This window comes from Cherax quadricarinatus, chromosome 15 (assembly GCF_038502225.1).
Source record: "Cherax quadricarinatus isolate ZL_2023a chromosome 15, ASM3850222v1, whole genome shotgun sequence".
NCBI lineage: Eukaryota > Metazoa > Arthropoda > Malacostraca > Decapoda > Parastacidae > Cherax > Cherax quadricarinatus.
The window spans coordinates 5,913,450-5,985,538 of record NC_091306.1 but is presented as its reverse complement, the minus strand read 5'-3'; positions in this window follow the sequence as shown (position 1 = coordinate 5,985,538).

Sequence of the window (72,089 nt, the reverse complement as noted above, 5' to 3'; positions counted from 1 at the left end):
ATACTGCTGTGGTCAGCACAATATGAATACAGACAGTGACTCAGGCAGAGACGGTTGGTAGTGAGTCATCTACTGGTACACTGGTTACTGGTAACTGGTTACTACTACTGAGACCACACCCACATTACCCCCCACACCCACACTACCACCACACCCACACTACCCCCCGAGATGATAACCATTCTGCATATGTAAACTTCACCCTCGCAGAATTGGGTTTAAATGTACATAGTGTGTATAACTAGATGGCCGAGATGAAGTAAATTGTCAACTGTTTGTTATTAACTGATTAATTTTTCAGAATTTTTTTTTTTGTGTTTACGTTCCCTCCGTATTCTGAGAATTTGACAGTAATGATCTGAGTGCGCACCAGATGCCTTTGCTGTTAATTTCACCTTGTATATATATATATATATATATATATATATATATATATATATATATATATATATATATATATATATATATATATATATATATATATATATATATATATATATACATATATATATACATATATATATATATATATATATATATATATATATATATATATATATATATATATATATATATATATATATACATATATATATATATATATATATATATATATATATATATATATATATATATATATACTTCTACTTACACTTAGGTCACACTACACATACATGTACACATTTATACACACTCATCTGAGTTTTCTTTGATTTTATCTTAATAGTTCTTGGTCTTATTACTTTTCCTTTTATATCCATGGGGAAGTGGAATAAGAATCTTTCCTCCGTAAGCCATGCATGTTGTAAAAGTCAACTAAAATGCCGGGAACAATGGGCTAGTAACCCCTTTTCCTGTAAAGATTACTAAAAAGAATAAGAAGAAGAAAATTGTTTTCTTTCTTTTTTGGGTCACCCTGCCTCGGTGGGGGGCGGCCGACTTGTTGAAAAAAAAAAAAAAAAAAAAAATATATATATATATAATTTATTCTTCCTCAGAATCCGTAGAGCGCATGAATACAGATCGATCGATCAATTCCATCCATATTGTACAATGTATTGTTCTTATAAGTCGTAATGCATTACGTTAAAAGTGATTACATTAACAACCATTACGTAAAACTCATTATGTTAACATCTATTATGATACCATCCATTAGTTCTAAGTTATATATGTCTTTGTTATTGTATAGAATCAGCCCAGAACCACCTGCCTGTTCAGCCTATAGTATAGTAGTGTATGTTGAGACGACATACGTAACATGACCGAGCTGTCAGGATAGTTGCTGATCCCCTTATATGTGTTGTATAGCGTATCATAGTACCATCCATGTGCTTTATATAGAAGATCCCTTTTAGGCCGAGTGACTGACTGTGTGACGTCACGGGATGCTCCATGAGTGAGCGAGACAGGCTACCTCGGCCTCAGTCGGCTCATAGACATCCAGGCCAGAACACGGCAAGGCTGGGCTCCATCTCCCATCACAGTCTGACAATATATATCGTTACCATCCAACTAGTGTGTCGACCTTCAACCCTCAAATCTTCTTTTAAGAACCCCTACGACACCACCACACCCACACTACCACCACCACACCCACACTACCACCACCACACCCACACTACCACCACACCCACACTACCACCACCACACCCACACTACCACCACCACACCCACACTACCACCACCACACCCACACTACCACCACCACACCCACACTACTACCACACCCACACTACCACCACTACACCCACACTACTACCACCACACCCACGCTACCACCACACCCACACTGCCACCACACCCACACTGCCACCACACCCACACTACCACCACACTCACACCACACCCACACTACCACAACCACACTACCACAACCACACTACCACACCCATACCACCACGCCCACACCACCACCACACCCACACCGCCACCACACCAACACCACCACACCCATACCACCACACCCATACCACCCCACCAGCACTACATCCACACCACCACCACACCAGCACCACCACACCACACCCACACCACCACTACACCCACACCATCACCACACCATCACCACACCAGCACCACCACATCAGCACCACCACACCACCACCATACCCACACCACCACTACACCCACACCATCACACCAGCACCACCACACCACCACCACACCCACACCACCACCACACCCACACCACCACTACACCCACACCACCACTACACCCACACCACCACCACACCATCACCACACCTGCGCCACCACACCACCACCATATCCACACCACCACTACACCCACACCATCACCACACCAGCACCACCACACCACCACCACACCCACACCACCACTACACCCACACCACCACTACACCCACACTACCACACCAGCACCACCACCATACCACCACCACATCCACACCACCACCACATCCACACCACCACCACACCAGCACCACACCCACACCAGCACTACACCCACACCACCACCACACCCACACCACTACAATCACACCACCACCACACCAGCACCACACCCACACCAGCACTACACCCACACCACCACTACATGCACCACACCAACACCACACCAACACCAGCACTACACCCACACCACCACCACACCACCACCACGCCCACACCAGCACTACACCCACACCACCACACCAGCACCACACCACACAGCACTACACCCACACCACACCACCACCACACCCACACCAGCACTACACCCACACCACCACACCCACACCAGCACTACACCCACACCAGCACCACACCCACACCAGCACTACACCCACACCACACCACCACCACACCAGCACCACACCCACACCAGCACTACACCCACACCACACCACCACCACACCCACACCAGCACTACACCCACACCACACCACCACCACACCCACACCAGCACTACACCCACACCACCACAACACCCACACCACCACCACACCCACACCAGCACTACACCCACACCACCACCACACCACCACCACACCCACACCACCACTACACCCACACCACCACTACACCCACACCACCACACCACCACTACACCCACACCACCACTACACCCACACCACCACACCACCACTACACCCACACCACCACACCACCACCACCACTACACCCACACCACCACACCACCACCACACCACCACTACACCCACACCACCACACCACCACTACACCCACACCACCACCACCACCACACCACCACTACACCCACACCACCACCACCACACCACCACTACACCCACACCACCACACCACCACCACACCGCCACCACACCCACACCAGCACTACACCCACACCACACCACCACCACCACACCACCACCACCACACCACCACTACACCCACACCACCACCACCACACCACCACTACACCCACACCACCACACCACCACCACACCACTACACCCACACCACCACACCACCACCACACCACCACCACTACACCCACACCACCACACCACCACTACACCCACACCACCACTACACCCACACCACCACACCACCACCACCACACCACCACTACACCCACACCACCACACCACCACCACACCACCACTACACCCACACCACCACACCACCACCACCACACCACCACTACACCCACACCACCACACCACCACCACCACACCACCACACCACCACCACCACACCACCACTACACCCACACCACCACCACACCACCACCACACCACCACACCACTACACCCTGTACTAACTACTGTTGATTTCATTAACCTTATACTTATTACCACTCAGGTTCAACAGCACCAGGGGCACCAACAAACTTTTGGTCAAGCTTTGGCACCACAGACGTCATACTGAAATTAGCTAACATGACTGCTGGAGCTTTTGTAACTTTGGTAAATTCTGCTGCTGGCCGATGCTTCTCCAGACACTTGATGTGTATATAGGTTGGTCAGCAAGGCGAGAGATACTCTTTCCCAAGGTTTGACCTTAGTAGGATATATCTGAATGCGATTACGTCCACCAACATGACTTTTCAGTCCATCAGGATCGATGGATTGAACATATCGACTCCAGTCTGAGGGACTAATTACCTCAGACTCCTCCTCATCTTCCACCTTTCTCCGCATTGGACTGAGAAGCTACTGGGTGGCGAAGGCTTTTCAGAATGAAGATACCCAGATGTCGCACAAGTCTCTCATTAATCATCGTATGTGAGAAATTCACAGAGATTGTTTACTATGACGCTGCGTGAATAACGAAGAGAAATCAATATCCCCCCCCTCCCTGTTTACTGGCACTTGTAGTAGGTTCGCCGGTGTTGTCCCTACCCGGGTCTTTTCCAGATGGTGACCCGGCGTGGTCAGCTGATGATGGTTTCAGTGGATCGAGTCTCCGCTGAAAACCCTGGTGTCCGTGTTACCCTGTTGTCCGTGTTACTCTTGTGTCCCTGTTACCTTGGTGTTCCTGTTACCCTGGTGTCCGTGTTACCCTGGTGTCCGTGTCACCCTGGTGTCCATGTTACCCTGGTGCCCGTGTTACCCTGGTGTCCGTGTCACCCTGGTGTCCGTGTTACCCTAGTGTCCGTGTTACTCTGGTGTCCGTGTTACCCTGGTGTCCGTGTTACCTGATGTCCGTGTTACCCTGATGTCCGTGTTACCCTGATGTCCGTGTTACCCTGGTGTCCGTGTCACCCTGGTGTCTGTGTCACCCTGGTGTCCGTGTCCGTCTAGTGCCGTTGTTGTACGTCTCAAAATCTGTGTATCCTCGCCAAGTACTGATACATGGCATATTTACCTCTGCTGTGTCATGTGTAGACTGTATAACGAAGAGTATGTCCCGGGGATGATCAGGCTTCTCACGTCACCCCCACGTGTCGCCCCACGTCATGTGTCACCCCATGTGTCATCTGTCACCCCACGTGTCATGTGTCACCCCCATGTGTCACCCCACGTGTCACATTTGTTCCATCAGCTGCTTCAGTAACCATTACTCTTCCCTTTCTCCGTCTTCACTGAACAATTTGACTCAATTACCAGCTATCCCTCTCTCTGTCCAGCTGTGTGGGTGTGTGTGTGTGCACTCACCTAGTTGTACTAACCTAGTTGAGGTTGCAGGGGTCGAGTCCTAGCTCCTGGCCCCGCCTCTTCACTGGTCGCTACTAGGTCACTCTCCCTGAACCGTGAGCTTTATCATACCTCTTCTTAAAGCTATGTATGAATCCTGCCTCCACTGTGTGTGTGTATGTATGTGTGTGTGTGTGTGTGTGTGTGTGTGTGTGTGTGTGTGTGTGTGTGTGTGTGTAGGGGGGTTGCTAGTGGGGGAGGGACACTGGCGCCTTATACATTATCGTAGCAGTCTGGTCCATGTACACCACCATTAACATCCCCGCTACCACAACCACCACACTATTTCTGGTGGTTGTTGAATGGTGGTGAGGTCTTGCGTCAGTGATGTTGAGGCCTTGCGTCAGTGATGTTGAGGTCTTGTGTCAGCGAGGGGGGGGTGAGGTCTTGCGTCAGTGATGGTGAGGTCTTGCGTCAGTGATGGTGAGGTCTTGCGTCTCCAGACTTTTCACTACGAGGGCCACATCGTAAATTTCACAACTTCGCGGGCCACAGAGAAAAGAAATTAGTATTACAGATATCTATAAATAAACGTATAGAATTTAAATAAATGAATAAGTTTTATTTGGATATGTTTCGTAATCGTCATGATCGATAACACAAGAGAAATGTGACAATTATGAAGGAACAATACCATGCTTACACTGAGACATGAGATATAACGAGTCAAAATGTCAAACATAAGCCATTGTTCCGACAACATAATTATTGAACTGCAGGTGAGAAAAACTGGAACAAGAATAATTTGTATATCGATGGGGTCCACCTCTGGTGTCAATTGTGGGACCCACAGCCTCGGAGAAGTGGATAAAAAGGCTTCAAGGAAGAATATTTGGATTTCTTCCTGAAGTCGTTTGAATATTTCACTTCCCCTACCACCCCATCTTTTCATTCTTTTTTACCAATAGGAATATTTTATTACATAATATGGTACAGAAGATTTAAGCGATACATTGCTGATACAAAGATGACACACACAGTACATGAGGTGTGAGAGATACATGTTTAGTACATATTGTTACGTGTTTGTCACTGGTTATAATGCGAAAATCTCATCCAGCTCCTCAGAGCTGGGGCGCGTGCCTAAAATACAGCAAGCATTACCCCTCTGAACAGCCGCACTGTATGTTTGTATATCTGTATATTTGGTAGGTAGTAGGTTGGTAGACAGCAACCACCCAGGGAAATACTACCGTCCTGCCAGATGACTGTGAAACAGAAACCTGTAACTGTTTTGCATGATGGTAGGATTGCTGGTTTCTTTTTCTATCTCATAAACACGCTAGATAACAGGGATATCTTGCTACTCCTACTTACACTTTGGTCACACATCACAGACACGCACATGCATATATATATACATACATCTAGGTTTTTCTCCTTTTTCTAAATAGCTCTTGTTCTTCTTTATTTCTTCTATTGTCCATGGGGAAGTGGAAAAGAATCTTTCCTCCGTAAGCCATGCGTGTCGTATGAGGCGACTAAAATGCCGGGAGCAATGGGCTAGTAACCCCTTCTCCTGTAGACATTTACTAAAAAAGAGAAGAAGAAAAACTTTATAAAACTGGGATGCTTAAATGTGCGTGGATGTAGTGCGGATGACAAGAAACAGATGATTGCTGATGTTATGAATGAAAAGAAGTTGGATGTCCTGGCCCTAAGCGAAACAAAGCTGAAGGGGGTAGGGGAGTTTCAGTGGGGGGAAATAAATGGGATTAAATCTGGAGTATCTGAGAGAGTTAGAGCAAAGGAAGGGGTAGCAGTAATGTTGAATGATCAGTTATGGAAGGAGAAAAGAGAATATGAATGTGTAAATGCAAGAATTATGTGGATTAAAGTAAAGGTTGGATGCGAGAAGTGGGTCATAATAAGCGTGTATGCACCTGGAGAAGAGAGGAATGCAGAAGAGAGAGAGAGATTTTGGGAGATGTTAAGTGAATGTATAGGAGCCTTTGAACCAAGTGAGAGAGTAATTGTGGTAGGGGACCTGAATGCTAAAGTAGGAGAAACTTTTAGAGAGGGTGTGGTAGGTAAGTTTGGGGTGCCAGGTGTAATGATAATGGGAGCCCTTTGATTGAACTTTGTATAGAAAGGGGTTTAGTTATAGGTAATACATATTTTAAGAAAAAGAGGATAAATAAATATACAAGATATGATGTAGGGCGAAATGACAGTAGTTTGTTGGATTATGTATTGGTAGATAAAAGACTGTTGAGTAGACTTCAGGATGTACATGTTTATAGAGGGGCCACAGATATATCAGATCACTTTCTAGTTGTAGCTACACTGAGAGTAAAAGGTAGATGGGATACAAGGAGAATAGAAGCATCAGAGAAGAGAGAGGTGAAGGTTTATAACTAAAAGAGGAGGTAGTTAGGGTAAGATATAAACAGCTATTGGAGGATAGATGGGCTAATGAGAGCATAGGCAATGGGGTCGAAGAGGTACGGGGTAGGTTTAAAAATGTAGTGTTAGAGTGTTCAGCAGAAGTTTGTGGTTACAGGAAAGTGGGTGCGGGAGGGAAGAGGAGCGATTGGTGGAATGATGATGTAAAGAGAGTAGTAAGGGAGAAAAAGTTAGCATATGAGAAGTTTTTACAAAGTAGAAGTGATGCAAGGAGGGAAGAGTATATGGAGAAAAAGAGAGAGGTTAAGAGAGTGGTGAAGCAATGTAAAAAGAGAGCAAATGAGAGAGTGGGTGAGATGTTATCAACAAATTTTGTTGAAAATAAGAAAAAGTTTTGGAGTGAGATTAACAAGTTAAGAAAGCCTAGAGAACAAATGGATTTGTCAGTTAAAAATAGGAGAGGAGAGTTATTAAATGGAGAGTTAGAGGTATTGGGAAGATGGAGGGAATATTTTGAGGAATTGTTAAATGTTGATGAAGATAGGGAAGCAGTGATTTCGTGTATAGGACAAGGAGGAATAACATCTTGTTGGAGTGAGGAAGAGCCAGTTGTGAGTGTGGGGGAAGTTCGTGAGGCAGTAGGTAAAATGAAAGGGGGTAAGGCAGCCGGGATTGATGGGATAAAGATAGAAATGTTAAAAGCAGGTGGGGATATAGTTTTGGAGTGGTTGGTGCAATTATTTAATAAATGTATGGAAGAGGGTAAGGTACCTAGGGATTGGCAGAGAGCATGCATAGTTCCTTTGTATAAAGGCAAAGGGGATAAAAGAGAGTGCAGAAATTATAGGGGGATAAGTCTGCTGAGTATACCTGGTAAAGTGTATGGTAGAGTTATTATTGAAAGAATTAAGAGTAAGACGGAGAATATGATAGCAGATGAACAAGGAGGCTTTAGGAAAGGTAGGGGGCGTGTGGACCAGGTGTTTACAATGAAACATATAAGTGAACAGTATTTAGATAAGGCTAAAGAGGTCTTTGTGGCATTTATGGATTTGGAAAAGGCGTATGACAGGGTGGATAGGGGGGCAATGTGGCAGATGTTGCAAGTGTATGGTGTAGGAGGTAGGTTACTGAAAGCAGTGAAGAGTTTTTACGAGGATAGTGAGGCTCAAGTTAGAGTATGTAGGAAAGAGGGAAATTATTTCCCAGTAAAAGTAGGCCTTAGACAAGGATGTGTGATGTCACCGTGGTTGTTTAATATATTTATAGATGGGGTTGTAAGAGAAGTAAATGCGAGGGTCTTGGCAAGAGGCGTGGAGTTAAAAGATAAAGAATCACACTCAAAGTGGGAGTTGTCACAGCTGCTCTTTGCTGATGACACTGTGCTCTTGGGAGATTCTGAAGAGAAGTTGCAGAGATTGGTTGATGAATTTGGTAGGGTGTGCAAAAGAAGAAAATTAAAGGTGAATACAGGAAAGAGTAAGGTTATGAGGATAACAAAAAGATTAGGTGATGAAAGATTGATTATCAGATTGGAGGGAGAGAGTATGGAGGAGGTGAATGTATTCAGATATTTGGGAGTGGACGTGTCAGCGGATGGGTCTATGAAAGATGAGGTGAATCATAGAATTGATGAGGGGAAAAGAGTGAGTGGTGCACTTAGGAGTCTGTGGAGACAAAGAACTTTGTCCTTGGAGGCAAAGAGGGGAATGTATGAGAGTATAGTTTTACCAACGCTCTTATATGGGTGTGAAGAATGGGTGATGAATGTTGCAGCGAGGAGAAGGCTGGAGGCAGTGGAGATGTCATGTCTGAGGGCAATGTGAGGTGTGAATGTAACGCAGAGAATTCGTAGTTTGGAAGTTAGGAGGAAGTGCGAGATTACCAAAACTGTTGTCCAGAGGGCTGAGGAAGGGTTGTTGAGGTGATTCGGACATGTAGAGAGAATGGAGCGAAACAGAATGACTTCAAGAGTGTATCAGTCTGTAGTGGAAGGAAGGCGGGGTAGGGGTCGGCCTAGGAAAGGTTGGAGAGAGGGGGTAAAGGAGGTTTTGTGTGCGAGGGGCTTGGACTTCCAGCAGGCATGCGTGAGCGTGTTTGATAGGAGTGAATGGAGACAAATGGTTTTTAATACTTGACGTGCTGTTGGAGTGTGAGCAAAGTAACATTTATGAAGGGGTTCAGGGAAACCGGCAGGTCGGACTTGAGCCCTGGAGATGGGAAGTGCAGTGCCTGCACTCTGAAGGAGGGGTGTTAATGTTGCAGTTTAAAAACTGTAGTGTAAAGCACCCTTCTGGCAAGACAGTGATGGAGTGAATGATGGTGAAAGTTTTTCTTTTTCGGGCCACCCTGCCTTGGTGGGAATCGGCCAGTGTGATGATGATAAAAAAAAAATTGTATATCTGTATATTTGTATATCTGTATGTTTGTATATCTGTATATTTGTATATCTATATACGATTCGATTCGAGTTGGTTTGCCGGTACTTCCGGCCCGGGTCTTCTCAATATGGCGACCCGGGCATATCTATATAAGATCCCAAGAAGTTGCAGTGTCTGACAGGATTGTAGATGAATGGTTAAGAAAACCGACAAGTTGATAAATTAGACGATGTAATCAGTCCATCATCCTTGAGGATAACCAGAAGTCTGTTGGTCCCCGTTATGTATGTATGAGGGAAGGACGTTGAAAAATCTTGGTCCCCTCACACTTGTATATATGATGGTAGAATTACCGACAATATGTAAAGTAAAAGGACACACGTGCAACTAATATGACGTTTTAGTGTGGCAACGTTTGGCTCTCTAAGAGCTTTTTCGGCTTGATAAAGGTCCTGGAGAGCGAAACGTTGCCACAATAAAATGTCACATTTGTTGCACTTGTGTCCTTTTACCCCTCACACTTAGTAAGTTTCCCTTAGTGTACTCATTACACCCCTGCTTTTCACTAGAGGTATTTTGCACCGTCTGCCGAGCCTCTTACTATCATGAGGAATGCTTAGTATTCGCAGATTTGGGACCAGTCCTTCTAGATTTTTCCAGGTGGAGATTATAATACGTATTCCTTTTTCGCCTGAGTTCCCAGTAGTACAGATGAGAATACTTCAAACGTTCCTAATAATTTAGGTGCTTGACTGAATCTATGATGACAGTAACGATTCTCTGCATGTTCTCCAGGTCTGCGGTTTTGCCTGCCTTGAACAGTGCTGTTAAGAGTACAGCAGCACTCCAACCTGTAGAGAACAAGAGACTTAAAGATTATCATTGGTTTGTCATCCCTTGTTTGGAAGGCTCTAGTTATCCAACTTATCATTTTCATGGCGGTTGTGATAGTGACACTTGTGATCTTTGAAGGTGAGACCTGACATAATTACTCCAAGGTCTCTCATATTAGTCTTACAGTCTGTTGAATGATTCAAGTTTATTTTATTTCTTCAGTTTTTCCAAAACGGGGCAACTGAAACTTGTCCTCATTGACCATCATATTGTTGTCAATGGCCGACTGAAAGACTTTTTTTTTATATCAGCTTGGAGACTTGCTCTGTCCTCAGTGGATGTCACTCATACAGATTCTAGTACTGTCTACAAAGGTTGATGATTTATGCCTCAGTCCATGTCGGATATGAGAATGAGGAAGAGAACAGGGACCAGTACCGTGTCTTGAGTAGCATAACGTTTCACTTTGGCAGTTTCTGATTTCACTCTTTTCACTATAACTGTTTGGGTTCTCTTGGTTATAAAATTAAATATCCATCTGTTCATTTTTCCAGGTATATCCTTTGCACGCATTTTGTGTGCTATTATATGTACCAAAAGCTTTGGCAAACTCTTTGTATAATGCATCCGCATTTTTTATCTTCATATGCATTCAAGAGCATGTCATAATGGTCCAGTAGTTGCGAGAGGCAGGAGCTACCTCGTCTACATCCATGGTGCCTTAGCTTCTGAAAAGTTTGCGAATCCATGTGGTTCGCAACCTTCCTTCCTTATTATTCTGTCAAAGATTGTTATTTTGTGTGACATAGGTGCTATCGATCTATAGTTCTTTACCATTGTTGCGCTGCCTCGTTTATGCTTGCAGTGTCCGTTGCTTTAAATGACTGTAGGATGATTCACTTCCCCCTTCCCCCCCATCCCATCACTGTCTAGACTCCATCTTCATAGAATATTTAAGGCATGTGATAGGGGCTTCTTGGAGTTCTTGATGAACGTGGAGTTTCACAAGTCTGGCCTGGGGCAGAGTGCGTGGACATGTTACCCATGACTTTCTCAAATTTAAATGAGGTTAGGATTATGTCGGAAATTTTAGAGATGTTAACAAAGTTTTGAGTCTCGTTCATGAAGTGTTCATTCGGATTTCAACCTTTAGTTTAATTAATGGCTCAATGAAAATATTCATAATGAGACTTCAGTATTTCACTTATTTCTTTGCTATCATCAGTGTAAGTGGTAATTTTAAATATAGGTTGGACGGGTGCATAAGTGGGTGTTGGTGGGTGCGAGTTGGACTTGTCTAACATGGGTCAGTGGGCCTACCGTAGTGTTCCTTCATTCATATGTATTCAATTTTGTTAAATAAAACAACAACGATAAATATGCGTGCGTGGCAGCGAGGAGTCACAGTGGATCTCTTAAGAAGATAAACTTTTACAGACGTAAGTCCATAAAATCTTCATTTTTTTAAGTGATGGGTCGCCTCATTAGTGTGCAGCTTTGGCTGTATATTATGTGTGTGTCTCAGTGTCCGCCAGTTGAAGCTCTTGTTTACTGAGGCACAAGGACTCCCTTCTGTTTGTCAAGCACCACCACCAGCCAATCACAAAATAGCAAACTGATGACGTATTGTTGGATCCAGCGACCAACCAGTAGCAGACCCAGAAACTGATGACGGATTTTTCAGAACGGGCATACGACCAATAGGAGACCCAGAAACAAGCTATGTCATACCTTGGTAAGTAGTCAGTGTGTGATAACTGGCGCCAGGAACCCTTGTCTGCCATGAAGTGACCAGGGAACCTGGCGTCACCATCGGAATTGTGATAGTGACGTTATAACAAGCAGTAGTAGTTAGTAAGACAGTGACACTGTTCACATAGCGGGTGAGTCAAGAAGAGAAACAGTTTCCAGAGGCTGCCATCATGATGAAGATTAAGACACACGTGCAACAGTTAGGTTCTTTTAGCTTTAAAAAGAGATTGGACAGATATGTGAGTGGGAAGGGCTGGGTTTGATTGGTGTCGTGGGTAAGGAAGTAATTTCTTGGGTAGCTTTGGGTAGTGGTTGTTTTTGATAAGAACCTGCCTTGTATGGGCCAGTAGGTCTTCTGCAGTGTTCCTCCATGCTTATGTTCATATGTTAAACGTTTCGCCTACACAATAGGCTTCTTCAGTCAAAAAATACTGCTGCTGCCTCTGTATTTGACTGAAGAAGCCTACCGTGTAGGCGAAACGTTTCATCGATAAAGGTACCTAACTGTTGCACATGTGTCTTACTCAAGCACAGGACGAGCCTAATCTAGGGCCGGGCTGCGGGAGGAGGAAAACTCTCGTAACCCATCAAAGGTATATCACAGGTGGTGTACAGGTGACACAGGCTTTTAACGACCCTCTCTTGACCCTGTACTCACCCATTTGTACTCACCTATTTGTGGTTGCAGGGGTCGAGTCTTAGCTCCTGGCCCCGCCTCTTCACCGGTTGCTACTGGGCCCTCTCTCTCCCCGCTCCATGAGCTTTATCAAACCTCGTCTTAAAACTGTGTATGGTTCCTGCCTCCACTACGTCATTTTCTAGGCTATTCCACTGCCTTACAACTCTATGACTGAAGAAATCAAGCAGGATCCAGCCGAAATTTGCCGAAATTCTCCGAGAATTGTGAGTGGCGTCCCAGTGACTCCACGCTACAGTGTCCCACGCTGTTTCTCAAGTCACGTGTTCAGCGTCACTTGTATGTTGCTGTTGTTGTTCAGCTCAGCACAGCTGTTTCAGCAAGCCAGAGGTGAGTTTTGTGGTGATTTCTGCGTTCAGTGTGAGCTTCTCCACGTGTTTGTGGGGAGGAGAGGAGAGGAGAGGAAGTGGCTGTTCCTCACCTTGCCCATGCCCGCCCTGCCATACACACGCACGCTCCTCGCCGCTAGCCTACCATATACCACTCACCACTGCCCACTCCCTCTGCTGTGTTTTCTGCTGTTTTTCGTATGAATTCATTGCCAGTGCTGTGTATCCGAGTGCCCGAGGCCACTCGAAGCTGCGTGGATCAGCATCCCACGTAGATCACGACACCACGTGGATCGACACCACGTTGGGTGTGGCCGATGTCACGTAGACCTACAAAGCCACGTGAGTTACCAGATGTCCCAGGCCTCATGCTGTGGTCTGCTGCCCGCATCACATCGACGCTACCCACGATGCTGCCCGACTTCATGACGTCACGTTGTCTGCCTGACGTCACCTCGAGATGTCTGCCTGACGTCACCTCGAGATGTCTGCTGACGTCACCCACGATGCTGCCCGACTTCATGACGTCACGATGTCTGCTGACGTCACCTCACGATGTCTGCCTGACGTCACCTCACGATGTCTGCTGACGTCACTGCTGCTGACGTCACCTTGCGACATCACGCCTGACATCACATGATGTCACATCGAGTGTTCTAGTAATTATTTCAGTATTGTCGAGAAGATTGAGAGAAGATATATGTCGTGTGTTAATTAATTCCTCTCAGTCAGTGTTCTCACATTTTAGTATGTCTTAGTCAGTTTTATGCGCAGAAAAGCATCTTTTGCTAGTTAAGCCATATTGTACCGTATGTACAGCGGTGTGTTTGTAAGTTTTCCGTGTGTCCAGTGAGGTCTGTGGTCAGACCCTTGAGTTGTACCACTAAGTCACCCGCCTGACCAGTGGTTGACAGCTGATTTCTCAGCCCTGAGCGTATGAGCCCCCTTGTACAGAAAGCTTTTATGCTCGTCGCTCGTGATGTTCTGTAGAATCGTACCTGCTACGATTCCCATCGAGATTTGTTTCACTTCACCTCCAGACCTTCAGAGTGCAGTTATATGTAGAGAAACAAGTCTGGGGACGCTTAGGCTAACCTCTGCTATAACTCCAACTGTCGAGAGATGATACTCGTCAAGCCGCAGCCAGGCCTGTCGGCAGGCGCTGTGTCAGCCTCGTGTCACAAGCTTCAGTGAGCAGCCTGCACAAAGATGTCGTCACTTTGACTGCTAGCTCTCTCACTGCAGTCTGGTGTATGATGTTACGACTCCCAGATGTTTCGCCCAGTCGTCTCTGCCACGACTCGCTCCACAACTCGCTCCACGCTCGCCGGCAGTGACAGCCCAGCGACAGTACCAGTCGAGAAGTGTCCTCCTGAGTCGCTTGCCAGAAGTCCTGCCCAGTTGCCGAGTTTTGTCGACGCCTCACTCGAGGGCACCAGCATGTCGTGCCCCAGGTTGAGTGAAAACCTGCAGCGACTCCTACGATGTCTGCTTCACCGTTCCAGAGGAGACCGTACCCTGTTATGTCACAGCTCAGCCGCAGCGATGTCTCCCGTGTTGCAGTATCTGTTGCAGTATCTGTCCAGACGCAGGAAGGCGTGCAGTGATGCCCTTCGACGCTCAATGCCTTTGACCACGATGTTTAGCACACCCCACATGTTTTTTCTTCCCTCCCTGTAGGAAGTTTTTTTTTCCATGTCCATATGTATATATATGTTTTTATGTTGTGTTCTGTGCCCTGTTCCTACGAGAGAGAGACCGAGTTTCTTTTACTACCAGTATTGTCGCGTCGGGACGACGCGCGGTAGGTGGCCGAGCGTATGTAGACAGCCTGTACTGTCTGCACAGACAGCCCATGCTGTCTGCCAGCTTAGTTCATATTTCGCGCCACTCAAGTGCTGCCACCTATAGGCCTTGCCACTTCAGTATGCCCAGACTTGCCTCGCTCTCACTCACACAGCGGCCTGGCTTCAACACACAAGTACTCTCATCTCTCTCTCGCGGGCATGGCCCTGCCCGGGCCATGGGCACAAACACACAAGCCTGTGTAACCCACCACTACTTAACAATAAACTAAGAAGCCTCCGAAGAAGTATATCATTTAACTACCCGCTCTACAGCTACCAAACAAGCCCTTTATACTTCCTAATATCTCTCTGACTCATTTGTGTCTTCAACTTCCAATTGTGACCTCTTGTTTCTGTGTCCCCTCCCTGGAACATCCTGTCTTTGTCCACCTTGTCTATTCCACGCAGTATTTTATATGTCGTTATCATGTCTCCCCTGACCCTCCTGTCCTCCAGTGTCGTCAGGCCGATTTCCCTTAATCTTTCTTCATAGGACATTCCCCTTAGCTCTGGAACTAACCTTGTCGCAAACCTTTGTACTTTCTCTAGTTTCTTGACGTGCTTTATCAAGTGCGGGTTCCAAACAGGTGCTGCATACTCCAGTATGGGCCTGACATACACGGTGTACAGTGTCTTGAACGATTCCTTACTAAGGTATCGGAATGCTGTTCTCAGGTTTGCCAGGCGCCCATATGCTGCAGCAGTTATCTGATTGATGTGTGCTTCCGGAGACATGCTCGGTGTTATACTCACCCCAAGATCTCTCTCCTTGAGTGAGGTTTGCAGTCTTTGGCCACCTAGCCTATACTCTGTCTGTGGTCTTCTGTGCCCTTCCCCTATCTTCATGACTTTGCATTTGGCAGGATTAAATTCGAGAAGCCATTTGCTGGACCAGGTGTCCAATCTGTCCAGGTCTCTTTGAAGTCCTGCCCGGTCCTCATCAGATTTAATTCTCCTCATTAACTTCACATCATCTGCAAACAGGGACACTTCTGAGTCTAACCCTTCCATCATGTCGTTCACATATACCAAAAATAGCACTGGTCCTAGGAGCGACCCCTGTGGGACCCCGCTCGTCACAGGTGCCCACTGTGATACATCATTACGTACCATGACTCGTTGTTTCCTCCCTGTCAGGTATTCTCTGATCCATTGCAGTGCCCTTCCTGTTATATGCGCCTGATGCTCTAGCTTCTGCACTAATCTCTTGTGAGGAACTGTGTCAAAGGCCTTCTTGCAGTCCAAGAAGATGACCAACCATGCTAGACATGCTGCAGTCACTATATATTGTGCTGGATTATTACATTAACATGACTTATATCGCCTCTTTTAATAATAATAATAATATTATTATTATTATTATTATTATTATTATTATTATTACTATTGGAAAGCGCAGTAATCAAGGCTACAAGGAAGGGGAGAGTAGCTCCAGTTCTCCGGATCAAGGGCCCCTCGCCAGCCTCAAGGCACCCTGGTTAATGAGGGGTCATTACAACACTTAAGATCAGTGTCATGTCAGTTGCTTCTCCAGTCATGTCTCAAACATGTACATGTCTAACCAGTTTCTCAAATCGTCTTCAGAAACCCATTCTTATTTTTATCTAATTCTGTTTTTATTTAATTTTAAATGCTTTATCAAATTCAAAATGTTTTATCAAATTCTCAGTGTTTTATATAATTCTAAATGTATTTCTCTAATTCTAAAAGTTTGATCAAATTCTAAAGGTTTTATTGAATTCTAAAGATTTGCACCAAATTCTAAATTATTAACATTATCAAAACTAAGCGTTAAATCCTAATGGGTCATACAATGCTGATCTAATTCTAAAGGTTTTATTTAATTCTAATTTGTTCATCAATTTTTTTTAATTCCAAAGATTTGCATTTAATTTTAAATGTTTTGTCTAATTCTAAACGTTACGCCTAATTCTAAAAAAAATCATCAAGTTCTGATAATGATCTAATTCTAAACTTTTTATCTAATTTAAAATTTTTACCGATTTTTTTAAATCTAATTCTTAAGATTTTTATCTAATTCTAAAGACATTTAATTATAATTTTTTTTATCAAATTCTAAACGTTCATCTGATTTTAAAGGTTTGATCTAATTCTAAACACTTAATTATGAAGGCTTTTATATAATTCTAAAGACTTTTTATCTAATTGTAAAGTTTTATATAATTATAAACTTTTATCTAAGTCTAAACGTTTATCTAATTCTAAATGTTCATCTAATTCTAAGGGTTTATCTGATTCTAAATGTTCATCTAATTCTAAGGGTTTATCTGATTCTAAATGTTCATCTAATTCTAAGGGTTTATCTGATTCTAAATGTTCATCTAATTCTAAGGGTTTATCTAATTCTAAATGATCATCTAATTCTAAGGGTTTATCTAATTCTAAATGTTCATCTAATTCTAAGGGTTTATCTAATTCTAAATGTTCATCTAATTCTAAGGGTTTATCTAATTCTAAATGTTCATCTAATTCTAAGGGTTCAGTGATTATAAATGTTCATCTAATTCTAAGGGTTTATCTAATTCTAAATGTTCATCTAATTCTAAGGGTTTATCTAATTCTATATGTTCATCTAATTCTAAGGGTTTATCTGATTCTAAATGTTCATCTAATTCTAAGGGTTTATCTGATTCTAAATGTTCATCTAATTCTAAGGGTTTATCTGATTCTAAATGTTCATCTAATTCTAAGGGTTTATCTGATTCTAAATGTTCATCTAATTCTAAGGGTTTATCTAATTCTAAATGTTCATCTAATTCTAAGGGTTTATCTGATTCTAAATGTTCATCTAATTCTAAGGGTTTATCTAATTCTAAATGTTCATCTAATTCTAAGGGTTTATCTAATTCTAAATGGTTTTATTTAATTTTTTGAGGGTAAATTGTAATGTATGAAAGTTTTTCTTGTGTTGTTTTTTAAGTGTTGAGTCAGGTGAAGAGTGATGGCTAATTGATGTTTTTGTGTTCCACAGGTGAGACATCACCAGTGATGACATCTGATGGCAAGCTGTTGTGTGAGTATGTGTGTACACGCGCGTGTGTGTGCACGTGTGGTGGTATTGTACGAGGGTAGCCACGACGATGGTGGTGGTGTTGCAGGGTAGCCACGATGATGGTGGTGGTGTTGCAGGGTAGCCACGATGATGGTGGTGGTGTTGCAGGGTAGCCACGATGATGGTGGTGGTGTTGCAGGGTAGCCACGATGATGGTGGTGGTGTTGCAGGGTAGCCACGATGATGGTGGTGTTGCAGGGTAGCCACGACGATGGTGGTGGTGTTGCAGGGTAGCCACGATGATGGTGGTGGTGTTGCAGGGTAGCCACGATGATGGTGGTGGTGTTGCAGGGTAGTCACGATGATGGTGGTGGTGTTGCAGGGTAGTCACGATGATGGTGGTGGTGTTGCAGGGTAGCCACGATGATGGTGGTGGTGTTGCGGGGTAGTCACGATGATGGTGGTAGTGTTGCAGGGTAGCCACGATGATGGTGGTGGTGTTGCAGGGTAGTCACGATGATGGTGGTGGTGTTGCAGGGTAGTCACGATGATGGTGGTAGTGTTGCAGGGTAGCCACGATGATGGTGGTGGTGTTGCAGGGTAGTCACGATGATGGTGGTGGTGTTGCAGGGTAGCCACGATGATGGTGGTGGTGTTGCAGGGTAGTCACGATGATGGTGGTAGTGTTGCAGGGTAGCCACGATGATGGTGGTGGTGTTGCAGGATAGCCACGATGATTGTGGTGGTGTTGCAGGGTAGCCACGATGATGGTGGTGGTGTTGCAGGGTAGCCACGATGATGGTGGTGGTGTTGCAGGATAGCCACGATGATTGTGGTGGTGTTGCAGGGTAGCCACGATGATGGCGGTGGTGTTGCAGGGTAGCCACGATGGTGGTGGTGGTGTTGCAGGGTAGTCACGATAATGGTGGTGTTGCAGGGTAGCCACGATGATGGTGGTGGTGTTGCAGGGTAGCCACGATGATGGTGGTGGTGTTGCAGGGTAGCCACGATGATGATGGTGGTGGTGTTGCAGGGTAGTCACGATGATGGTGGTGGTGTCGCAGGGTAGCCACGATGATGGTGGTGGTGGTGTTGCAGGGTAGCCACGATGATGGTGGTGGTGTTGCAGGGTAGCCACGATGATGGTGGTGGTGTTGCACGGTAGCCACGATGATGATGATGGTGTTGCAGGGTAGCCACGATGATGGTGGTGGTGTTGCAGGGTAGCCACGATGATGATGGTGGTGGTGTTGCAGGGTAGTCACGATGATGGTGGTGGTGTCGCAGGGTAGCCACGATGATGTTGGGGGTGTTGCAGGGTAGCCACGATGATGGTGGTGGTATTGCAGGGTAGCCACGATGATGGTGGTGGTGTTGCACGGTAGCCACGATGATGATGATGGTGTTGCAGGGTAGCCACGATGATGGTGGTGGTGGTGTTGCACGGTAGCCACGATGATGGTGGTGGTGTTGCAAGGTAGCCACGATGATGTTGGGGGTGTTGCAGGGTAGCCACGATGGTGGTGGTGGTGTTGCAGGGTAGCCACGATGGTGGTGGTGGTGGTGTTGCAGGGTAGCCACGATGATGGTGGTGGTGTTGCAAGGTAGCCACGATGATGTTGGGGGTGTTGCAGGGTAGCCACGATGATGATGGTGGTGTTGCAAGGTAGCCACGATGATGATGATGGTGTTGCAGGGTAGCCACGATGATGGTGGTGGTGTTGCAGGGTAGCCACGATGATGGTGGTGGTGGTGTTGCAGGGTAGCCACGATGATGGTGGTGGTGGTGTTGCAGGGTAGCCACGATGATGGTGGTGGTGGTGTTGCAGGGTAGCCACGATGATGGTGGTGGTGTTGCAGGGTAGCCACGATGATGGTGGTGGTGTTCCAGGGTAGCCACGATGATGATGGTGGTGGTGGTGGTGTTGCAGGGTAGCCACGATGATGGTGGTAGTGTTGCAGGGTAGTCACGATGATGATTGTGGTGTTGCAGGGTAGCCACGATGGTGGTGGTGGTGTTGCAGGGTAGCCACGATGGTGGTGGTGGTGTTGCAGGGTAGCCACGATGATGGTGGTGGTGTTGCAGGGTAGCCACGATGATGGTGGTAGTGTTGCAGGGTAGTCACGATGATGATTGTGGTGTTGCAGGGTAGCCACTATGGTGGTGGTGGTGTTGCAGGGTAGCCACGATGGTGGTGGTGGTGTTGCAGGGTAGCCACGATGATGGTGGTGGTGGTGTTGCAGGGTAGCCACGATGATGGTGGTAGTGTTGCAGGGTAGTCACGATGATGATTGTGGTGTTGCAGGGTAGCCACGATGGTGGTGGTGGTGTTGCAGGGTAGCCACGATGGTGGTGGTGGTGTTGCAGGGTAGCCACGACGATGGTGGTGGTGGTGGTGTTGCAGGGTAGCCAGGATGATGATGGTAGTGTTGCAGGGTAGCCACGATGGTGGTGGTGGTGTTGCAGGGTAGTCACGATGATGGTGGTGGTGTTGCAGGGTAGCCACGATGATGGTGGTGTTGCAAGGTAACCACGATGATGGTGGTGTTGTTGCAGGGTAGCCACGATGGTGGTGGTGGTGTTGCAGGGTAGCCACGATGGTGGTGGTGGTGTTGCAGGGTAGCCACGATGGTGGTGGTGGTGTTGCAGGGTAGCCACGATGGTGGTGGTGGTGTTGCAGGGTAGCCACGACGATGGTGGTGGTGGTGTTGCAGGGTAGCCAGGATGATGATGGTAGTGTTGCAGGGTAGCCACGATGGTGGTGGTGGTGTTGCAGGGTAGTCACGATGATGGTGGTGGTGTTGCAGGGTAACCACGATGATGGTGGTGGTGTTGCAGGGTAGCCACGATGGTGGTGGTTGTGGTGTTGCAGGGTAGCCACGATGATGATGGTGGTGGTGTTGCAGGGTAGTCACGATGATGGTGGTGGTGTCGCAGGGTAGCCACGATGATGGTGGTGGTGGTGGTGTTGCAGGGTAGCCACGATGATGTTGGGGGTGTTGCAGGGTAGCCACGATGATGTTGGGGGTGTTGCAGGGTAGCCACGATGATGGTGGTGGTGTTGCAGGGTAGCCACGATGATGATGGTGGTGGTGGTGGTGTTGCAGGGTAGCCACGATGATGGTGGTGGTGTTGCAGGGTAGCCACGATGATGGTGGTGGTGGTGTTGCAGGGTAGCCACGATGATGGTGGTGGTGGTGTTGCAGGGTAGCCACGATGATGGTGGTGGTGTTGCAGGGTAGCCACGATGATGGTGGTGGTGTTGCAGGGTAGCCACGATGATGATGGTGGTGGTGTTGCAGGGTAGCCACGATGATGGTGGTGGTGTTGCAGGGTAGCCACGATGATGGTGGTGTTGCAGGGTAGCCACGATGATGGTGGTGGTGTTGCAGGGTAGCCACGATGATGATGGTGGTAGCCACGATGATGGTGGTGGTGTTGCAGGGTAGCCACGATGATGGTGGTGGTGTTGCAGGGTAGCCACGATGATGATGATGGTGGTGGTGGTGTTGCAGGGTAGCCACGATGATGGTGGTGTTGCAGGGTAGCCACGATGATGGTGGTGGTGTTGCAGGGTAGCCACGATGATGGTGGTGGTGGTGGTGGGAGAGCGTGAGTCATGAGGCACTGGTGGATCATGGTGCCACAAGCAGTGCCTTATTCCGGCACTCTTCTCCTGACCCACTGACCCTCCACTACTTGCCTTGTGCACAGTGAGTGGGAGGAGGGAGGGGGGGATGATAGCATACTCGTAATTTTGTTATGAAACAAGTGTGGATTCCACAGCAGTGGTGATGTGTTGGTGATGTCACTGTCGGTGATGAGGTGATAATGCTGGTGATGTCACTGTCGGTGATGAGGTGATAATGTTGGTGATGTCACTGTCGGTGGTGAGGTGATAATGTTGGTGATGTCACTGTCGGTGGTGAGGTGATAATGTTGGTGATGTCACTGTCGGTGGTGAGGTGATAATGTTGGTGATGTCACTGTCGGTGGTGAGGTGAGTGTTGAGGAAGTGACCACGTTGGTGTTTCTTGTGGTGACGATGTTGGTGGTGAGGTGTATTTAGTTGAATACTGAGGTATTTAATACTGGAGAATGTGGAAGAAGTGGAACGATCAACATGGGACAGACGGGATAAAGAGAGGGGGAAATGGTGACTTAGGATAGGCAGGATAGAGGAAGAATTACGTAACAAAAACAACGTAACATGTAGATCATGTGCAGAATTTGATTTCCTGCTGCTGTCTTTTCCTGAAGGATGTTTTTAGGGGTAAACGCCCCCTCCCCCACGGCCTGCTCCCAGACCTCTTGAATGGTGCGGCACATACTGTAGCAGCTGGCCTGCTTCTCTTCCTGCGACACTAGGAAGAGAAGCAGACGCAGAGAGGACAGCAGGCGCAGAGAGGAAGATGTGATATGAAGAATTAGAGAGGAATGTATTACCAAGTAAGGAATGGAAAGAGTATTAGTGTGGAGACTGGTGGGGCACGATGAGGGGGCTGGGGGATGGTGCAGCTGATCCTTGAGGGATTCCTCTGTAGGTCCTCGCCCCCAGGATGGTCACGGGTCGCCTCTCACTGGTCCTTGATTGCTCACACTGTTGCTATTAGCCTCTTGTACATCCCAGGAGTTTACCACCCAGTCTTACCTCGTGTACTCTTCAAATATGGTGACTCTTTATACTCCCTCCCCCTCCCCCTCCCCACACCCTCACTTTTCATCTCACCCTTTCCCTCATCCTCTCTCTCTCTCCCTCACCCTCACCCTAGTGTTGTGACTGACATTCTAGGGTAGGAGGTAGTGATCATAAAATAAATGCACCAGCATGTCAACTCCCCTGTTTTCTAATAATGTTATTTTCCCGTATAATCTACCTTGTGTGAGCAAAGCTCACACCTCTGCAACACAGTTGTCCTCAAAGATTTGTTAAGTTATGCCATGAATTAAGGAAAGATTATAGGGGGAAAATAAACATGATATTAGGAGACAGGGAAACTCGCGATCCTCTTAATTAAGTCTTCCGCTGGGGTAGTAAAATGTTGTGGCTGCACTGTGCTGTTAGTGCATGCAGGAGGCATACAGCGCTGTAATTGAATAATGAGTGTGATCAACAAATGCCTGAAGAGTGACCTAATACCTTGACGGAAGTGTAAGTGCTTTATAAAAGAAGGAAATTGTTCTCTTGTGAATCATTGTATTGTAGTGAAGGTGTGCAGACTGATACATAGTTGATACATGACCCAGAGGATGTGTGTGTGTGTGTGTGTGTGTGTGTGTTACGTCATCACGATGGTGTCATCCATTTACTGTTTTGGATGTTTGAGTTTTGTTAGTACCACTGGTACTGTGCCACTGTATTAAGAATATAAGAAAGAAGGAGCGCTGCAGAACACACTTTCTCTACTGCAGGAGCAGTAGAGAAGTGAAGACGATGTAATCAGTCCATCACCCTGAAGACGTAGATTTGAGGTTGTCAGTCCCTTAGCTTGGAGAACAGTTCTGTTCCACAAACTGAGGGACTGACAACCTCAAATGTATGTCTTCAAGGGTGATGGACTGATTGCATCGTCTTCACATCTCTACTGCTCCTGCCTACTTTCTGTACTCGACTGAAGAAGCCTACTGTGTAGGCGAAACGTTTAGGAATAAAGATGCGTAACTGTTGCCTGTGTGTCTTACCGGCCATAGGATGGTTATGGAATGCACAGTAAACTAGCCGTTGTTCTGGTGGTCAAACCAGGAATCAATGTAGTGAATTTAAGTAAACACTATCAAGTTTCAGGTTCCTTGTGTATGTAGGGGAACACAACAAGGTTCCAGGTGTACGTAGTGAAGGAGAATAGGAGAGCGCGGGGCTTCACTTGGCTCAGTACCACCTAAATCCTCTGAGCTTATGATGTTGTGAGGGATTACTCACCTGCCTTCCTTCCCTCCCCTAGACCCCCCTCACCTGCCTCCCTTCCCTGCCCTAGACCCCCTCACCTGCCTCCCTTTCTTGCCCTAGACCCCCTCACCTGCCTCCATTTCCTGCCCTAGACCCCCTCACTTGCCTCCCTTTCCTGCCATAGACCCCCTCACCTGCCTCCCTTTCCTGCCCTAGACCCCCTCACCTGCCTCCCTTTCCTGCCCTAGACCCCCTTTCCTGCCCTAGGACCTCCTCACCTGCCTCTCTTCCCTCCCTGACTTCTTCTAGACCCTCACCTGCCTTCCTGACTTCCTCTAGACTTTCAACTGCCTCCCTTCTCTCTCCTAGACCCCTCACTTGCCTCCCTGCCCTGCCCTCCCCTCCCCTACACTCCTCACTTTCCCCCCCCTCTCGATCATCTACCACCTCCCACGTCATGTTGTTTCTTCAGAGTTGTCTCAGAGCCTCAGTGTGGCTCTCCAGAGAGGGAACGCCTGTTGTATCCTGAGTCACTGGCCGGCGTCTGACGAACTCCAGCAGTTCCAGTCTGTAATTGTACAAGTAGATATACTATATAAATTCCTCAAAATAAAAAAAAAATTGTCCCAGTAAATATTAAAACAAACAAAAAAAAAAAAAGGTTAGAAATGGAAAAAAATAGTCAGATGACTTTCAGCAGAAATCTCAAGACTTTTCCTAGAAGTGATTTATTTCTCAACACACACACATACACACACACACACACACACACACACACACACACACACACACACACACACATGGTGACAGGTTTAATTAAAGTTATGAATTGGTAAAGGTTAAAGGTCATATATGTATTTTTGTACTCCTTGAATGTGTGTGTTGTTTAAAACGCCTTTGATAACATTATCACAGTGTTAAGGTCATGGCTGTCTTGCTTACGTAAGAGGTTAAAGGTCTGTGAACTTGCGTATATGTGAAGGTCACCACTCTGGATGGTGGAGTACCTTAAAAGGTCGGCTTGTTCTTGTCGTCTTAGTAATAATAACAATAATAATTATATCTATTTCTACAAGTACATGTACAAGGTATACAGTCCTAGCTGACATCAGTGACATACTACTATATAGAAAGCCGCTTGTTATGCTGATCAATTCGGGCAAATTAGGTCAATTTTGTCCCCAGGATGCGACCCACACCAGTCCACTAACACCCAGGTACCTATTTTACTACAAGGTGAACACGGACAGCAGGTGTAAGGTGACTAGCATCCTGGTACCTACTTGCTGCTAGGTGAACAGGGGCAGTAGGTGTCTTAAGGAAACACGTCTTAATGTTTCTACTCGTACCGTGGATCGAACCACGGACCTCTCCTGATCAGCCAGGCTGTAACGCATACGCTGGACTGCGTGCGGCTGGCACCAGCAGCCTGGTCGATCAGACCATGATCCATTGGTAGGCCTGGTCTGGGACCGGGCCGCGGGGGACTCTGACCCCCGACACAACCTTCAGGTAAACTTTAGTGAGACAGATCTTTCGTTCATGTTAATGGTTCATGATCACGTGGTGTTGATGGTTGTTAGTGGTTCTTGATCACGTGGTGTTAATGGTTGTTGGTGGTTCTTGATCACGTGGTGTTAATGGTTGTCAGTGGTTGTTGATCACGTGGTGTTGATGGTTGTTAGTGGTTCTTGATCACGTGGTGTTAATGGTTGTTGGTAGTTCTTGATCACGTGGTGTTAATGGTTGTCAGTGGTTGTTGATCACGTGGTGTTGATGGTTGTTAGTGGTTCTTGATCACGTGGTGTTAATGGTTGTTGGTGGTTCTTGATCACGTGGTGTTAATGGTTGTTAGTGGTTCTTGATCACGTGGTGTTAATGGTTGTTGGTGGTTCTTGATCACGTGGTGTTAATGGTTGTTAGTGGTTCTTGATCACGTGGTGTTAATGGTTGTTAGTGGTTGTTGATCACGTGGTGTTAATGGTTGTTAGTGGTTGTTGATCACGTGGTGTTAATGGTTGTTGGTGGTTCTTGATCACGTGGTGTTAATGGTTGTTGGTGGTTCTTGATCACGTGGTGTTAATGGTTGTTGGTGGTTCTTGATCACGTGGTGTTAATGGTTGTTAGTGGTTCTTGATCACGTGGTGTTAATGGTTGTTGGTTCTTGATCACGTGGTGTTAATGGTTGTTAGTGGTTCTTGATCACGTGGTGTTAATGGTTGTTGGTGGTTCTTGATCACGTGGTGTTAATGGTTGTTAGTGGTTCTTGATCACGTGGTGTTAATGGTTGTTGGTGGTTCTTGATCACGTGGTGTTAATGGTTGTTAGTGGTTCTTGATCACGTGGTGTTAATGGTTGTTGGTGGTTCTTGATCACGTGGTGTTAATGGTTGTTAGTGGTTTTTGATCACGTGGTGTTAATGGTTGTTAGTGGTTCTTGATCCAGTGGTGTTAATGGTTGTCAGTGGTTGTTGATCACGTGGTGTTAATGGTTGTCAGTGGTTGTTGATCACGTGGTGTTAATGGTTGTCAGTGGTTCTTGATCACGTGGTGTTAATGGTTGTTAGTGGTTTTTGATCACGTGGTGTTAATGGTTGTTAGTGGTTCTTGATCACGTGGTGTTAATGGTTGTCAGTGGTTGTTGATCACGTGGTGTTAATGGTTGTCAGTGGTTGTTGATCACGTGGTGTTAATGGTTATTGGTGGTTCTTGATCACGTGGTGTTAATGGTTGTTAGTGGTTCTTGATCACGTGGTGTTAATGGTTGTTGGTGGTTCTTGATCACGTGGTGTTAATGATTGTTATGGTAACAAATTCCTCAGTGGGGAGTGGAGAATAACATGGTGTTGTATGGTGACAAATTCCAGCTGCTGATCTATGAAAGCAAGATCACTGCTGCGGTGTTCCTGATGTCTTGTGTTCTTATACGTAACACAGGAACACCATCTCATAGAAGGAATGAAACATTTAGGGAACACTAAAAGGTAAAGGCCAGAAGAATGGGTGAATAATGAGAACTTTCAAAACAATAGAAGTGGTGCTAATGATGGCATTGTACAAATCACTGGTATTTTGTTTCGTTCAGTGTTGATGGCTTTGTTCAAGGCAGGAAAGATAGCAACGCTGGAAAAATATAGAGTGCATCCTGCCTGTATACAACCAATGATGTAAACTACTAGGTGCACCTATGACTGCTGGGAGGGGGGAGGATACCTTTAATTCCATGGATCAAGAATTCTCCACCAGCATCAAGGCGATGACCTTGATGGGTCAGAAGTTGTAAGACGAAGGTGTTATTATTGTAGTGTGGTGAGGGCAGTGGTGGAAGCTGTCACAGGAAGTAGGAAATTGTCTGTAGTCTTGGTTATCATGGTGTGAGCTGCTTATTGTCTGCTGACAAGTGGTGCAGCAGCAGCAGCAGAAGGGTTAATGGCGCATGTTTGTTTCTCTGTGATAAAGACTGTTACTGGCAGCCACGAGCTTAATGACTTAACCTCTCACCCTCAGATTGGCACTCTGGGGAGGGGAGGGATAATTTCCACATTAAGGTACTGACCTGCAATACCCTGCCTCTCCTCTGCTCACTTTAATGTATATAGAGATCACGTTGACCTTCATGTGGTATTGTGATAGCTAAGCTGAGTGCACACACTGGCTCATGACCTTTGTTACCGATTTTCTCATTAATTCTCCACTATCTTCAACACTATGTGCTTAGTTGTTTACTTATTGAAGAATATAGAAATAATATAATAACCTATGTGATTTGTTAAGACATTAAAGAAAATAAAGATAGCAGATATGTTAAGTAATTTTCCTAAATTTGCTTACAACAAATTAAGTCAACTATAAACCCAGATGTACTCCTGTTAACCTTTTTTTTTGGGCCTAGTTCCTAGGTCTTACGTGTATCCATGTGCTGTCGCGCTACCCTCCACAACATGGTATGGGATACAGAATAAACTAGTAGCTTCGGTGGCAAAATCTAAGAATCCTCTGAGTACTTATATGGTGGCAACACCAGACAAGCCTGGCCCAGGGCCGGGCTGCGGGAGTAGGAACACTCAAAACCAGTCATAGACATATCAAAGGTCATTGTTCTTTTGTGTGTCAGTATCCTTTAGTACTCTCGTAATTTTGTTATATTTTTAGTTGTGTTTGTGTGTTGTTGAGCGCCTTGAGGTATCTCACTGTTGTCTTCTGCCATGATCGCTTTCAGTCTTCCGTAGTCTTCATGTTAACTTGTCGGTGACCTTCCCTAACTGTTTCCTCAGTGTTATCACAGGTGTGTCATCACGTGTGACGGTGGAGTACCTTTGCTTCAGCTGTCACCCCTCCAAGCTAATATTATGTTATAAATGTCTTCCACTTGACAGCTTCCTTACGTCAGTTGCTGGCCAGCTGAGCTCTGGTTCCTACGTTGTACAACGTGCGGGCAGTAGCAACAGCTTGGTTGGCCAAGCTTTGATCCATCAGGTGGCCTGGTATGGGACCGGGCAGAGGAGGCGTTGGCCCCTGGAACACTCTTCAGGTATACTACAGGTAGGTAGGTAGCTAGGTAGGTAGGTAGGTAGGTAGGTCTCTCTTATACACCTTCACTATCTTTCCCACCCATTTCTCTTTTCCATGACACTTTCTCAAAACATTTCTCGTATCAGTATAGTTCCCTCTTCCGTGGTTCAGTTCCTGGTTTGTTGTGGTGTGTGGTGGTGCTAGTAATGTGATGGGGTGGTAGTGCTGGTGTTGTGTGGTGATGGTGGTAGTGCTGGTGTTGTGTGCTGATGGTGGTAGTGCTGGTGTTGTGTGGTGATGGTGGTAGTGCTGGTGTTGTGTGGTGATGGTGGTAGTGGTATAATTGATGGTGGTGGAAGTGATGTGTGGGTCTGGTGGTGGCGCTGGTGGTGTGTTGCGGTAGTGGTGCTGGTGGTGTTGAGGTGGTAGTGCTGGTGGTGTTGAGGTGGTAGTGCTGGTGGACCTAGTAGCTGGTCGCTACTAGGTCCACTCTCACGGCTACAAGAGCCTCATCGTACCTCTTCTTAAAGCTGTGTATGGATCCTCCCCCCCCCCATTACTTCTCTCTGCAGATTGTTCCACTTCTGACAATTCTAAGGCTGAAGAAATACTACCTAACATCCTTCTTGACTCATCTGAGTTTTCAACTTCCAGTTGTATCATCTTATGTCCATTTCCCATCTCCGAAACATTCTGTCCCTGTTCACCTTGTCAGTTTCACTTAGTGTTTTGTACGTCGTTATATCACTCCTAGTGGTGGTCGTTGTGTATGATGGTGGTAGTGGTGGTCATTGTGTGTGGTGGTTGTGTGGTGGTGGTAGTGGTGGTGAGCGTGTGTGATGGGTGTTCGGAGGTAGTGATGATGTAGTGGTAAGGGTGGTAGTGATGGTGTAGTGGTAGTGGTGGTTGTGTGGTGGTAGTGACGGTGTAATAGTAATGATGGTGTAGTGGTAATGGTGGTGGTGGTAATGATGGTGTAGTGTTAGGAGCGGTAGTGATGTAGTGATAGTGGTAGTGATGGTGTAGTGGAAGTAGTGGTGGTGGTGTTGAGGAGGGGGAAGTAAGACTGGTGTGTTTGTGTTGGTAGAGTGAGGGAGGGCGGGAGTGCAGGGCCCCACTGACTGCAGGTGTGTGCACTCACCCAGCTGTGTCTGCACCACTCCAGCTCCTGGACCACTGAGAGAGAGAGAGAGAGAGAAATACATATACAGATATCGATCTAGTGAATGAATTAGTTCAGGGGTTCTTATCCTTTATGTGGTTACAGACCACCAATGACGTGTTCAGTGTGTGGTCATACCACCTTCACCAGACTGTGGACATCATCACCACCAGTAATGTTAACTATCAGTATGACCTTAGAAGATGTCAATAGCTCGGCTTTACTTTACGTACGGATAGCTAGCAACAGTTGATTCTAATTTAACAAGAACTTTTTTTTTTAATTGTTCAGAGATGGAGTCTCATACTTCCATTATTTGACTCCCATACCCTCTTGGTGGTATTTATACCCCCCCCCCCGGGGGTACAGATACCACCGGTTAAGAACCCCTGGATTAATGTATGCATGAAGGAGTTGTCATTGGAATGTATGGGAGGATTTCGAGAGTGTACTCCTGCAGCCAGGTCTGCATGGTGCCAGCAACAACAGCATGGTTGGTCAACCAGACTGTTGTTTCTGGCGGCTCGGAGGCCAACATATCCATCAGTCTGCTTGGTACGGCATTTAGCGGACATACTTCTCTGGTTTCCTCTTGAGGACTTTTATCCTTTTCCAGCCTTGTTTCTGATATCTTCTGTAGTGTGTTAAACATTCTGCACACATGGATGTTGACATAACGTTCTCTTATGGTGCCCACGGTGCCCCTGCTTTTTCACCTAGTTTATTGTACAATTTCTTTCATATATCTCACCCCAGGAGGTTATGCAGTGTGAAGAATTGGGACTAAACCCTCAAGTATCCTCCATGTATACATTATCATGTCTCACTTCTCTGCTCTACAGAATACATATTTAGGACCGAGGTATTCCCAGTAATTTAAATATTTTATTGTGTCTTTGTTGGCTGTAAATGATCATTGTATCTCTTCCACTTCTGCTGGCCTTCATGCCCTGAAAGAAGCAGTCATAACTGAACAGTATTCTAAGCAATTTGAATATTGTCAGTATTGGTATTATTTCCCATGTATGTAAAGTTCTCATTATCCTTCTCGTCATTTTCCTGGATTTCGTGACAATTTCCGTATTCTTTTTCAGATGATGGATCAGCTGTTCAGTTTGTCCTGTTTAGCTTCAGTTTTGTATACGATGTCCAGTTTGAGTTCATTGTTTTCATATATATAACCTTCTGTACGGTCTTCTAGGCTTTCTTTTTATGTTTTATATTTTCAGGTTTTCTCAGTGGTATATATTTTATACAGACTGTATGCTTCTGTGTTCAGCTTTTCGTGACACTAGTGAGAGTTTCCAAGGGTATATACCTCTAGTTTTTTTGTTTTGTTCCAGTCAGTTCTCTGATTGTGGAAGTTATATTTACTGAACATCCCTTTTTGTATACTATTTCTGGAGATTTCCACCTCTGAATTTACGATGTGCTATTACAGAGTTCACTAACTCGAATTTTGGCACACTTCCTGGGTGGAATATGGAGGCAGTGTAGATCACACGGTGTAGTACACTCTTTTGTGAGGTAGTGTGGCAAGTGTCTGGCTGTCAGGTATTCCATTAAGGTTAGACGGGCATTTTTTGTGTTGGCAGTGTGTTGTTGTGATTTTTGTATAACAGAATGGAATCTTTAAAAGAAAGAATAGTGTATGTGTGTGATATTATGTATCAAGCGGGGTAAAACGTCTTGTGAAACTCTCAAAATGTTTAAGCAAGTACTTGGCGACGAAACAATGGGTCAGATACAGTGTTTTCAAATTTTTTTTATTCAAAGCAGAATAAACATTAGCTGAGGTTGATACACACTGGTCGTCCAGCAACGTCAAAAACAGACGCCAATATTGAAAACGTGAGGAAAACTATTCATGAAGATCATCGCCAGCGTCCAGGACATGGCAGGCGCTGTGGGAATGTCTTACATGACTCGTATCAAAGCATTTTGACTGAAAAATTTGAGCATGAAGCGAGTGGCTGCGAAATTCGTTCCCCGCTTGCTGACTCAAGACCAGAAAGATCATTGTTTTCTGGCCAAGAACAACATGGCGGTCATCCCCAACCCTGTCTACTCCCAGATCTAACCCCCCGTGACTTCGTCTCTTCTTAAAAATTAAAAGGGCACTGAAGGGGCAGCGTTTCAGTGACACGGGGGAGATTCAGAGTCTCATGTTGTGCTGGACGCCGGTCAGAAAGAGTTCCAGAAATGTTTCGAGAAGTGACATAGGCGCTGGGATCAGTTATTTATTATTATTAAAGATTAGCCGGTATTCTCCCGGCCCGGGCCTTTTCCAAGTGGTGGCCCGGCCTTGGCTCCCTCTTTAGGGAGTGTCTGAGACCTAAGTCTCCCATGGGAGGAGGCACAAGTACCTCCTCATCTTTGGGACCAACTGTCCCCAGGCCTAGCCACAAGCTAGGCCTCCCTGGGATCAGTGTATAGCTTCCCAAGGTGAAGGAAGACAACTTCAACTTGGTCATTAGAAAGACCAAAAAGGCAGAATACCGTGACTGGAACAATACACATATAACCCGCACATATGAGAGAGAAGCTTACGACGACGTTTCGGTCCGACTTGGACCAATTTAATTTGTAAATGGTCCGACTTGTGCCAATTTACTTTGTAAATGGTCCAAGTCGGACCGAAACGTCGTTGTAAGCTCCTTTTTTCCATGTGCGGGTTTATTTGTGTATAGGTAATTAGGTAAACCCATACATTTTTTTTACGGCAGTCCAGAAAATTTTTGCTAGCACCTCATACACTTGTTTGTACTTCTATGATGTTGTGATCAAAGTATATTGTATTTGTGTTATAACTCTGAGCAGTTCTTCGTTGTTCGTGAAAAATCAAACCCAGTGTATCTTCACTAGCTTTCTGGTATGTATCTATTTAGCCAATGTGCTTCCAGGAACTCCTGGACAATGCTGTTATTCACCATTTTGTTTCACATTTGGGAGGTTAATATTTCCAAATGGATATTCAACTTTCTGACAGAACACAAAGAATATTAGTAAGCAGAGGAAAATTCAGCATTTGCAAAGTAACGAGCACACTACCCCAGGGCACGGTGCTGGCTCCACTGTTGTTTCTTATTCTCAGCACACATAAAACCATTCGCCACAGTTTCGTATCATCAGCTGTGGATGTTACAAAGAGAAGACTGAAAATAACCTCGGTAGAAGGTATGGGAAAAATTGCAAGAAAATATAAGCAAAGTCTAATAGTGTTCAAGGGAGAATAACATGTTCAGTAAAGTAAAAGGACACAAGTGCAACTAATGTGACATTTATTGTGGCAACGTTTCGCTCTCCAGGAGCTTTATCAAGCCATTGATAAAGCGAAACGTTGCCACAATAAATGTCACATTAGTTGCACTTGTGTCCTTTTACTTTACATATTGTCGGTAATTCTACCAACTTTATTACAACATGTTCAGTGGTGACAAGTTCCAACTGCTTAGATATGAAAGAATGAAGAACTCAACAAGTACACTGTATGCAGGGCTCAAGATCACCAGATAGAACTAAAGGTACACGTGAGGGAAGAACTTGGGGAGTAATAATGTCAGCTGACCTTTCAAAGAATACAACAGGGCAAATGTCACAACACCTAGGAGAATGATGGGAGTAGATAATGAGGGTTTTCAAAATAAGGGAAATAGTGCCAATGGTGACACTATTCAGATTGCTTGTGCTCTCTCGCTTAGAGTATTGATCAGTGTTGACAGCTCAGTTCGGAGTAAGAGAGATCATTTACGGCCCACATAAGGGTCAATAAAGTATTTAAATTACCAGGAACGCCTCGGCGTCATGAATAAACTCACATATATAATATATATGTGAAAAGTATTAAGGGTCTAGTCTCAAATCTTCACACAGCGATAACAATATACTGGAGATACTGAAGTGAAAGACGCGGAAGTGTAAAATAAACCCAGGGAAAAGCAGGAGTGCAATAAGAGAACATTGTGTCAACATCCCTGGTCCAAAACTGTATGACATCGTAACAGAAGATGTCAGAAACACTACTGGGATAAATGTAGAAGTCTTCATGAGGAAACAGAACATACACATACACACACCACAGAGAGAGAGAGAGAGAGAGAGAGAGAGAGAGAGAGAGAGAGACCGGTTTCCACAGCGAGTCAGGACAAACACAGCATACAGTGTGCGCGGGTTCAGTCAGCATACAACAAGCAGACACATAGTTCACTTGTAACTACCGGTAGTTTTGCGAGGCTACCACCCCCCTTTACCCCCCGCGGCCCCCGCCAACACCAGGCCTCCTGGTTTACATCCTGATCACTAAGGTTGTTAGTACTAGCCGCACACAGTAAAAACGTAGCAACCATATCTCTGCTGATGAGGACCTGAGTTGAGGAAATGCTGGAGCCTGTGCAGCAAGCTGAGAGGTGGGTAATAAAATGAGTACTGCAGAGAAAACCTTTATTGTAGACTGCGTTTCGCTCAGGACTTAGCTTAATCAAGAGTGATAAAGGCCAGTCATGTGCGAAACATGTTCTGCAGTATAGGTTTTGTGTGTGTTACTTGTGTGTTATAGATGGTCTTGGCAGTGTTGGGGGTGCAAGCGGCAGCAGCAGCAGCAGCGGCAGCAGCAGCAGCAGCAGCAGCAGCAGCAGCAGGTACAGCCTGCTGACACGGAGGGCAGTGAATGAAACGCGCGGTGCACACCAAGGAGCGAAACGTTGTGTCAATACAAACCTGTTTTTACAGAGTGTCTTCTAGTCAGTGTTGTGAGCAGTGCGATGGTTGTATCGAGGATGGGCATCAGTGCATCAAGGACACAGTCAAACGTTCATTTAGCAACGCTTCTCAATCACTGGAGGTGTGTCATGTACGTAGCCTCGTTAAATTAATCTTAAGTGTGTAGATAAATGGTTCAGAGAACCAACAAGTTGATAAATTAGACACACGTGCAACACTTGGAGTCGATTACATGGACTCCAGGCTGAGGGACTGATTACCTCAAACTCCTTCTGATGTTCACCATTCTTCTTTGTGGACTGATGAAGCCGCTGTGTGGCGAAGCAATTACCCAATAAAGTTACCCAAGTATTACAAATGTGTCTAATTTATCAGTCTTAGTCTGTTTGTATGTGTCTGATTCACTCTTTGTCGATCTCTGACGTCTTCTGCTCGCTGAAAACCCTTTTAAAAGTCTTGAAGATGTCCTCACTTGACTGGAAGAGACAGAGATACGTGATATATTGTGTAGGTGGAAAGTACCTGAGAGCGTAGCATCAGATCTGCCACAACAACTTATTAGAGTGAGAAAAATGGAATAAATCCATTAACAAGCAGGGGCGCCCTGGGCACAATAAGACAACACTGTATCAACATCCTTGGTTCAAGACTCTTCAACCTGACACCAGCAGATATCAGAAATGTTGGCGGTACAGGTGTAAGAGTTTTCAAGAGGAAACTGGATCACCACTTTCACCAAGTGCCAGAACAACTAGGCTGTGATGGTTATGTGAACCAGTGGGTGGCCAACAGCAACAGCCTAGATGAACAGGCAATCAGCAGAAGAGCCTCCCCCCCCCCAGCTTCGGGCTTAAGAAGAATCTCGAAACTGGTCACAGGTATATTGCAGGTACACCTACACACTGCCTACCAGCACTCCTACCAGCTTAATGTAACATGTACAGTAGTGTACACACTGCCTACCAGCACTCCTACCAGCTTAATGTAACATGTACAGTAGTGTACACACTGCCTACCAGCACTCCTACCAGCTTCATGTAACATGTACAGTAGTGTACACACTGCCTACCAGCACTCCTACCAGCTTAATGTAACATTTACAGTAGTGTACACACTGCCTACCAGCACTCCTACCAGCTTAATGTAACACGTACAGTAGTGTACACACTGCCTACCAGCACTCCTACCAGCTTAATGTAACACGTACAGTAGTGTACACACTGCCTACCAGCACTCCTACCAGCTTAATGTAACATGTACAGTAGTGTACACACTGCCTACCAGCACTCCTACCAGCTTAATGTAACATGTACAGTAGTGTACACACTGCCTACCAGCTTAATGTAACATGTACAGTAGTGTACACACTGCCTACCAGCACTCCTACCAGCTTAATGTAACATTTACAGTAGTGTACACACTGCCTACCAGCACTCCTACCAGCTTAATGTAACATTTACAGTAGTGTACACACTGCCTACCAGCACTCCTACCAGCTTAATGTAACACGTACAGTAGTGTACACACTGCCTACCAGCACTCCTACCAGCTTCATGTAACAGGTATCAGGTAACTTACTTAAGCCTGGCTTTTAGCAGCATGGCAGGTCAGGTATCACTGCCACACCTTACAAACTACGCACAAACTAACCAACGTTGTTATTAGTGTCTCTTTGTGGCAGTCCTAAACCCATAAGGGTTATATAGCGCTTGGAAAGTGGGAGGCAATTAGATTTGATTCGAGGAAGGGGAGAATAGCTCAAATTTTCTGAATTTAAAGTCTTTCAGTGTCATCGGTGTCTCACCTGTGATGGTAACGATGGTATTTATTTAAGATATACCTGGAGGGTGTTCCGGGGGTCAGCGCCCCCGCGGCCCCGTCCATGACGAGGCCTCCCGGTGAATGGCCTGATCAGACAGGCTCCTGATACCAGCCTCACGAAGTTCAACGTATGCACCACAACCTGGCTGATTAGGAACTGACTTGAAGAACTTATCATGTTCTCTCCTGAAGACAGCCAGGGTCCTGTTGGTAATTCTTCCTGTGTGAAAGGAGAGTGTTGAAAAGTCTTGGTCCCTTCACACTTATGAAGTTTTCCTTTAGTGTACTCATTGCACCCATGCTTTTCACTGGGGGTATTTGCAATATCTTCAAAGCTGTCATAGTGAATGGTGTGTCTGCAGCTTTAGGACCAACCCCTCTAGAATTTTCCAAATGTAAATTATAATGTATCTTTCTCACCTACGTACAAAGGAGTACAAGTCCAGGGACTTCAAACGTTCCCAGTAATTTAGATCCTTGACTGAGTTTATATGATCAGTGAGGTTTCTCTGCACATTCTCCAGGGCTGCACTTTCATTTGCTTTGTACGGAGCTGTTAAGAGTACAACAGTACTCCAGCCTAGAGAGAACAAGTGATATAAAGTCTCACCGTTAGCTTGACATCTTTTGTTTGTGATTGTGATAATGAAAGTGTTGTGATCCTTGCAGGTGAAGGGAGAGCAGTGCGTGAGGGCACAATACCCTCCCACACACGCACGTAGAGGTGTGCATGAGAGCACAGTACCCCACACACACGCACACACACAGAGGTGGACTTTGAAAAAGCCATTGACAACATGCCCACGCAATTTGCCCCAGGCCCAGACTCGTGGAACTCAGTGTTATCAAGACCTGCAAGAAACTCCTGTCGTGTGCCGCATGCATACTGTGGAGTGGGAGCCTCATCACTGGGGAGTCATCCCACAGTCGCTAAAAACAACGGATGTAGCCCCACTTCATAAAGGTGGCAGTAAAGCCACCTTTACGAAGATGTCATAAACAGCTTTGAGAGGGTTTTGAGAAGCAAGATCACAATCACTTGGATTCCCAACAATTGCACAATCCAACGCAGCTTGGATTCAGAGCAGGTCGCTTCTGCCTCTCATAGCTACTGGACCACTATGATATGGTCTTGGATGCACTGGAGGACAAAGAGAATGGAGAAATAGTGTGCACAGACTTTGCAAAAGCCTTCGACAAGTTCGTTCATGGTGTAATAGCACACAAAATGCGCACTAAAGGAATAACTGAAAAAGTGGGCAGATGGATCCACCGTGAGGCCTGGTCATGGACCTCCAGGTATAATCCAGGTATATCCCCACACATAGTATATCAGGGCACAAGAGAATACAAAGACTAATAGTAAAGACAGTTAAGTCAGAAGCTGACACGGTGAAAACTGTTCCACAAGGCACAGTACTCGCCCCCATCCTGTTCCTCATCCTTATATCTGACATAGACAGAGATGTAAATCATCACTGTGTCTTCTTTTACCGATGATACTAGAATCTGCATGAGTGTCATCCATTGAGGACACGGTAAATCTCCAAGTAGATATAAACCAAGTCTTCAAATGGGCCACAGAAAACAGTATGATATTCAATAAGGACAAATTCCAATTACTTCATTATGAAAAACTTGAGGAATTAAAACCTAGAACAGAGTATAAGAAACTTTAACCACACAGTAGAGTGAGAAATTAATGTGAAAGACTTAGGAGCCATAATGTCAGAGGATCTCACCTTCAAGGATCACAAGTGTCATCACAACTGCGAGGAAAATGATAGGATGGATAATGAGAACCTTCAAAGCAAGGGATGCCAAGTCAGTGATTCTCCTTAGTCATTTGTGCTGTCTAGGCTGGAATACTGCTGTACACTAACAGCTCCATTCAAGGCAGGCGACATTATAGATCGAGAGAATGTACAGAGAACCTTGACGGCATATACAAGCTCAGTAAAGCACCTCGATTGCTGCGAATGTTTGAAGGCTCTGGACCTCTACTCCATAGAGCGCAGGCGAGAAAGGTATATTATAATTCTCCCCTGGAATATCCTAGAAAGATTGATCCCAGATCTGTACACAGAAATCACTCCATATGAAAGGTAAAGACTTGGCAGGCGGTGCAACATCCCTTCAATGAAAGCAAGGGTGCAGTGAGTACACTAAGATAAAAAAAACACAATAAGTGTCCGGGGCCCGAGGTTCAACTACCTCCCAGCATACATAAAGGGGATTAACAATAGACTCTTGGCTGTCTTCAAGCGGGAGCTGGACGGTTATCCAAAGCCAGTACCTGACCAGTCGGGATGTGGTTCGTACGTCGGTCTGCGTGCGGCCAGCAGCAACAGCCTGATTGATCAGGCCCTGATCCACCAAGAGGTCTGGTCGTAGACCGGGCCGAGGGGGGATTGACCCCTGAAACACCCTCCAGGTATACTCCGATACACATTGGTTTATGAGGGTACACTACCCCCTACACACAAAAGTATGTATCAGGGCACAATACCCCCCATCCCCACAGGTATGTATGAGAGCCCTATACCCCCCTCCCCAAACACAGATGCGCACACCGTCACACCTTCAAATAACAAAAAAAGGCACAATACCGTGACTGGAACGATACACAAATAACCCGCACATAAAAGAGAGAAGCTTACGACGACGTTTCGGTCCGACTTTGACCGAAACGTCGTCGTAAGCTTCTCTCTTATGTGCGGGTTATTTGTGTACCGTCACACCTTTGTTTGTAATGTCCTGTCTGGCAGCAGCCGGCAGTGACGTCACCGGTAAACATTCTCTACACACCTAAGCTTCACTACGTTTCGCCCTCTGCACTATACAGGGCGACGCATCATCAGAAGCTTCATTTCCCATAATACGTAATATAATAATAACAACAATAATAATAATAATAATCTACTTTACTTCCTGGCGACATCTGGCATGTGGACTGTGACGTCACCGCTGCATCCCGCTGTCACCCGCACGATCATTCCTGTAGTTCCTTCAATATTTTATTAGTGACTCGGTATGCTATATTGTTGTAGCTTTAAATATCCAGGTCATTACTGGTTCACGCTAATGAAGAAAGATAAATGAAAGTGTATTCACTGATATATGGTAATGTACACAACGTTGACCAGGATTTCACAGATTCCATCACCGTCTTAAATAGAATATACATGGTCATTTATTATTATTACTATTATATTATTATTACTACTATTATTTTATTGTTGTTGTTGTTGTCTCAGATCTGCACAGTGCGATAGCAACATAACCCCAGTGAAAAGCAGGGGTGCAGTGGGCACTATAAGGGAACACTGTATCAACATCCGTGGCCTCAGATTATTCAATATCTTACCAGAAGGTATATCAGAAACACTGCTGGAACTGGACAAGTATCTTCACCTGGTGACAGATTAACCAGGCTGTGATGGATATGAAAGTTAAGACACATGTGCAACATCTGGATATCTTTATTGTAGACGTTTCGCCATCCAGTGGCTTTATCAATACAGATTCTAGGACATAATAGGAAGACAGTAGAACTATATACAAAAGATGAGGTAATCAGTCCCTCGGCCTTGGAGTTAGTGTTCACAGCATCGTGGTGGAGGAGAATCTGGAGCAAAGGCAAGAAGACTGGCGGTTATATAGGCGTCAGTGGATAGGGACGGGCAGCAGACGAGGGCAGTCACTAGTAGGCGGGATTCCCCAGTGGAAGTAGGTCCTTCCCAAAGAGGGGATATGTGTGAGCCAGCGGGCCTCCAGCAGCAACAGCCTAGTTGACCAGGCAGGCACCAGACGAGCCTGGCCCATGGCCGGGCTCCGAGAGTAGAAAGTTTCTGGAAACTCATCAAAGATATATCACTGATAATGGTAATTCGTAAGGGTCATTAAGCGCCCTGAGAATGGTGAGTTTGATCCAAGGAAGAGGAGAAGGTATATATTGGGAGGCAGGTGAGGAAAAAAATTGAAAATACGAGTTTTCAATATTTATAATATTTTTTTTTTTCAGTTTTGTTCTATTTCAAATTGTCTATGATCATCTTAGAGAACCAAAATGATTTTGTGCTTTTGTAAAGTTCACTTTGATACAAAAAAAAAATGATAAAAAAAGAAAACGGCGAATTGGCACGTACACAGCCCAAGTTCCAATTAAAACCATCGGTCAAGTGTTTGAAGGCGACCAGGCGAGGATGTCTGCAGTTATTACCTGGAAACCAATTGATTGAATAAAACTGGCAATTTAAAACTGCCGTTGCTCAAAGTGAAAGCCAAAGGTTTGTTTTATTATAGCTGATCAAGACCGAAGGTTGTAAAGACTGGTGTCAACACTGTGTTTCCAGGGGGACGACTCCAGCTAGCTAAGTCGTCCCCCTGGACCAGTCTACCTGGACTTCCTACTCATTTCTGCAACACTGTAAGCTCCTGAAGATGTGTTCCTTGCAACATGAAAAGCCTAGAGCTATCATTCAACTTTCCCTGTGGTTGTTTTGCATCTTGTATCGCTTGTTGGCGGTTTTTACCACCCCTCACATACACACAACAGAAATACGTTGATAAATTATCCTACAGACAAGTTCAACTTGTGGTTGTTATAAGAAAGAAGGAACACTGCAACAGGCCTACTGACCCATGCGGAGCAAGTCCATGACCCCCCCCCCAGATTAGCCCAATGGCCCACCCAGTCTGGTCATCTCCACTCAAGGATGGAGCACTGCACCAGACCCAGCAGCACAAGCTGGGGCTGTGATGCATCACTGATGCTCGAGTCATTCACAAGAGGTTTATTCTAATATATTTAACGGAAATACAAAAATTTTTCACTATTTTAGACAAAATTGAAAGTTATTCACTTATACACTTGAACTTGACCTCTGTCGTCAATGAATTAGGAGGCGCCGGTTTGTTGAGCGTGTGAAGTTACGCTGTGGAGGTTATTTAAGTTATTTCATGATGCTGAGAATGGTATTTATAACTTGAGTCAGAGAGTACCTGCACATGTCATCTGTTCCTAGGGACTTACCCTAGTTACCAGATACTAACCTTGAAAAATTCAAGCCGATTGATAAAAACATATTCTGGCAACCATTTGAAGAACCCTTTTCGGGTGACCTAATAAGTGTAAGAGGCCCAAGACTTTTCAAGAGCCTCCCATCATACATAAAGGGGGGATTACCAACACACTTGTTACCGTCTCTTAAGAAGGAATTTGACAAGTTCCTCCAGTCAGTTCCTGACGAACCGGGCTGTTGTTTATATGCTTGACTTTGTGTGGCCAGTACCAACAGTCTGGCTGATTAGGTCGTTCACCGGAACGCCTGGTCATGGACCAGGCTGCAGGGGCGTTCACCCCCCCTCGGAACACACTCCGGGTAGACCGCAGGTATACTGCGGGTATACTACAGATATACTACAGGTATGCTTTAGGTAGGGTTGATGTTGTTTGGTGTGGAGAGCTAAAAAAAAAGTTGTTTGCTAGTTCCGCCTTATATAGACAGACAGTATGTCCCGTCTCTGCTGCCTCACCCACCCTACTACACCAGCTACACCCACGTCTCTGCTGCCTCACCCACCCTACTACACCAGCTACACACACGTCTCTGCTGCCTCACCCACCCTACTACACCAGCTACACCCACGTCTCTGCTGCCTCACCCACCCTACTACACCAGCTACACACACGTCTCTGCTGCCTCACCCACCCTACTACACCAGCTACACCCACGTCTCTGCTGCCTCACCCACCCTACTACACCAGCTACACCCACGTCTCTGCTGCCTCACCCACCCTACTACACCAGCTACACCCACGTCTCTGCTGCCTCACCCACCCTACTACACCAGCTACACCCACGTCTCTGCTGCCTCACCCACCCTACTACACCAGCTACACCCACGTCTCTGCTGCCTCACCCACCCTACTACACCAGCTACACCCACATCTCTGCTGCCTCACCCACCCTACTACACCAGCTACACCCACGTCTCTGCTGCCTCACCCACCCTACTACACCAGCTACACCCACGTCTCTGCTGCCTCACCCACCCTACTACACCAGCTACACCCACGTCTCTGCTGCCTCACCCACCCTACTACACCAGCTACACCCACATCTCTGCTGCCTCACCCACCCTACTACACCAGCTACACCCACATCTCTGCTGCCTCACCCACCCTACTACACCAGCTACACCCACGTCTCTGCTGCCTCACCCACCCTACTACACCAGCTACACCCACATCTCTGCTGCCTCACCCACCCTACTACACCAGCTACACCCACGTCTCTGCTGCCTCACCCACCCTACTACACCAGCTACACCCACGTCTCTGCTGCCTCACCCACCCTACTACACCAGCTACACCCACATCTCTGCTGCCTCACCCACCCTACTACACCAGCTACACCCACGTCTCTGCTGCCTCACCCCCTACCCCAGCTACTACACCAGCTACACCCACGTCTCTGCTGCCTCACCCACCCTACTACACCAGCTACACCCACATCTCTGCTGCCTCACCCACCCTACTACACCAGCTACACCCACGTCTCTGCTGCCTCACCCACCCTACTACACCAGCTACACCCACGTCTCTGCTGCCTCACCCACCCTACTACACCAGCTACACCCACGTCTCTGCTGCCTCACCCACCCTACTACACCAGCTACACCCACGTCTCTGCTGCCTCACCCACCCTACTACACCAGCTACACCCACGTCTCTGCTGCCTCACCCACCCTACTACACCAGCTACACCCACGTCTCTGCTGCCTCACCCACCCTACTACACCAGCTACACCCACGTCTCTGCTGCCTCACCCACCCTACTACACCAGCTACACCCACGTCTCTGCTGCCTCACCCACCCTACTACACCAGCTACACCCACGTCTCTGCTGCCTCACCCACCCTACTACACCAGCTACACCCACGTCTCTGCTGCCTCACCCACCCTACTACACCAGCTACACCCACGTCTCTGCTGCCTCACCCACCCTACTACACCAGCTACACCCACGTCTCTGCTGCCTCACCCACCCTACTACACCAGCTACACCCACGTCTCTGCTGCCTCACCCACCCTACTACACCAGCTACACCCACGTCTCTGCTGCCTCACCCACCCTACTACACCAGCTACACCCACGTCTCTGCTGCCTCACCCACCCTACTACACCAGCTACACCCACGTCTCTGCTGCCTCACCCACCCTACTACACCAGCTACACCCACGTCTCTGCTGCCTCACCCACCCTACTACACCAGCTACACCCACGTCTCTGCTGCCTCACCCACCCTCACCCACCCTACTACACCAGCTACACCCACGTCTCTGCTGCCTCACCCACCCTACTACACCAGCTACACCCACGTCTCTGCTGCCTCACCCACCCTACTACACCAGCTACACCCACGTCTCTGCTGCCTCACCCACCCAACTACACCAGCTACACCCACGTCTCTGCTGCCTCACCCACCCTACTACACCAGCTACACCCACGTCTCTGCTGCCTCACCCACCCTACTACACCAGCTACACCCACGTCTCTGCTGCCTCACCCACCCTACTACACCAGCTACACCCACGTCTCTGCTGCCTCACCCACCCTACTACACCAGCTACACCCACGTCTCTACTACACCAGCTGTCCTCACCCCCCCTCCTACACCAGCTACACCCACGTCTCTGCTGCCTCACCCACCCTACTACACCAGCTACACCCACGTCTCTGCTGCCTCACCCACCCTACTACACCAGCTACACCCACGTCTCTGCTGCCTCACCCACCCTACTACACCAGCTACACCCACATCTCTGCTGCCTCACCCACCCTACTACACCAGCTACACCCACGTCTCTGCTGCTCACCCACCCTACTACACCAGCTACACCCACGTCTCTGCTGCCTCACCCACCCTACTACACCAGCTACACCCACGTCTCTGCTGCCTCACCCACCCTACTACACCAGCTACACCCACGTCTCTGCTGCCTCACCCACCCTACTACACCAGCTACACCCACGTCTCTGCTGCCTCACCCACCCTACTACACCAGCTACACCCACGTCTCTGCTGCCTCACCCACCCTACTACACCAGCTACACCCACGTCTCTGCTGCCTCGCCCACCCTGCTACCCCCACGTCTCTGCTGCCTCACCCACCCTACTACACCAGCTACACCCACGTCTCTGCTGCCTCACCCACCCTACTACACCAGCTACACCCACGTCTCTGCTGCCTCACCCACCCTACTACACCAGCTACACCCACGTCTCTGCTGCCTCACCCACCCTACTACACCAGCTACACCCACGTCTCTGCTGCCTCACCCACCCTACTACACCAGCTACACCCACGTCTCTGCTGCCTCACCCACCCTACTACACCAGCTACACCCACGTCTCTGCTGCCTCACCCACCCTACTACACCAGCTACACCCACGTCTCTGCTGCCTCACCCCCCCTACTACACCCGCTACTCCCAGGTCTCTGCTGCCTCACCCCCCCTACTACACCAGCTACACCCACGTCTCTGCTGCCTCACCCACCCTACTACACCAGCTACACCCACGTCTCTGCTGCCTCACCCACCCTACTACACCAGCTACACCCACATCTCTGCTGCCTCACCCACCCTACTACACCAGCTACACCCACGTCTCTGCTGCCTCACCCACCCTACTACACCAGCTACACCCACGTCTCTGCTGCCTCACCCACCCTACTACACCAGCTACACCCACGTCTCTGCTGCCTCACCCACCCTACTACACCAGCTACACCCACGTCTCTGCTGCCTCACCCACCCTACTACACCAGCTACACCCACGTCTCTGCTGCCTCACCCACCCTACTACACCAGCTACACCCACGTCTCTGCTGCCTCACCCACCCTCCTACACCAGCTACTCTCTGCTGCCTCACCCACCCTACTACACCAGCTACACCCACGTCTCTGCTGCCTCACCCACCCTACTACACCAGCTACACCCACGTCTCTGCTGCCTCACCCACCCTACTACACCAGCTACACCCACACCAGCTCTCTGCTGCCTCACCCACCCTACTACACCAGCTACACCCACGTCTCTGCTGCCTCACCCACCCTACTACACCAGCTACACCCACGTCTCTGCTGCCTCACCCACCCTACTACACCAGCTACACCCACGTCTCTGCTGCCTCACCCACCCTACTACACCAGCTACACCCACATCTCTGCTGCCTCACCCACCCTACTACACCAGCTACACCCACGTCTCTGCTGCCTCACCCACCCTACTACACCAGCTACACCCACGTCTCTGCTGCCTCACCCACCCTACTACACCAGCTACACCCACGTCTCTGCTGCCTCACCCACCCTACTACACCAGCTACACCCACGTCTCTGCTGCCTCACCCACCCTACTACACCAGCTACACCCACGTCTCTGCTGCCTCACCCACCCTACTACAGCTACACCCACGTCTCTGCTGCCTCACCCACCCTACTACACCAGCTACACCCACGTCTCTGCTGCCTCACCCACCCTACTACACCAGCTACACCCACGTCTCTACTACACCAGCTGCCTCACCCACCCTACTACACCAGCTACACCCACGTCCTCACCCACCCTACTACACCAGCACCCACGTGCTGCCTCACCCACCCTACTACACCAGCTACACCCACGTCTCTGCTGCCTCACCCACCCTACTACACCAGCTACACCCACGTCTCTGCTGCCTCACCCACCCGACAACACCAGCTACACCCACACCAGCTCTCTGCTGCCTCACCCACCCTACTACACCAGCTACACCCACGTCTCTGCTGCCTCACCCACCCTACTACACCAGCTACACCCACGTCTCTGCTGCCTCACCCACCCTACTACACCAGCTACACCCACGTCTCTGCTGCCTCACCCACCCTACTACACCAGCTACACCCACGTCTCTGCTGCCTCACCCACCCTACTACACCAGCTACACCCACGTCTCTGCTGCCTCACCCACCCTACTACACCAGCTACACCCACGTCTCTGCTGCCTCACCCACCCTACTACACCAGCTACACCCACGTCTCTGCTGCCTCACCCACCCTACTACACCAGCTACACCCACGTCTCTGCTGCCTCACCCACCCTACTACACCAGCTACACCCACGTCTCTGCTGCCTCACCCACCCTACTACACCAGCTACACCCACGTCTCTGCTGCCTCACCCACCCTACTACACCAGCTACACCCACGTCTCTGCTGCCTCACCCACCCTACTACACCAGCTACACCCACGTCTCTGCTGCCTCACCCACCCTACTACACCAGCTACACCCACGTCTCTGCTGCCTCACCCACCCTACTACACCAGCTACACCCACGTCTCTGCTGCCTCACCCACCCTACTACACCAGCTACACCCACGTCTCTGCTGCCTCACCCACCCTACTACACCAGCTACACCCACGTCTCTGCTGCCTCACCCACCCTACTACACCAGCTACACCCACGTCTCTGCTGCCTCACCCACCCTACTACACCAGCTACACCCACGTCTCTGCTGCCTCACCCACCCTACTACACCAGCTACACCCACGTCTCTGCTGCCTCACCCACCCTACTACACCAGCTACACCCACGTCTCTGCTGCCTCACCCACCCTACTACACCAGCTACACCCACGTCTCTGCTGCCTCACCCACCCTACTACACCAGCTACACCCACGTCTCTGCTGCCTCACCCACCCTACTACACCAGCTACACCCACGTCTCTGCTGCCTCACCCACGATACTATAGCTACACCCACCCTACTACACCAGCTACACCCACGTCTCTGCTGCCTCACCCACCCTACTACACCAGCTACACCCACGTCTCTGCTGCCTCACCCACCCTACTACACCAGCTACACCCACGTCTCTGCTGCCTCACCCACCCTACTACACCAGCTACACCCACGTCTCTGCTGCCTCACCCACCCTACTACACCAGCTACACCCACGTCTCTGCTGCCTCACCCACCCTACTACACCAGCTACACCCACGTCTCTGCTGCCTCACCCACCCTACTACACCAGCTACACCCACGTCTCTGCTGCCTCACCCACCCTACTACACCAGCTACACCCACGTCCTCTGCTGCTGCTCACCCACCCTACTACACCAGCTACACCCACGTCTCTGCTGCCTCACCCACCCTACTACACCAGCTACACCCACGTCTCTGCTGCCTCACCCACCCTACTACACCAGCTACACCCACGTCTCTGCTGCCTCACCCACCCTACTACACCAGCTACACCCACGTCTCTGCTGCCTCACCCACCCTACTACACCAGCTACACCCACGTCTCTGCTGCCTCACCCACCCTACTACACCAGCTACACCCACGTCTCTGCTGCCTCACCCACCCTACTACACCAGCTACACCCACGTCTCTGCTGCCTCACCCACCCTACTACACCAGCTACACCCACGTCTCTGCTGCCTCACCCACCCTACTACACCAGCTACACCCACGTCTCTGCTGCCTCACCCACCCTACTACACCAGCTACACCCACGTCTCTGCTGCCTCACCCACCCTACTACACCAGCTACACCCACGTCTCTGCTGCCTCACCCACCCTACTACACCAGCTACACCCACGTCTCTGCTGCCTCACCCACCCTACTACACCAGCTACACCCACGTCTCTGCTGCCTCACCCACCCTACTACACCAGCTACACCCACGCTCCTCTGCTGCCTCACCCACCCTACTACACCAGCTACACCCACGTCTCTGCTGCCTCACCCACCCTACTACACCAGCTACACCCACGTCTCTGCTGCCTCACCCACCCTACTACACCAGCTACACCCACGTCTCTGCTGCCTCACCCACCCTACTACACCAGCTACACCCACGTCTCTGCTGCCTCACCCACCCTACTACACCAGCTACACCCACGTCTCTGCTGCCTCACCCACCCTACTACACCAGCTACACCCACATCTCTGCTGCCTCACCCACCCTACTACACCAGCTACACCCACGTCTCTGCTGCCTCACCCACCCTACTACACCAGCTACACCCACGTCTCTGCTGCCTCACCCACCCTACTACACCAGCTACACCCACGTCTCTGCTGCCTCACCCACCCTACTACACCAGCTACACCCACGTCTCTGCTGCCTCACCCACCCTACTACACCAGCTACACCCACGTCTCTGCTGCCTCACCCACCCTACTACACCAGCTACACCCACGTCTCTGCTGCCTCACCCACCCTACTACACCAGCTACACCCACGTCTCTGCTGCCTCACCCACCCTACTACACCAGCTACACCCACGTCTCTGCTGCCTCACCCACCCTACTACACCAGCTACACCCACGTCTCTGCTGCCTCACCCACCCTACTACACCAGCTACACCCACGTCTCTGCTGCCTCACCCACCCTACTACACCAGCTACACCCACGTCTCTGCTGCCTCACCCACCCTACTACACCAGCTACACCCACGTCTCTGCTGCCTCACCCACTTTACTATAGCTACACCCACGTCTCTGCTGCCTCACCCACCCTACTACACCAGCTACACCCACGTCTCTGCTGCCTCACCCACCCTACTACACCAGCTACACCCACGTCTCTGCTGCCTCACCCACCCTACTACACCAGCTACACCCACGTCTCTGCTGCCTCACCCACCCTACTACACCAGCTACACCCACGTCTCTGCTGCCTCACCCACCCTACTACACCAGCTACACCCACGTCTCTGCTGCCTCACCCACCCTACTACACCAGCTACACCCACGTCTCTGCTGCCTCACCCACCCTACTACACCAGCTACACCCACGTCTCTGCTGCCTCACCCACCCTACTACACCAGCTACACCCACGTCTCTGCTGCCTCACCCACCCTACTACACCAGCTACACCCACGTCTCTGCTGCCTCACCCACCCTACTACACCAGCTACACCCACGTCTCTGCTGCCTCACCCACCCTACTACACCAGCTACACCCACGTCTCTGCTGCCTCACCCACCCTACTACACCAGCTACACCCACATCTCTGCTGCCTCACCCACCCTACTACACCAGCTACACCCACGTCTCTGCTGCCTCACCCACCCTACTACACCAGCTACACCCACGTCTCTGCTGCCTCACCCACCCTACTACACCAGCTACACCCACGTCTCTGCTGCCTCACCCACCCTACTACACCAGCTACACCCACGTCTCTGCTGCCTCACCCACCCTACTACACCAGCTACACCCACGTCTCTGCTGCCTCACCCACCCTACTACACCAGCTACACCCACGCTGCCTCACCCACCCTACTACACCAGCTACACCCACGTCTCTGCTGCCTCACCCACCCTACTACACCAGCTACACCCACGTCTCTGCTGCCTCACCCACCCTACTACACCAGCTACACCCACGTCTCTGCTGCCTCACCCACCCTACTACACCAGCTACACCCACGTCTCTGCTGCCTCACCCACCCTACTACACCAGCTACACCCACGTCTCTGCTGCCTCACCCACCCTACTACACCAGCTACACCCACGTCTCTGCTGCCTCACCCACCCTACTACACCAGCTACACCCACGTCTCTGCTGCCTCACCCACCCTACTACACCAGCTACACCCACGTCTCTGCTGCCTCACCCACCCTACTACACCAGCTACACCCACATCTCTGCTGCCTCACCCACCCTACTACACTACAGCTCTGCTGCCTCACACACTACTACACCATCTACACCCAAGTCTCTGCTGACTCACCCACCCTACTACACCAGCTACACCCACGTCTCTGCTGCCTCACCCACCCTACTACACCAGCTACACCCACGTCTCTGCTGCCTCACCCACCCTACTACACCAGCTACACCCACATCTCTGCTGCCTCACCCACCCTACTACACCAGCTACACCCACGTCTCTGCTGCCTCACCCACCCTACTACACCAGCTACACCCACGTCTCTGCTGCCTCACCCACCCTACTACACCAGCTACACCCACGTCTCTGCTGCCTCACCCACCCTACTACACCAGCTACACCCACGTCTCTGCTGCCTCACCCACCCTACTACACCAGCTACACCCACGTCTCTGCTGCCTCACCCACCCTACTACACCAGCTACACCCACGTCTCTGCTGCCTCACCCACCCTACTACACCAGCTACACCCACGTCTCTGCTGCCTCACCCACCCTACTACACCAGCTACACCCACGTCTCTGCTGCCTCACCCCCCCCTACTACACCAGCTACACCCACGTACACCAGCTACACCCACGTCTCTGCTGCCTCACCCACCCTACTACACCAGCTACACCCACGTCTCTGCTGCCTCACCCACCCTACTACACCAGCTACACCCACGTCTCTGCTGCCTCACCCACCCTACTACACCAGCTACACCCACGTCTCTGCTGCCTCACCCACCCTACTACACCAGCTACACCCACATCTCTGCTGCCTCACCCACCCTACTACACCAGCTACACCCACGTCTCTGCTGCCTCACCCACCCTACTACACCAGCTACACCACGCTACACCCACATCTCTGCTGCCTCACCCACCCTACTACACCAGCTACACCCACGTCTCTGCTGCCTCACCCACCCTACTACACCAGCTACACCCACGTCTCTGCTGCCTCACCCACCCTACTACACCAGCTACACCCACGCTCTGCTGCCTCACCCACCCTACTACACCAGCTACACCCACGTCTCTGCTGCCTCACCCACCCTACTACACCAGCTACACCCACGTCTCTGCTGCCTCACCCACCCTACTACACCAGCTACACCCACGTCTCTGCTGCCTCACCCACCCTACTACACCAGCTACACCCACGTCTCTGCTGCCTCACCCACCCTACTACACCAGCTACACCCACGTCTCTGCTGCCTCACCCACCCTACTACACCAGCTACACCCACGTCTCTGCTGCCTCACCCACCCTACTACACCAGCTACACCCACATCTCTGCTGCCTCACCCACCCTACTACACCAGCTACACCCACATCTCTGCTGCCTCACCCACCCTACTACACCAGCTACACCCACGTCTCTGCTGCCTCACCCACCCTACTACACCAGCTACACCCACATCTCTGCTGCCTCACCCACCCTACTACACCAGCTACACCCACGTCTCTGCTGCCTCACCCACCCTACTACACCAGCTACACCCACGTCTCTGCTGCCTCACCCACCCTACTACACCAGCTACACCCACGTCTCTGCTGCCTCACCCACCCTACTACACCAGCTACACCCACGTCTCTGCTGCCTCACCCACCCTACTACACCAGCTACACCCACGTCTCTGCTGCCTCACCCACCCTACTACACCAGCTACACCCACGCTCTCTGCTGCCTCACCCACCCTACTACACCAGCTACACCCACATCTCTGCTGCTCCACCCCCCTACTACACCAGCTACACCCACGTCTCTGCTGCCTCACCCACCCTACTACACCAGCTACACCCACATCTCTGCTGCCTCACCCACCCTGCTACACCAGCTACACCCACGCTCCTCTGCTGCCTCACCCACCCTATTACACCAGCTACACCCACATCTCTGCTGCCTCACCCACCCTACTACACCAGCTACACCCACGTCTCTGCTGCCTCACCCACCCTACTACACCAGCTACACCCACGTCTCTGCTGCCTCACCCACCCTACTACACCAGCTACACCCACATCTCTGCTGCCTCACCCACCCTACTACACCAGCTACACCCACGTCTCTGCTGCCTCACCCACCCTACTACACCAGCTACACCCACGTCTCTGCTGCCTCACCCACCCTACTACACCAGCTACACCCACGTCTCTGCTGCCTCACCCACCCTACTACACCAGCTACACCCACGTCTCTGCTGCCTCACCCACCCTACTACACCAGCTACACCCACGTCTCTGCTGCCTCACCCACCCTACTACACCAGCTACACCCACGTCTCTGCTGCCTCACCCACCCTACTACACCAGCTACACCCACGTCTCTGCTGCCTCACCCACCCTACTACACCAGCTACACCCACGTCTCTGCTGCCTCACCCACCCTACTACACCAGCTACACCCACGTCTCTGCTGCCTCACCCACCCTACTACACCAGCTACACCCACATCTCTGCTGCCTCACCCACCCTACTACACCAGCTACACCCACGTCTCTGCTGCCTCACCCACCCTACTACACCAGCTACACCCACATCTCTGCTGCCTCACCCACCCTACTACACCAGCTACACCCACGTCTCTGCTGCCTCACCCACCCTACTACACCAGCTACACCCACGTCTCTGCTGCCTCACCCACCCTACTACACCAGCTACACCCACGTCTCTGCTGCCTCACCCACCCTACTACACCAGCTACACCCACATCTCTGCTGCCTCACCCACCCTACTACACCAGCTACACCCACGTCTCTGCTGCCTCACCCACCCTACTACACCAGCTACACCCACGTCTCTGCTGCCTCACCCACCCTACTACACCAGCTACACCCACGTCTCTGCTGCCTCACCCACCCTACTACACCAGCTACACCCACGTCTCTGCTGCCTCACCCACCCTACTACACCAGCTACACCCACGTCTCTGCTGCCTCACCCACCCTACTACACCAGCTACACCCACATCTCTGCTGCCTCACCCACCCTACTACACCAGCTACACCCACATCTCTGCTGCCTCACCCACCCTACTACACCAGCTACACCCACGTCTCTGCTGCCTCACCCACCCTACTACACCAGCTACACCCACATCTCTGCTGCCTCACCCACCCTACTACACCAGCTACACCCACGTCTCTGCTGCCTCACCCACCCTACTACACCAGCTACACCCACGTCTCTGCTGCCTCACCCACCCTACTACACCAGCTACACCCACGTCTCTGCTGCCTCACCCACCCTACTACACCAGCTACACCCACGTCTCTGCTGCCTCACCCACCCTACTACACCAGCTACACCCACGTCTCTGCTGCCTCACCCACCCTACTACACCAGCTACACCCACGTCTCTGCTGCCTCACCCACCCTACTACACCAGCTACACCCACGTCTCTGCTGCCTCACCCACCCTACTACACCAGCTACACCCACGTCTCTGCTGCCTCACCCACCCTACTACACCAGCTACACCCACGTCTCTGCTGCCTCACCCACCCTACTACACCAGCTACACCCACGTCTCTGCTGCCTCACCCACCCTACTACACCAGCTACACCCACGTCTCTGCTGCCTCACCCACCCTACTACACCAGCTACACCCACGTCTCTGCTGCCTCACCCACCCTACTACACCAGCTACACCCACATCTCTGCTGCCTCACCCACCCTACTACACCAGCTACACCCACGTCTCTGCTGCCTCACCCACCCTACTACACCAGCTACACCCACGTCTCTGCTGCCTCACCCACCCTACTACACCAGCTACACCCACGTCTCTGCTGCCTCACCCACCCTACTACACCAGCTACACCCACGTCTCTGCTGCCTCACCCACCCTACTACACCAGCTACACCCACGTCTCTGCTGCCTCACCCACCCTACTACACCAGCTACACCCACGTCTCTGCTGCCTCACCCACCCTACTACACCAGCTACACCCACGTCTCTGCTGCCTCACCCACCCTACTACACCAGCTACACCCACATCTCTGCTGCCTCTGCTGCTGCTCACCCACCCTACTACACCAGCTACACCCACGTCTCTCTGCTGCCTCACCCACCCTACTACACCAGCTACACCCACGTCTCTGCTGCCTCACCCACCCTACTACACCAGCTACACCCACATCTCTGCTGCCTCACCCACCCTACTACACCAGCTACACCCACGTCTCTGCTGCCTCACCCACCCTACTACACCAGCTACACCCACATCTCTGCTGCCTCACCCACCCTACTACACCAGCTACACCCACGTCTCTGCTGCCTCACCCACCCTACTACACCAGCTACACCCACATCTCTGCTGCCTCACCCACCCTACTACACCAGCTACACCCACGTCTCTGCTGCCTCACCCACCCTACTACACCAGCTACACCCACGTCTCTGCTGCCTCACCCACCCTACTACACCAGCTACACCCACGCTGCCTCACCCACCCTACTACACCAGCTACACCCACGTCTCTGCTGCCTCACCCACCCTACTACACCAGCTACACCCACGTCTCTGCTGCCTCACCCACCCTACTACACCAGCTACACCCACGTCTCTGCTGCCTCACCCACCCTACTACACCAGCTACACCCACATCTCTGCTGCCTCACCCACCCTACTACACCAGCTACACCCACGTCTCTGCTGCCTCACCCACCCTACTACACCAGCTACACCCACGTCTCTGCTGCCTCACCCACCCTACTACACCAGCTACACCCACGTCTCTGCTGCCTCACCCACCCTACTACACCAGCTACACCCACGTCTCTGCTGCCTCACCCACCCTACTACACCAGCTACACCCACGTCTCTGCTGCCTCACCCACCCTACTACACCAGCTACACCCACATCTCTGCTGCCTCACCCACCCTACTACACCAGCTACACCCACGTCTCTGCTGCCTCACCCACCCTACTACACCAGCTACACCCACGTCTCTGCTGCCTCACCCACCCTACTACACCAGCTACACCCACGTCTCTGCTGCCTCACCCACCCTACTACACCAGCTACACCCACGTCTCTGCTGCCTCACCCACCCTACTACACCAGCTACACCCACATCTCTGCTGCCTCACCCACCCTACTACACCAGCTACACCCACGTCTCTGCTGCCTCACCCACCCTACTACACCAGCTACACCCACGTCTCTGCTGCCTCACCCACCCTACTACACCAGCTACACCCACGTCTCTGCTGCCTCACCCACCCTACTACACCAGCTACACCCACGTCTCTGCTGCCTCACCCACCCTACTACACCAGCTACACCCACGTCTCTGCTGCCTCACCCACCCTACTACACCAGCTACACCCACGTCTCTGCTGCCTCACCCACCCTACTACACCAGCTACACCCACGTCTCTGCTGCCTCACCCACCCTACTACACCAGCTACACCCACGTCTCTGCTGCCTCACCCACCCTACTACACCAGCTACACCCACATCTCTGCTGCCTCACCCACCCTACTACACCAGCTACACCCACGTCTCTGCTGCCTCACCCACCCTACTACACCAGCTACACCCACATCTCTGCTGCCTCACCCACCCTACTACACCAGCTACACCCACATCTCTGCTGCCTCACCCACCCTACTACACCAGCTACACCCACGTCTCTGCTGCCTCACCCACCCTACTACACCAGCTACACCCACATCTCTGCTGCCTCACCCACCCTACTACACCAGCTACACCCACGTCTCTGCTGCCTCACCCACCCTACTACACCAGCTACACCCACATCTCTGCTGCCTCACCCACCCTACTACACCAGCTACACCCACGTCTCTGCTGCCTCACCCACCCTACTACACCAGCTACACCCACGTCTCTGCTGCCTCACCCACCCTACTACACCAGCTACACCCACGTCTCTGCTGCCTCACCCACCCTACTACACCAGCTACACCCACATCTCTGCTGCCTCACCCACCCTACTACACCAGCTACACCCACGTCTCTGCTGCCTCACCCACCCTACTACACCAGCTACACCCACGTCTCTGCTGCCTCACCCACCCTACTACACCAGCTACACCCACGTCTCTGCTGCCTCACCCACCCTACTACACCAGCTACACCCACATCTCTGCTGCCTCACCCACCCTACTACACCAGCTACACCCACGTCTCTGCTGCCTCACCCACCCTACTACACCAGCTACACCCACGTCTCTGCTGCCTCACCCACCCTACTACACCAGCTACACCCACATCTCTGCTGCCTCACCCACCCTACTACACCAGCTACACCCACGTCTCTGCTGCCTCACCCACCCTACTACACCAGCTACACCCACATCTCTGCTGCCTCACCCACCCTACTACACCAGCTACACCCACGTCTCTGCTGCCTCACCCACCCTACTACACCAGCTACACCCACATCTCTGCTGCCTCACCCACCCTACTACACCAGCTACACCCACATCTCTGCTGCCTCACCCACCCTACTACACCAGCTACACCCACATCTCTGCTGCCTCACCCACCCTACTACACCAGCTACACCCACATCTCTGCTGCCTCACCCACCCTACTACACCAGCTACACCCACATCTCTGCTGCCTCACCCACCCTACTACACCAGCTACACCCACATCTCTGCTGCCTCACCCACCCTACTACACCAGCTACACCCACATCTCTGCTGCCTCACCCACCCTACTACACCAGCTACACCCACATCTCTGCTGCCTCACCCACCCTACTACACCAGCTACACCCACATCTCTGCTGCCTCACCCACCCTACTACACCAGCTACACCCACATCTCTGCTGCCTCACCCACCCTACTACACCAGCTACACCCACATCTCTGCTGCCTCACCCACCCTACTACACCAGCTACACCCACATCTCTGCTGCCTCACCCACCCTACTACACCAGCTACACCCACGTCTCTGCTGCCTCACCCACCCTACTACACCAGCTACACCCACATCTCTGCTGCCTCACCCACCCTACTACACCAGCTACACCCACGTCTCTGCTGCCTCACCCACCCTACTACACCAGCTACACCCACATCTCTGCTGCCTCACCCACCCTACTACACCAGCTACACCCACATCTCTGCTGCCTCACCCACCCTACTACACCAGCTACACCCACATCTCTGCTGCCTCACCCACCCTACTACACCAGCTACACCCACGTCTCTGCTGCCTCACCCACCCTACTACACCAGCTACACCCACGTCTCTGCTGCCTCACCCACCCTACTACACCAGCTACACCCACGTCTCTGCTGCCTCACCCACCCTACTACACCAGCTACACCCACATCTCTGCTGCCTCACCCACCCTACTACACCAGCTACACCCACGTCTCTGCTGCCTCACCCACCCTACTACACCAGCTACACCCACGTCTCTGCTGCCTCACCCACCCTACTACACCAGCTACACCCACGTCTCTGCTGCCTCACCCACCCTACTACACCAGCTACACCCACATCTCTGCTGCCTCACCCACCCTACTACACCAGCTACACCCACATCTCTGCTGCCTCACCCACCCTACTACACCAGCTACACCCACATCTCTGCTGCCTCACCCACCCTACTACACCAGCTACACCCACGTCTCTGCTGCCTCACCCACCCTACTACACCAGCTACACCCACATCTCTGCTGCCTCACCCACCCTACTACACCAGCTACACCCACATCTCTGCTGCCTCACCCACCCTACTACACCAGCTACACCCACATCTCTGCTGCCTCACCCACCCTACTACACCAGCTACACCCACGTCTCTGCTGCCTCACCCACCCTACTACACCAGCTACACCCACATCTCTGCTGCCTCACCCACCCTACTACACCAGCTACACCCACGTCTCTGCTGCCTCACCCACCCTACTACACCAGCTACACCCACGTCTCTGCTGCCTCACCCACCCTACTACACCAGCTACACCCACATCTCTGCTGCCTCACCCACCCTACTACACCAGCTACACCCACGTCTCTGCTGCCTCACCCACCCTACTACACCAGCTACACCCACATCTCTGCTGCCTCACCCACCCTACTACACCAGCTACACCCACGTCTCTGCTGCCTCACCCACCCTACTACACCAGCTACACCCACATCTCTGCTGCCTCACCCACCCTACTACACCAGCTACACCCACGTCTCTGCTGCCTCACCCACCCTACTACACCAGCTACACCCACATCTCTGCTGCCTCACCCACCCTACTACACCAGCTACACCCACGTCTCTGCTGCCTCACCCACCCTACTACACCAGCTACACCCACATCTCTGCTGCCTCACCCACCCTACTACACCAGCTACACCCACATCTCTGCTGCCTCACCCACCCTACTACACCAGCTACACCCACATCTCTGCTGCCTCACCCACCCTACTACACCAGCTACACCCACGTCTCTGCTGCCTCACCCACCCTACTACACCAGCTACACCCACGTCTCTGCTGCCTCACCCACCCTACTACACCAGCTACACCCACGTCTCTGCTGCCTCACCCACCCTACTACACCAGCTACACCCACGTCTCTGCTGCCTCACCCACCCTACTACACCAGCTACACCCACGTCTCTGCTGCCTCACCCACCCTACTACACCAGCTACGCCCACATCTCTGCTGCCTCACCCACCCTAGTACACCAGCTACTCCCACATCTCTGCTGCCTCACCCAGCCTACTACACCAGCTACACCCACATCTCTGCTGCCTCACCCACCCTACTACACCAGCTACGACCACATCTCTGCTGCCTCACCCACCCTACTACACCAGCTACACCCACATCTCTGCTGCCTCACCCACCCTACTACACCAGCTACTCCCACATCTCTGCTGCCTCACCCACCCTACTACACCAGCTACACCCACATCTCTGCTGCCTCACCCAGCATACTACACCAGCTACACCCACATCTCTGCTGCCTCACCCACCCTACTACACCAGCTACACCCACATCTCTGCTGCCTCACCCAGCATACTACACCAGCTACACCCACATCTCTGCTGCCTCACCCAGCATACTACACCAGCTACACCCACATCTCTGCTGCCTCACCCAGCATACTACACCAGCTACACCCACATCTCTGCTGCCTCACCCAGCATACTACACCAGCTACACCCACATCTCTGCTGCCTCACCCAGCATACTACACCAGCTACACCCACATACACCCCTATACACGCTCCTGTACACACACTGTGACTCGACCTCTAAGGTGGACAGAGAGAGGATGTTCCAGAGATGAGACACTGCAACAAGAGGTCATAGTTGGAGGTTGAAGACTCAGATGAACTACAGGGATGTTAGGAAGTATTTCTTCAGTCACATAATTGTCAGGAAGTGGAATAGTCTGAGAAGTGTTGTAGCGGAGGCAGGATCCATACATAGCTTTAAGGAGAGGTATGATAATGCTCATGGAGCGGGAAGAGTGACCGAGTAGCGGCCAGTGAAGAAGCATTGCCAGGAGCTGTGACTCGACCCCTGCAACCACAACTAGGTGAGTACACCTGTGCTCTCTCTCTCAGGAAGGCAGTACAGTACAACAAATAATGGCGGTAACTGTGTCAAAGTGACAAGAGGCAAAACTGAAATTCTTACCAAAAATGAAGAGAAGAAGCGGTACTAAGCAAGAGAGTACGTCAGGGTTTAACCCACCATGTAGAGAGGACAAGAGGGGGAAACAGAGATAAGTGGAAGAAGGGACGCTGGCAGAGATGTTTGTGAAGTTCTTAGTCAAAGAGTCAAAGAGTTGTTTACACAGAGGAATGTTGAGACGTGGCGGTAGATGGCGTTGACACAGCACACCAACAGCTACTGTAAGGTCATGCGTCTTGGAGACGCTGAGGGCAGAACATAACATAGGCGGAGACAAACTGGAAGTATCAGGGAGTGAAAAGGATCTGGGTGTGAGTATAAGACAGGATTACACATAAACCATACAACGGCAGTAGCATATATAATATTAACAAATCTTAGAATAGCATTCAGGAATTTGAATAAAGAATTCTTAGGCCTAATGATTGAGTACGCGGCCACAACATGGAGTCTACACCTGGTCAAGCACGTGAAGAAATTGGAAAAGGTTCAAAGGTTTGCAACCAGGTTAGTACCAGAACTGAGAGGAATACACTGAGAGAGGTTGAAAGAACAACCTGACGACCTTAGTAGAGAGAAGGACGAGGAGGGATGTGGGGGGGGGGACGATTACTGTGTGCAAAATTTTAAGAGGACTTGACAGGGATGACAAGTACGATTGTTTGGATAAAGACGACCAGGATCAAGGGGACACAGGTGGAAGGTGAAGACATAGATGGGTCAAAGGGATGGAAGGAAGTATTTCTTTAGTGGTTGATAAAGTAGAATGACTAGTATAAGGCAGTGGTGGAGGCAAACTCAGAACACAGATTACACCTTCATTAAGTACATCTTAGAAGTGTATCAGTACTTAGTGTCCTTGACAGTTGTTGTTGTTGTTGGAGGGTAAGTGGTGGGGGAGGGAGGGGGAAGACTCGCCGTGGTGACCACAGTGTCAAGGAAAGGGAAAGTAACGTTGTTAATGAGACGTAATGAAACTGTGTGTGTGTGTGTGTGTGTGTGTGTGGTGGGGGGTGTGGTGGGAAGGGGGTGCTGTGTGGGTGTGACCATCTCATGATGGTCTTCCTGCAGCTGCTGCAAGCAATGTCCTGTACAGACTAAACTGAACACTAGGTATGTACATCGTGAGGTGCCGAGAGATGCGCATCCTTCATTACATATACACCGAGCGATTTGTATGTATACTGATAAGTATTTAAATCTCAATATATGTCTCCTACCTACGTAGAGTGACCCCTAAAAAGTAGCACAGTCACCATCATTGAATAGCAGTTTTGCTGAAAGTGCTCATGACCCTCCGAAGCGCGACACCTCCACTCCTGAGTGCAGGCGCAGTACTCTTCACCTCCAGTACTCAAATCTGGCTAACCATTTTCCCTGAATCTCATTACAAATGTTACCTTGCTCACACTCCAGCACTCCAACAATCACTTGTCTCGACTCACTCCGCTCTAACACGGCCACACCAAGATGCTGGATGGATGCTCAAGTCCCTAGCACTCAAAACCTCTTTTACTTCCTCTTTCTTCAAGCCTTCCTGGGACCACTCCTACCTCACCTTCCTTTCACCCCAGATTTACCCTCCTGGTCATCCTATTTTGCTCCATCCTCTCTAAATGTCCGAACCACCTTAACAACCCGTCCTCGGCCCTCTGAATTATACCTTTGGTAAGTCTACATATTCTACTTTTCAAAGATGACTCGGTGCTCCACTTACTGTACATTTTCACTTCATCTTTCATTGCTACTGCAAGGAAACGTATAAACTGGATAACTAGAACTTTCAATACGAGAGAAGCTGAACAATTGATGATACTCCACTTATTCTCTCTAGGCTAGAATACTGCTGTATATTGATGGTCCCTATTAAGGCAGTCAAGTATCTGAACTACCGGGAACGCTTGAAGTCTCTTCAGCTGTATTCCTTGGAACATAGGCGAGTAGGGTACATGCTAATTTATACCTGGAAAATCCTGAAGAGACTGGTCCCAAACCTGAACATCGGAATCACTCCATGTGACAGCAAAAAACTTGGAAGACGGTGCAAATTATCTCTGCTAGAAAGGGAGGGCGCCACGAGTACACAGAGAATTCGATGAGTGTCAGAGGTCCCGGACTCTTCATTGCTCTCCCTCCGTGCATAAGGAAAATTGCCAACAAACCTCTGGCTATCTTCAAAAGGGAATTGGACAAGTTTTTCAAATCATTGCCTGACCAGCCAGTCTTTGGCTCGTACGTTGGGCTGCATGCGACCAGCAGTAACAGCCTGGTTGATTACACGTTGATCCACCAGGTGGCCTGGTCTTGGACCGGACTGCTGGTGAATTAACTCCTGGAAACATCCTTGAGCCGTACCTCAGAACCTATCCGCCAACATTACTACTCCCAAATAAATATCTGAACACATTCACTTCCTCCAGTCTGTCACTGACTTGGCTCTTTGATTACCCTCATCATCTTGCTCTTTCCTGTGTACATTTATAACTTCCTTTATGTACATGCCTTCAAAAATTCCTCCACCCACTTTTTCAACTTTCTTCAAAATCTTCCATAAGAACAGCATCATCGTCAAAAAGCAACTGTGACAACTCCCACCTAGTATCAGATTCGGTATCTTTTAATCCCACACCCTAGTGCTCACTTCGCTTACAACCGTCATCTGTAAATATGTTAAGCAACTATGTTAACATCCCACATCTCTGTCTAAAGCCTACTTTTACTAGAAGATAATCTCCCTCCTACATACCCTAAGCTGAACCTCACTATCTGCATAAAAACTAGGTACTACTTTGGGTAACTTACCACTTATTCTATACATTTGCAACACCTGCAATATTGCTCTTCTAGTTGCCTTACAACATGGCTTTACTAACTTACAACATGGCTTTACTAACTTACAACATGGCTTTACTAACTTACAACATGACTTTACTAAATCCATACATGCAACTAACTCTTCTTTACCTTTATGTAAGTTCTGTTCACTGTTATGCTTCATTGCAAACATGGTTGCTCATAGTCGTTCATGGTACTTCATAGTCTTCTAGGGTAGTTCAGAGTTATCCATGGTAGTTCAGAGTTATCCATGGTAGTCGTGTATGGTAGTTCACAGTCGTCCATAGTTGTTGATAGTCGTCCATGGTAGTTCATGGCTCGGTCTCACCATGGCCATTCATAGCTGGTCCAGCAGGGAACTAGTTGAAGCATTTATTAAGACCGGTCCTGCTAGTGTGTGTGTTTCTGTGTACTCACTTATTTGTACTCACTTATTTGTGGTTGCAGGGGTCGAATCATAGCTCCTGACCCCGCCTATTCACTGGTCGTTACTAGGTCCACGCACTCCCTTCTCCAAGAGCTTTATCGTACCTCTTCTTAAAGTTATGTATGGATCCTGCCTCCAGTATATCACTCTCCAAATTGTTTCACTTCCTGACAACTCTATGACTGAAGAAATACTTCCTAACATCGCTGCAACTCATCTGAGATTTCAACTTATGACACCTTGTTGCTGTGTCCCATCTCTGAAACATCCTGTCCCTATCCACCTTGTCAACTCCTCTCAGTATTTTATTTGTCGTTATCATGCCCCCCCTATCCCTCCTGTCTTCCAGTGTCGTCAGGTCGATTTCTATTACCCTCTCCTGTTAGGACATATCCCTTAGCTCTGGGACTAGTCTTGTTGCTAACCTTTGCAGAAGAAGCTAAAACAGAACGCAGGAAGATCATCTTAAAAAGCATAAGAAACAGGTAAAAGATTTAGAAACAGTGTCAGATGTGTCATTTAGAGAACGTAAATCAAATAAGCAAAGGTCAGAAGACCACAAGTTGGATAACAAGAACTTTTAAAACCAGAGAAATAAGGCCAATGGGCACACTTCAAATCACTTGTTCTCTCTGGCCTAAAATATTATGTGATGTAAATGGTTTAGAAGTGTCTCAATCTTCAGCTTAGAATGTTGTCCAGTGTTGACAACTCCAGCCAAGGCAGGAGAAATATTGGAGCTGGAAAATGTACAGAGATGGTTTACTTCCAGCACAGAGTCAGTAAAGTATTAAACTAGTATAAAGTATACCAGGAAGATATTAGTAGTCTAGGTACCAACAAGGTACTGCAGTGATATATACTGTGTGGGGGGAAAAGTGTAAAATAGGTCCGGTGAAAGTTAGGGACCCACATCCATGGTCTCAGACTTGCTACCAGCACATATTAAAAATATTTGCGGAAGAGGTGTAGACGTTTACAAGAGGAAAGTGGATCACTACCTCCGCTAAGTGCTAGATCAACCAAGCTGGGATGGCTATGTGGGACAGCGGGCCGCCAACACTAACAGTCTGATTCAACAGGCAATCAACTGAAAAACCTGGACCCAGGCTTGAGTACCAGGGTAGGAACACCCCTCGAAACGTTCACACGTATTTATAAGTAAGTTTATTCAGGTATAGGTACACATAACTACGGCTGCATAAATTATCATACATAGCAGCACATGTGTAAATTACCCAGGATAACCCCCCCTAAAATTCACGTATTTTCACTGGGGTTCTTGTACTTCCATTACTTTCCAAAGGGAACCTGACAAGTTTGTAAACAAAGAAAGAACTGGTCAGTTGGTCTGTGGTACCTAACACCAGGCTGCCTACACCGACCACCTGTGGTACCTAACACCAGGCTGCCTACACCGACCACCTGTGGTACCTAACACCAGGCTGCCTACACCGACCACCTGTGGTACCTAACACCAGGCTGCCTACACACCAGGGTACTAACACCAGGCTGCTACACCGACCACCTGTGGTACCTAACACCAGGCTGCCTACACCGACCACCTGTGGTACCTAACACCAGGCTGCCTACACCGACCACCTGTGGTACCTAACACCAGGCTGCCTACACCGACCACCTGTGGTACCTAACACCAGGCTGCCTACACCGACCACCTGTGGTACCTAACACCAGGCTGCCTACACCGACCACCTGTGGTACCTAACACCAGGCTGCCTACACCGACCACCTGTGGTACACCAGGCTGCCTACACCGACCACCTGTGGTACCTAACACGGCTGCCTACCCGACCACCTGTGGTACCTAACACCAGGCTGCCTACACCGACCACCTGTGGTACCTAACACCAGGCTGCCTACACCGACCACCTGTGGTACCTAACACCAGGCTAACACCAGGCTGCCTACACCGACCACCTGTGGTACCTAACACCAGGCTGCCTACACCGACCACCTGTGGTACCTAACACCAGGACCACCTGTGGTACCTAACACACACGACCACCTGTGGTACCTAACACCAGGCTGCCTACACCGAACACCAATACCAGGCTGCCTACACCGACCACCTGTGGTACCTAACACCAGGCTGCCTACACCGACCACCTGTGGTACCTAACACCAGGCTGCCTACACCGACCACCTGTGGTACCTAACACCAGGCTGCCTACACCGACCACCTGTGGTTTCAAACTGTTGTAAGGGAAATAACAAGGCACAGTCCCGTGACTGGAACAATATACATACAAGTAACCCGCAGACAGGAGACTGACACATACCAGAAGGTCTTCATAAGTTACAGTTTCCTGTGTGCCGGTTATTTGTGTGTGTAAGGAACCCCAGTGGAGATAAGTCACTTTGACTTTATCGGGTTATCCTAGGTAATTTACACTATGTATGGTAATTGTACTTATGTGTACCTCTGACTAAATACACTTACTGACTTTTGTGTCTACTCCCGCTGCCAGACGTAACCTTTAGATTAATGTAGTTTATTCATAGTTGGTCAATTATGCATGTATACAGGGTGACTCATTTCTAGTCTGGTCTTCAATTTTCTTTTGGTATTAGAAATAGATGGGAAAATTGTAGATGAATGGTTCAAAGAACCGACACATTGTTAAATTAGACACATGTGCAACTCTTGGGTATCTTCATTGAGGAAACGTTTCGCCACACAGTGGCTTCATGTGACACCACCTATGACTGCTGCACCTCTCCTACCATACGGTTTATAAGCTGCTTCTCCGCTCATATGCCGTATTCTATTCAAGATTGATGGACTGACCACATCGACTCAAGGTTGAGGGACTGATTACCTCATTCTCCTTCTGTTCTTCAAGTTTATCCTTTGTATGGACTGATGAAGCCACTGTGTGGCGAAACGTTTCCTCAATAAAGATACCCAAGAGTTGTACATGTGTCTAATTTAACAGATGGGAAGATGCAAATTCTTTGATGTATGCAGCTCTTAAGTGTTTAAGATGAATAGTTGTGGTACCTTATACCTTTACCTTTGAAGAGCTTCGAGAGTTTGACTACTCTTGGAGCCCGGCTATGGGCCAGGCTCGTCTGGTGCTAATAATAATAACACTTGGTAATAATAATACCTGTCTTAAAGTACTACATAAATTAATCAGCCAAGATTGATGTTACCTGATTACTCAGTGTCAGTCCAACTTCTGTTCCTGTAGAAAAAAATATACGTATGATCTTATCCGTAACAAATATCAGTACTCTTATTTGGTAAGAGATAAAAAACATAATTATATTTTTCTTAATTTTCAGGTGAGAGAAGCGGAGGCTGTGTGGACGAGGTAATGTATGTTGTGTGTGAGAGTAGTTACTGTGATGATTGCATTGTTCTGTTAGTTGCTGAGTCGCACACTAGATAGTCGAGTGCTTTAGTGTAAGGAATCAACGTTGTTATATCAGTGATAAGGAACGAGCTCCCTCATTACTCCTATACTAAAATACTGGGTGAATGGTAGCACTTACAGTTTAACATAGTCTTCTAAAAGTATACCACGCCAGGGCTCACTCCCAGTCTAACTTCCTCTACATCTCTCTCTCACTACACCACTTTTCTCTCCCCCTTTATTCTCCCATAAAACTTGTCTGTCTCCCTCAGTACCCCTTACTGATGTTTGTCTTACGTCTACTCTTGCTCCGTACTCTACCTTCCTCCGTAGTCGACAGATTCTTTCCTGTCTAAAAAGGGGCCTCAGATAGTAAGCACAAAATATACAGAGTATTGCTGGTGTGGAGATGACATGTTTTTTTCTAATGCCCGTCGTGTACCGAGCACCGAGATTGTAAGTGCTAACTTTTATAATGTACACTCGTGTTTTTTGTGCTGCTTACATCCCACTTTTTATAGTGTCCCAATTTAATTTTGATTAGTCTTATTATAATGTTATACCGCCTGGGATGTCTTCAGTGAATGCTGTCATTCTTTCCACATAAGAGCGGTACCTGATACACTGATACTGAGAGCGGTACCTGATACACTGATACTGAGAGCGGTACCTGATACACTGATACTGAGAGCGGTACCTGATACACTGATACTGAGAGCGGTACCTGATACACTGATACTGAGAGCGGTACCTGATATACTGATACTGAGAGCGATACCTGATACACTGATACTGAGAGCGGTACCTGATATACTGATACTGAGAGCGGTACCTGATACACTGATACTGAGAGCGGTACCTGATACACTGATACTGAGAGCGGTACCTGATATACTGATACTGAGAGCAGTACCTGATATACTGATACTGAGAGCGGTACCTGATACACTGATACTGAGAGCGGTACCTGATACAGTGATACTGAGAGCGGTACCTGATACACTGATACTGAGAGCGGTACCTGATAGTGATACTGAGAGCAGTACCTGATACACTGATACTGAGAGCGGTACCTGATACACTGATACTGAGAGCAGTACCTGATACACTGATACTGAGAGCGGTACCTGATACACTGATACTGAGAGCGGTACCTGATACAGTGATACTGAGAGCGGTACCTGATAGTGATACTGAGAGCGGTACCTGATACACTGATACTGAGAGCGGTACCTGATACACTGATACTGAGAGCGGTACCTGATACACTGATACTGAGAGCGGTACCTGATACACTGATACTGAGAGCGGTACCTGATACACTGATACTGAGAGCGGTACCTGATACACTGATACTGAGAGCGGTACCTGATACACTGATACTGAGAGCGGTACCTGATACACTGATACTGAGAGCGGTACCTGATACACTGATACTGAGAGCGGTATCTGATACACTGATACTGAGAGCAGTACCTGATACACTGATACTGAGAGCGGTACCTGATACACTGATACTGAGAGCGGTACCTGATACACTGATACTGAGAGCGGTACCTGATACACTGATACTGAGAGCAGTACCTGATACACTGATACTGAGAACGGTACCTGATACACTGATACTGAGAGCGGTACCTGATACACTGATACTGAGAACGGTACCTGATACACTGATACTGAGAGCGGTACCTGATACACTGATACTGAGAGCAGTACCTGATACACTGATACTGAGAGCAGTACCTGATACACTGATACTGAGAACGGTACCTGATACACTGATACTGAGAGCGGTACCTGATACACTGATACTGAGAGCGGTACCTGATACACTGATACTGAGAGCGGTACCTGATACACTGATACTGAGAGCGGTACCTGATACACTGATACTGAGAGCGGTACCTGATACACTGATACTGAGAGCGGTACCTGATACACTGATATTGTTCAGTACCAACGAGTTGGGTGAATATATTTATTAACGAAACATTTCCCTTAAAACCGGGTTTCTTAAGTCAGAGGTGAATACAACACTGGAAGCCGTAGTAGTATTGACGTAATCAGTCCGTCACCCTCGGTGTTAGGTGGTCAGTCCCTATGCCTAAGGCATAGGCGTGCGGCCACACCTTATGCACAAGAGTAGAGGCGAGATGAAGCAGCTGGAGGTGAAGGCACAGGTGAGTGGGGCTCACTAGTGGGGTGTAGGTCATGCTAAACACGTGTTTAACAAAGGTGTTTCAGAAGCCTTGCCAAGACACCATGATGTTACAAATGTGTCTTTTGCATCAGCTGATACAGTGACTGGTAGTGAAGTGAGTGATCGTGTTATTGACATGTTAGCATCTCTCTTGCAACTATGTCGTAGTCGTGTCATCTCTGTATAGTGAAGACTTTCTCTTTGACTACTTGACCGACCAGGCTGTTGATGCTTATGCTAGCCCTGAACCCTAGCCATCACAACCTGGCTACCAGGAATTGGCGACATTCTTGTAGTTTTTGTTTTGAAAACACTTAGTGTGTTCGTCTCCGTAGTGTTTCTAAAGTTGGAATACTTAGTGTTACATGGAAGGTGTTGATGATGTGAATTACACAGCCCCTGTGTACGCTCTACTGTGTCGCTACACCCATGCCTCTGATAATGTGTTGTTAACTTATTCCTTACACCATCCTGCCATCTGTAAAATATAACTCTCGAGGTGACGAGTGCAGGGAAGAATACACGAGTGTAGGGAAGAATACAGGAGTGTAGGGAAGAATACAGGAGTGTAGGGAAGAATACAGGAGTGTAGGGAAGAATACAGGAGTGTAGGGAAGAATACAGGAGTGTAGGGAAGAATACAGGAGTGTAGGGAAGAATACAGGAGTGTAGGGAAGAATACAGGAGTGTAGGGAAGAATACAGGAGTGCAGGGAAGAATACAGGAGTGTAGGGAATAATACAGGAGTGTAGGGAAGAATACAGGAGTGTAGGGAAGAATACAGGGGTGTACAGGAGTGTAGGGAATAATACAGGAGTGTAGGGAAGAATACAGGAGTGTAAAAATACAGGAGTGCAGGGAAGAATACAGGAGTGTAGGGAATAATACAGGAGTGTAGGGAAGAATACAGGAGTGTAGGGAAGAATACAGGAGTGTAGGGAAGAATACAGGAGTGTACGGAAAAATACAGGAGTGTAGGGAAAAACACAGGAGTGTAGGGAAGAATACAGGAGTGTAGGGAAGAATACAGGAGTGTAGGGAAGAATACAGGAGTGTAGGGAAGAATACAGGAGTGTAGGGAAGAATACAGGAGTGTAGGAAAAAATACAGGAGTGTAGGGAAAAACACAGGAGTGTAGGGAAGAATACAGGACTGTAGGGAAAAATACAGGAGTGTAGGGATAAAATACAGGAGTGTAGGTAAAAATACAGGAGTGTAGGTAAAAATACAGGAGTGTAGGGAAAAATACAGGAGTGTAGGGATAAAATACAGGAGTGTAGGGAAAAATACAGGAGTGTAGGGAAAAACATAGGAGTGTATGGAAGAATACAGGAGTGTAGGGAAGAATACAGGAGTGTAGGGAAGAATACAGGAGTGTAGGGAAGAATACAGGAGTGTAGGGAAGAATACAGGAGTGGAGGGAAGAATACAGGAGAGCAGGGAAGAATACAGGAGTGTAAATAATACAGGAGTGTAGGGAAGAATACAGGAGTGTAGGGAAGAATACAGGAGTGTAGGGAATAATACAGGAGTGTAGGGAAGAATACAGGAGTGTAGGGAAGAATACAGGAGTGCAGGGAAGAATACAGGAGTGTAGGGAATAATACAGGAGTGTAGGGAAGAATACAGGAGTGTAGGGAAGAATACAGGAGTGCAGGGAAGAATACAGGAGTGTAGGGAATAATACAGGAGTGTAGGGAAGAATACAGGAGTGTAGGGAAGAATACAGGAGTGTAGGGAAAAATACAGGAGTGTAGGGAAGAATACAGGAGTGTAGGGAAGAATACAGGAGTGCAGGGAAGAATACAGGAGTGTAGGGAAGAATACAGGAGTGTAGGGAAGAATACAGGAGTGTAGGGAAGAATACAGGAGTGTAGGGAAGAATACAGGAGTGTAGGGAAGAATACAGGAGTGTAGGGAAAAATACAGGAGTGTAGGGGAGTGTAGGGAAGAATACAGGAGTGTAGGGAAGAATACACGAGTGTAGGGAAGAATACAGGAGTGTAGGGAAGAATACAGGAGTGTAGGGAAGAATACAGGAGTGTAGGGAAAAATACAGGAAGGAAAAAACACAGGAGTGTACAGGAGTGTAGGGAAGAATACAGGAGTGTAGGGAAGAATACAGGAGTGCAGGGAAGAATACAGGAGTGTAGGGAAGAATACAGGAGTGTAGGGAAGAATACAGGAGTGTAGGGAAGAATACAGGAGTGTAGGGAAGAATACAGGAGTGTAGGGAAGAATACAGGAGTGTAGGGAAGAATACAGGAGTGTAGGGAAGAATACAGGAGTGTAGGGAAAAATACAGGAGTGTAGGAAAAAACACAGGAGTGTAGGGAAGAATACAGGAGTGTAGGGAAGAATACAGGAGTGTAGGGAAGAATACAGGAGTGTAGGGAAGAATACAGGAGTGTAGGGAAGAATACAGGAGTGTAGGGAAAAATACAGGAGTGTAGGAAAAAACACAGGAGTGTAGGGAAGAATACAGGAGTGTAGGGAAGAATACAGGAGTGTAGGGAAGAATACAGGAGTGCAGGGAAGAATACAGGAGTGTAGGGAAGAATACAGGAGTGTAGGGAAGAATACAGGAGTGTAGGGAAGAATACAGGAGTGTAGGGAAAAATACAGGAGTGTAGGGAAGAATACAGGAGTGTAGGGAAGAATACAGGAGTGTAGGGAAGAATACAGGAGTGTAGGGAAGAATACAGGAGTGTAGGGAAAAATACAGGAGTGTAGGGAAAAACACAGGAGTGTAGGGAAGAATACAGGAGTGTAGGGAAAAATACAGGAGTGTAGGGATAAAATACAGGAGTGTAGGGAAGAATACAGGAGTGTAGGGAAGAATACAGGAGTGTAGGGAAAAATACAGGAGTGTAGGGAAGAATACAGGAGTGTAGGGAAGAATACAGGAGTGTAGGGAAAAACACAGGAGTGTAGGGAAGAATACAGGAGTGTAGGGAAAAATACAGGAGTGTAGGGATAAAATACAGGAGTGTAGGGAAGAATACAGGAGTGTAGGGAAGAATACAGGAGTGTAGGGAAAAATACAGGAGTGTAGGGAAAAATACAGGGGTGTAGGGAAAAATACAGGGGTGTAGGGAAAAATACAGGAGTGTAGGGAAAAATACAGGAGTGTAGGGAAAATACAGGAGTGTAGGGATAAAATACAGGGGTGTAGGAAAAAAATACAGGAGTGTAGGGAAAAATACAGGGGTGTAGGGAAAAATACAGGAGTGTAGGGAAAAATACAGGGGTGTAGGGAAAAATACAGGAGTGTAGGGAAAAATACAGGGGTGTAGGAAAAAATACAGGAGTGTAGGGAAAAATACAGGGGTGTAGGGAAAAATACAGGAGTGTAGGGAAAAATACAGGGGTGTAGGGAAAAATACAGGAGTGTAGGGATAAAATACAGGAGTGTAGGAAAAAAATACAGGAGTGTAGGGATAAAATACAGGAGTGTAGGGA